Source organism: Hyperolius riggenbachi, chromosome 2 (genome assembly GCF_040937935.1).
Source record: "Hyperolius riggenbachi isolate aHypRig1 chromosome 2, aHypRig1.pri, whole genome shotgun sequence".
NCBI lineage: Eukaryota > Metazoa > Chordata > Amphibia > Anura > Hyperoliidae > Hyperolius > Hyperolius riggenbachi.
In genome coordinates, this window is record NC_090647.1 from 134273071 (window position 1) to 134345159 (window position 72089).

Genomic DNA, 72089 nt, shown 5'->3' on the forward strand with positions numbered 1-72089 from the left:
GCCAAGATGCAGGAGCGCTTCAATCTCCCCCACCATCGCTTGCTGTGTGATGTCCCTACGCGCTGGAATTCTACGCTGCACATGCTAGCCCGCTTTTGCGAGCAGAAGAGTGCAGTGGTCCAGTACATGACGGCGCAGTACCGAGGCGCATCCGGCCAGCTGCCAAGCTTCTGTGGATCCGATTGGGCCAACATGTTGGACCTCTGCCAAGTCCTCCAAAATTTTGAGCAATCCACGTTGCTTGTGAGCAGTGACAACTCTTCAGTCAGCATTACCATACCACTGCTGTGTTTACTGAAGAGGTCGATGTTAAAAATCAAGGAAACAGCTGTCATGATGCAACTGGGGGAATCTGAAGGAGAAAACGATCAGCGTGATGGTACCAACATCAGGCCATCCGCCTCAGGGAACGCTGGCCCCAGCAGCTATGACGAAGAAGAGGAGGAGGAACAGCTGGAGTTGGAGCAGGAATTTCATGCCACCACTGACGAGGGCCAGAGCGGTGCACGTTGGACTTCCACAATTCAACGCGAATGGTCAGCAGAAGCAGACCAGGAGGAAGGTGACGACTATGATGCATCACAACAACTATCACAACGCTCACAAGAGGATGATGAGGATTCTGGTAGGACTCTGGCACACATGGCTCAATTCATGCTAGACTGCATTGAACGTGACCCACGCATTGTGCGCATTCTGGACAACACCAATTACTGGGTTTATACCCTTCTGGATCCACGGTACAAACACAATGTTCCAAAACTGCTTGAAGAAAGAGTCAGACAGGTCAAAATGGAAGAATACCAGCAGGCCCTTGTGGAGACTTTAGAGAGGAGATTGACATCCTCCCCCTCCTCTAGCCAGTTGTACGCAGACAGACTGACTTCCGCAAACCCAGGACGACCAGGAGGGCAGCAAACAACGCAAGCCGCAGCTAGTACCCAAAAGGGAATGGTATCGGCAGTGTCCTTGGAGTGGGAAAATTTTCTGACACCCATGCAGCCGCAGCCCACTGAACAGCAAGCGTGCAGATCCACCTCCAACACCGATCGCCTGGAGAAGATGGTCAAGGACTACATGTCAGATGGCGTAGCTGTGTCGAACCATCCATCTGCACCCTTCAACTATTGGGTATCGAAGCTAGACACCTGGCACGAACTGGCAATGTACGCAATAGAGGTGCTGGCTTGCCCGGCAGCCAGCGTTATGTCGGAACGCTGTTTCAGTGCTGCCGGAGGCATCGTCACAGATCGGCGTATCCGCCTCTCTACAGAAAATGCAGACCGTCTGACTCAAATTAAAATGAATCAATCCTGGATTGGAAATGACTACGCAACACTCCAGGACCCCAACCAAGTAACATGACCAATGAACATCTGGGATGGTGTTGCGTTTCCGGGCCCTGTTTATTGAACCTCTCATCTGTATTACATTTATGACTGCATGGCGGCAAAAAGCATTGCTGCTATATCCGCACGCTTTTTGTCCACATGCAAGGCCTGGGTTGTTGTGTCTCACAAAGCGTGGCCTTCTCCTCCTGCGCCTGCTCCTGTTCCATCACGTCTGCTGCTGCTGGGTTAGCGTTGCCGCGTGGTCCCTGTTTATTGAACCACTTATCTTTATTACATTTATGACTGCATGGCGGTACAAAGCATGCTATCCGCACGCTTCTTGCCCTCATGCAAGGCCTGGGTTGTTGTGTCTCACAAAGCGTGGCCTTCTCCTCCTGCGCCTGCTCCTGTTCCATCACGTCTGCTGCTGCTGGGTTAGCGTTGCCGCGTGGTCCCTGTTTATTGAACCACTTATCTTTATTACATTTATGACTGCATGGCGGTACAAAGCATGCTATCCGCACGCTTCTTGCCCTCATGCAAGGCCTGGGTTGTTGTGTCTCACAAAGCGTGGCCTTCTCCTCCTGCGCCTCCTCCTGTTCCATCACGTCTGCTGCTGCTGGGTTAGCGTTGCCGCGTGGTCCCTGTTTATTGAACCACTTATCTTTATTACATTTATGACTGCATGGCGGTACAAAGCATGCTATCCGCACGCTTCTTGCCCTCATGCAAGGCCTGGGTTGTTGTGTCTCACAAAGCGTGGCCTTCTCCTCCTGCGCCTGCTCCTGTTCCATCACGTCTGCTGCTGCTGGGTTAGCGTTGCCGCGTGGTCCCTGTTTATTGAACCACTTATCTTTATTACATTTATGACTGCATGGCGGTACAAAGCATGCTATCCGCACGCTTCTTGCCCTCATGCAAGGCCGGGGTTGTTGTGTCTCACAAAGCGTGGCCTTCTCCTCCTGCGCCTCCTCCTGTTCCATCACGTCTGCTGCTGCTGGGTTAGCGTTGCCGCGTGGTCCCTGTTTATTGAACCACTTATCTTTATTACATTTATGACTGCATGGCGGTACAAAGCATGCTATCCGCACGCTTCTTGCCCTCATGCAAGGCCTGGGTTGTTGTGTCTCACAAAGCGTGGCCTTCTCCTCCTGCGCCTGCTCCTGTTCCATCACGTCTGCTGCTGCTGGGTTAGCGTTGCCGCGTGGTCCCTGTTTATTGAACCACTTATCTTTATTACATTTATGACTGCATGGCGGTACAAAGCCTGCTATCCGCACGCTTCTTGCCCTCATGCAAGGCCGGGGTTGTTGTGTCTCACAAAGCGTGGCCTTCTTCTCCTCCTGCGCCACCCTCCTCCTGTTCCATCACGTGTGCTGCTGCTGGGTTAGCGTTACCGGTCCCTTTTCCTGGAACCTCTTATATGTATTACATTTATGACTGCATGCCGACAAAAAACATGTTACCTGTGCAAAGAAAACAGACATTTCCCGCATTTAAAAGACAGTTTTCCCTTTGAAACTTTAAAATCGATTTTCTCAAAAACTATAAGCTCTTTTTGCTAATTTTTTTTTCCTCTTGTACCCACTCCCAAGGTGCACATACCCTGTAAATTTGGGGTATGTAGCATGCAAGGAGGCTTTACAAACCACAAAAGTTCGGGTCCCCATTGACTTCCATTATGTTCGGAGTTCGGGTCGAACACCCGAACATCGCGGCCATGTTCGGCCTGTTCGGCCCGAACCCGAACATCTAGATGTTCGCCCAACACTAGTTGTCCAGGACAACAACCCTCACAGATCCAAAAGAACAGGACCAGATAATTACTTGGATGACCTCTCAAGCGTCCAGCAGTGGGTTAAGCAGCACCAGCACATCACGCACGAGGTCCGAGTCCTCAGCCAGTTAAAGTCTGGGCTTTCTTTGAAGACTGCACTGAGGATGTTACCATGGCGATTTGCAAGGTGTGCAAGACCCGCCTGAGCAGGGGGAAAAGTATTAACAACCTCTCCACCACCAGCATGAGCCGCCACATTCTATCCAAACATCCCACTCTGTGGGCAAACGCGGCAGGACAGGGTACCACCAGCAACACTGCCTCCCTTGGGTTCACCAGACTCACCACCAGACCCGCCTCAGCAGCAGCAGTAGCCCAGCCATTGCGTGGTTCACAACATTCACAAACATCAGACGATGCTGACACTGTCACTTTCCGGACTAGTGCTCTTGAGGTCTCCCAGTGTTCATCAAACACAACAACCAACAGCCCTTCGGTGTGCAGCGCTACGGTTGAGTTGTCTGTCTCTGAGATGTTTGAGCACAAGAGGAAATTGCCAGCAAATGACCCCCGGGCCGTGGCAGTAACAGCCAGCCAGCATAGCCAAGCTTCTGGCCTGCGAAATGCTGCCATATCGAGTGGTGGAGACAAACAGCTTCAAGGGCATGATGTCAGTGGCCATCCCACGTTACGTGGTTCCCAGCCGCTACCACTTTGCGCGCTCTGCAGTGCCTGAGTTGCATGAGCACGTGGTCAGCTAAATAACCCGAAGCTTGAAGAATGCCGTTGCCTGCAAGGTTCACCTCACCACTGACACCTGGACGAGTGCGTTCGGCCAGGGTCGATACATCTCCCTTACCGCGCACTGGGTGAACCTTGTGGAGCCTGGCAGCGATTCCTCACCTGCTACGGCGCGGGTGTTGCCCACGCCGCAAACAGCTGGATAACAACAGCAGCACCTACCTCTCTGACTCCTTCTCCTCCAACGCATCTCAAAGCTGTACCTCATCCGGAAATGCTAACCCAGCACCAGCAGCAGTAGGATCGTGGAAGCAGTGCAGCACAGCTGTTGGCATGCGTCAGCAAGCGTTGCTGAAGCTGATCTGCCTTTGGGATAAGCAGCACACAGGGGAGGAAATTTGGAGGGGAATAAAGGAACAGACGGATTTGTGGCTGGCACCGCTGGACCTGAAACCGGGCATGAAGCTAGACACCTGGCACGAACTAGCAATGTACACAATAGAGGTGCTGGCTTGCCCGGCAGCCAGCGTTATGTCGGAACGCTGTTTCAGTGCTGCCGGAGGCATCATCACAGATCGGCGTATCCGCCTCTCCACAGAAAATGCATACCGTCTGACTCAAATTAAAATGAATCAATCCTGGATTGGAAACGACTACGCAACACTCCTGGACCCCAACCAAGTAACATGACCGATGAACATCTGGGATGGTTTAGCGTTTCCGGTCCCTGTTTATTGAACCTCTCATCTGTATTACATTTATGACTGCATGGCGGCAAAAAGCATTGCTGCTATATCCGCACGCTTTTTGTCCTCATGCAAGGCCTGGGTTGTTGTGTCTCACAAAGCGTGGCCTTCTCCTCCTGCGCCTCCTCCTGTTCCATCACGTGTGCTGCTGCTGCTGCTGCTGCTGCTGGGTTACCGTTGCCGGTCCCTGTTTATGGAACCTCTTATCTTTATTACATTTATGACTACATGGCGGTACAAAGCATGCTATCCGCACGCTTTTTGTCCTCATGCAAGGCCTGGGTTGTTGTGTCTCACAAAGCGTGGCCTTCTCCTCCTGCGCCTCCTCCTGTTCCATCACGTGTGCTGCTGCTGCTGCTGCTGCTGCTGGGTTACCGTTGCCGGTCCCTGTTTATGGAACCTCTTATCTTTATTACATTTATGACTACATGGCGGTACAAAGCATGCTATCCGCACGCTTTTTGTCCTCATGCAAGGCCTGGGTTGTTGTGTCTCACAAAGCGTGGCCTTCTCCTCCTGCGCCTCCTCCTGTTCCATCACGTGTGCTGCTGCTGCTGCTGGGTTACCGTTGCCGGTCCCTGTTTATGGAACCTCTTATCTTTATTACATTTATGACTACATGGCGGTACAAAGCATGCTATCCGCACGCTTTTTGTCCTCATGCAAGGCCTGGGTTGTTGTGTCTCACAAAGCGTGGCCTTCTCCTCCTGCGCCTCCTCCTGTTCCATCACGTGTGCTGCTGCTGCTGCTGCTGCTGCTGGGTTACCGTTGCCGGTCCCTGTTTATGGAACCTCTTATCTTTATTACATTTATGACTACATGGCGGTACAAAGCATGCTATCCGCACGCTTTTTGTCCTCATGCAAGGCCTGGGTTGTTGTGTCTCACAAAGCGTGGCCTTCTCCTCCTGCGCCTCCTCCTGTTCCATCACGTGTGCTGCTGCTGGGTTAGCGTTGCCGCGTGGTCCCTGTTTATTGAACCACTTATCTTTATTACATTTATGACTGCATGGTGGTACAAAGCATGCTATCCGCACGCTTCTTGTCCTCATGCAAGGCCTGGGTTGTTGTGTCTCAAAGCGTGGCCTTCTCCTCCTGCGCCACCCTCCTCCTGTTCCATCACGTGTGCTGCTGCTGGGTTAGCATTACCGGTCCCTTTTCCTGGAACCTCTTATATGTATTACATTTATGACTGCATGCCGACAAAAAGCATGTTACCTGTGCAAAGAAAACAGACATTTCCCGCATTTAAAAGACAGTTTTCCCTTTGAAACTTTAAAATCGATTTTCTCAAAAACTATAAGCTCTTTTTGCTAAATTTTTTTTTCCTCTTGTACCCACTCCCAAGGTGCACATACCCTGTAAATTTGGGGTATGTAGCATGTAAGGAGGCTTTACAAACCACAAAAGTTCGGGTCCCCATTGACTTCCATTATGTTCGGAGTTCGGGTCGAACACCCGAACATCGCGGCCATGTTCGGCCTGTTCGGCCCGAACCCGAACATCTAGATGTTCGCCCAACACTAGTTCTTACCGCAGTTAAGGAAAGTCAATGGGAATGTGCATGTGATGTGCAAATTTATGCTGGAAGATTTAAGTTTTTTGCACATGCAAAAACACAAACGCAATTTCATGAATTTTAGAAGTGTAATTTTCTGTTGACTTTCACAAGATGTGCGATGAATGTGTTTTTGCACATTTGCAATTCACACGCAAATTTTAATAACTGTGAACCCTGCCTTAAAGAGGAACTCCAGTGAAAATAATGTAATAAAAAAAGTGCTTCATTTTTACAATAATTATGTATAAATGATTTAGTCAGTGTTTGCTCATTGTAAAATCTTTCCTTTCCCAGATTCACATTCTGACATGTATTACATGGTGACATTGTTACTGTGGGCAGGTTATTTAGCTGTTTCTAGCTGTTAGACAGCTGTAAACAGCCATTTCCTGTCTATGAACATTGTTACATTGTGGCAGTTTGCCAGGAGTACCGCGGTATTCAGAGCCTCTTGTAGGAGGGGTTTCAGCACAAAATTAGTCACACAGCACCCCCTGATGGTCTGTTTGTGAAAATCATTCTATTTCTCATGTAAAAGGGGGTATCAGCTACTGATTGGGATAAAGTTCAATTCTTGGTTGGAGTTTCTCTTTAAAGAGAGCCCGAGGTGGGCTCATATCATCAAAAAAAACCTAGGCTACCTGATCCGTTGGGCTGGACAGATCAGGTAGCCACCATCCCCACCACTCTGCACCGCTCCTGTGCCATGTATCGCCTTAGTTTCACTTTCGTTAACTCTGGGTCACGACGCGGGAAGGAGCGAGATCTCTCTCTCTCTCCCAGCATGCAGGGAGGTGGGGAAGAGGCAGGGGGCACGGCTGGGGAGAGAGAGAGCTGCCCAATGGCAGCTTTGGAGAGCCTGCAGGAATGTCCCTAGTGCACGTTTTGAGCAGGAAATCCCTCTCCTCCCATTACCCTCTGAGATAGCAACAAATATTGTCACTAATTTTAGGGGGCTATAGCGTGGCCGGGGGGGGGGGGGGGCAGAGAGCGGCGGTGGGGGGACACAGAGGCATTGCATGGGCCAGAGAACATGCCTCTGTGTCCCCTCTGCCCTCCTGCTGCACACCTCGGGTTCTCTTTAACGTATTAAAAGTACCTGTTTAACTAATGGTAGGCTGCACCCTGTAGCTCGTTATACTAAGGAAAGTGGGAGTAGGGTTAAGCAAAATCATTGCAAACAAGTTCCCAAGATGTTCGCTGAACTTCTAATCAGAATATCATGAATCAGTTTTGCAAAATTGGCACATTCGATTCAGGGCCGTTTCTAGGCTAAATTGCACCCAGGGCGAGGGTGTAAAAAAAGATAGGTCGGTGTTCCCAGTATAAGATAGATAGATAGGTAGGTGCGCAGAGTAAAAGTTAGATAGGTAGGTGCCCTGCAGAGGCAGGAGGAGCGGGCATCAAGCACGTGCAGAGGGGGGTGCTCTGGGTGCCCAGGCACCCCCCCTTTTTAAAATCAGTAAAAAAAGGCCCCTCTGATCGCGCAAAATAAGCCCCGCCCCCTACCGCGGTAAGCCCCGCCCACCCGCGAGAAGCTCCGCCTCCTCCTGGGGCACTTTCAGGTGAAGAGGTCTGGATAGGAATCCTAGTGTGGCATACTGACCTCACCCTCCACCTAGGACCCATACTGACCTCTACCTCCCCAAGCACCCATAGTGACTTCTTCCTCACCCACAGGGACCTCTCCATCCACCTAGCACCCACAGTGACTTCTCCCTCCCCAGCACCCACAGTGACCTCTCCATCCACCTAGCACCCACAATGACCTCTCCCTCCACCTAGCACCCACAGTGACCTCTCCCTCCACCTAGCACCCACAGTGACCTCTCCCTCCACCTAGCACCCACAGTGACCTCTCCCTCCACCTAGCACCCACAGTGACCTCTCCCTCCACCTAGCACCCACAGTGACCTCTCCCTGCACCTAGCACCCACAGTGACCTCTCCCTCCCACAGTGACCTCTCCCTGCCACAGTGACCTCTCCCTCCACCTAGCACCCACAGTGACATCTCCTTCCCCAGCACCCACAGTGACCTCTCCCTCCACCTAGCACCCACAGTGACCTCTCCCTCCACCTAGCACCCACAGTGACCTCTCCCTCCACCTAGCACCCACAGTGACCTCTCCCTCCACCTAGCACCCACAGTGACCTCTCCCTGCACCTAGCACCCACAGTGACCTCTCCCTCCACCAGCACCCACAGTGACCTCTCCCTCCCACAGTGACCTCTCCCTGCCACAGTGACCTCTCCCTCCACCTAGCACCCACAGTGACATTTCCTTCCCCAGCACCCACAGTGACCTCTCCCTCCACCTAGCACCCACAGTGACCTCTCCCTCCACCTAGCACCCACAGTGACCTCTCCCTCCACCAGCACCCACAGTGACCTCTCCCTCCCACAGTGACCTCTCCCTCCGCCTAGCACCCACAGTGACCTCTCCCTGCGCCTAGCACCCACAGTGACCTCTCCCTCCACCAGCACCCACAGTGACCTCTGCCTCCACCTAGCACCCACAGTGACCTCTCCCTCCCCCAGCACCCTCAGTGACCTATCCCTCCCACAGTGACCTCTCCCTCCACCTAGCACCCACAGTGACCTCTTCCTCCACCTAGCACCCACAGTGACCTCTCCCTGCACCTAGCACCCACAGTGACCTCTCCCTCCACCAGCACCCACAGTGACCTCTACCTCCCACAGTGACCTCTCCCTCCCACAGTGACCTCTACCTCCACCTAGCACCCACAGTGACCTCTCCCTCCACCTAGCACCCACAGTGACCTCTCCCTCCACCTAGCACCCACAGTGACCTCTCCCTCCCACAGTGACCTCTCCCTCCACCTAGCACCCACATTGACCTCTCCCTGTGCCTAGCACCCACAGTGACCTCTCCCTCCACCAGCACCCACAATGACCGCTGCCTCCACCTAGCACCCACAGTGACCTCTCCCTGCGTCTAGCACCCACAGTGACCTCTCCCTCCACCAGCACCCACAGTGACCTCTCCATCCACCTAGCACCCACAGTGACCTCTCCCTCCACCAGCACCCACAGTGACCACTCCCTCCCACAGTGACCTCTCCATCCACCTAGCACCCACAGTGACCTCTCCATCCACCTAGCACCCACAGTGATCTCTCCCTCCCCCAGCACCCACAGTGACCTCTCCCTCCCACAGTGACCTCTCCCTCCACCTAGCACCCACAGTGACCTCTCCCTCCCACAGTGACCTCTCCCTTCACCTACCACCCACAATCACCTCTCCCTCCCCAGCTCTAGCAGTGATCCTGCCTACCCCAGCACCCACACTGACCTATCCTTCCCCCAGCACCCACAGTGGTCTTTCCCTCCCCCAGAGGCTACCCTCCTGTCCCCTGCAGCACTTACAGGGACCTCCCATCCCAAAAGCAGCGCCCACACTGATCTCTCCCAACACACAGCATCCACAACTACTCCCTCCTCCAATAACTACAATGACCTCTCCCAGCACCCACAGTGACCTCCCCTTCCTCCAGCACTCATACTGACCTCTTCCTTCCACAGAACCCACAGTGACCTACCCTTCTACCAGCACCCACACTGACCTCTACCTCCCCCAGCAACCACACTGACCTCTACCTCTCCTAGCAGCAACTATGCTATTCATAGCAGTACCCACAGTGACCGCCCACTCCCTGCACCCACCGCAATCCCACCAATATTCAGCACCCACATTACACTCAACCAGTAACCCCCACTATAGCAAGCACCCAGTACTTGCACCAAGCAACTTTCACCCAATACTTATATCCGACCTCCATATGGCACTTAGTACTTGCATCATTCACCCTATAGCTGGCACCCAGTACTCACACCCACTTGGCACAGTACTTGCACATTATCTGAACTCACATAAACCAGTACTAGCACCCAAAGTACCTGCACTCAGAATCCACATGACACACAATGCCCACCCATAGCTAGCACCTAGTGCAGGCAATGCACCAAGTATTCGCACCAATGTACCTGCACCCAACACCCACATGTTTCATCTGCAGTAGTTCCAGTTGCACTAAGCCTCCACTTGGTGCCCAGCACAAACACCAAACACTCACATATGACATCCAGTACTTGCACCCAGAACTCACAAGGGCTTGAGTAACTGCAATCAACACCTACATGATGCTTGACACCAACCCATACAGCCAGAATGCACATGACACCCTGTGCCAGCACCCAGATCCCACATGGCACCCAGCTTCTGCATTTAGCACCCACATGACAACAAATACCCCACTAGCCAGCACCCATTACCCAGATGTTACCATGTACTTGCTCCCAGTACCCACTTGGCACTCAATATTTGCACCTAAGACCCACATGACACCCTATAACCCCCATAATCAACACCCACATGGCACAGTACTCACACAGCACAAAGTTCCAAAGCCATTATATGCACCTAGTACCCATCCATGGCCAGCACTCAAATAGCAACCAGTACCCACCCTTGGTCTGAACCCATATGAGACTCAGTACTCTCCCATGGCACACATCCAGACCACACATGGCACTACCTACACTCATGTCCAACACTCACATGGCTCCCTGTATCAATTAGCACTCACATGGCACCCACTATTGTTTATCGCCTTCTGCTACTCATTCAGCACCCAATATAGCATAGCATCCACTGCAAATAAACACCCAATACAAACTGGACCTTGGTACCCACAGCAGCTTGACACGGACTGTACTTTGGCACATCGGCACCCACTGCAAATTAGCACAAACTGGACCTTTGCGTCTTACCACCCACTGCATCTGTGCACCCACTGCACCTTGGCACTTACTGCAGTTTTGCATCTACTAATGCTTAGCAACCACTGCATATTGGCAACCACTGCTTCTTTGCCTGAAAAGAAGCTTGGGTGCTGATCTAGAGGGGCAGAGGTCCCAGTAATGAAAGGTGAATCCATGCCTACATCAGGCTCCACTGTGCCCACTCTAATAGTGCGCACCTATGACTGCTGATTTGAGGGTGGTGGCACCAAAGAAGTTGGTTGGAAGAAGACACAAAGTCTGCCTGATACTTCTATAAAGGTGTGTGTGTGTGTGTGTGTGTGTGTGTGTGTGTGTGTGTGTGTGTGTGGTGGTGGGGGGGGGGGTTAAGACTGCCTAGTGCTTTCTGGAGAAGGGGTATTACATACACAATTTAGCACGATTTATCGATTAGGGGCCCTTTTTAAAATTTGAGCACCCCCTCTTGAGAATCCTCTGCACGGCCCTGGCGGGCATAGTAGTTGCAACTCACCTTCCGCCGCCGATCCCCTGCAGCCTCTATCACCTTCCTGTCCCAGGCGTCTGTCGCATTAGTAACAGTGCCACCTGTGATGACATGCAGTCACGTCATCACAGGGGGCGCTGTTACCAACGTGATGGACACTTAGGAGAAGAAGGAGATAGAGGTGCGAGGATCGGCGGCGGAAGGTGAGATGTAACTACTATACCCACTCCACCCGCCGCTGCGGCCCCCAACTGCCACTCATTCCAGTGCCCCGGGCGATTGCACTATTTGCACACCCATAGAAACGGGGCTGATTCAAAGACACAAAATTATTGTAAATCAAAGTAAAATGGCCAACAAATTGATTATAAATTGAAGTAACACAATCAATCACATCTTTCAATCAATATTAAAGTTAGTAAATTGGAATCAAGGAAAAAAAAATCAACCAGATACTGACCGAAGGAGAGGAAAGGCTGTGGGTCCTATAGAACCTTCCCGCTCCTCTCACGGCCCCGCGTTCCAGCGCTGGCTCCCCAGTAGCAGCATTTGACCAATTGGAGACTTCGGAAGTCTTCGGGAGCCCGAGTGCTCCTGAAGATGCATGCGATAGCGCACCCTCTTGCACGCTCACTCATGTGAAGTATAGAGCCACCTGTCTTCAAGAGCACTCGGGCTCCTAAAGACTTCCGAAGCCTCCCACGGTGGGGGATTCAAATGGTGCGATGGTGCTTAAATGAGAGGACGGTGACTGCGAGAGGAGCAGGAAGGCTCTATAGGACCCAGAGCCTCCCTCTCCTTAGGTAAGTATCTACATTTTTTGATATAGATTCCCAGTAAGGTGGCCACACACGATACAATAAAGTGATCCGATTTTATGGTAATTTGATAAATATGATTGGATCTCCCGAAAAATCCGATTGACTTTCCTGTTTGTTTGTTTTTTTATTTTTATTGATCCAGAATGCTGGACATTTTTCTTAAATTTTTGTAAAGATTGTATGGTGTGTGTTAGATTGTCAATTTATTAATATACACACCCTAGCAATTTTCTGAGTTTCCAATAATTGTTATCATAATTGGGGCAAAATTGAACATATGTGTGTGGTACATTGATCATATTTTTGAAATGTTACAATCAGTCAGAAAAATTTAATGCAATTCTGATATTGAACAGATATTTAAAAATGTGTATGGTGTGTGGCCACCTTTAGCTTTAAGGGCTAAAATCGTTGGAAAGATTGTGCTAACACCGTATAATGTAACTTACAATTGTTTACATGCAAAATCCTAGTTCTTGCCTAATGCAGCCACATGATGTATTTAAATGGGGTTCAGCAAAAATGTATCTAAATGAGTTTGGGGCCAATTTGCAGCAAGACCAAACTCAAAAAATGTTCTCTCTCATCCCTACATGGGAGCTGCTTCCCCAGCACAAAGCAGATCACCAGACTCGATCTGTCTTCTTCCCCCTGCTGAGAGATTAACTTTTTGTGGTCACCACTGCAGCAACAGTTCAGCAAATTTCTCGCTGGTCAGTTTGTAATAAATCTTTTAACTTTCCTTGGTATTACACAATTATTTGGGCCAAAATAAGACATAAGTCCATTGAGTTCAACCAGCAAATAAGGTACAAAACTAGCCTACATCCTCACAGATCCCTAATAATCCAGAGGAAGGCGAAAAACCCTTACAAGGCATGGTCCAATTAGCTCCAAAAGGGAGAGCAGGGTGAAACTAGACAGGGACAGGTGAATGGACACTGCACAGCTGTAGTCCTGCAGTGCTGGACACAAAGAATAAATCTGGCAACAGGATATGGAGGAAATAAACAGGGTAAGGTGATTTATTGTAAGGAACTTACCTCCTGATCATTCCCATGGCGAGTCCACATCCACTGAGAGATGACTCGGGCAGTCAGCTTCTGGTTCGAGCCTTAGTGTCTTCTCCAGGGGCCGTGCAAGCATGTATGTTCACAGTAGCTATAGATGAGAGCGCACGTCTCTTCCCTCATCTCATGCCCTTAGATGGCCTCTAGTGGCAGAAAATAGGTACTGCAGGCACAAATTGCAGTATCACTGAATCAGACAATAGGCTGTTAGGATTTTTGGTCCCATGATGCTCCTAGTCTATTTAAGATTGATCTGATCATTGCAATTTGCCTGTGATAGTGATAGCTGCCTTGTGCTCCTTTGCTGGGTGTGAAATTCATGGATTAGTGTGTACAACCTTGCTTTGCCTCTTGACCCTGTTATTGGATTGCTGCCTGGACTACCTTTGGAACTGTACATGACCTGAGGTTGCTTCATCCCTTTGTACCATATTATTCTGATCTACCATGTATGACCCCTGGATTGTTGCTGGATTGGCTTACGATTTGAGATACCGTGCTTTTCTGATCATCTGTTTTGCTGACCTGGACTGTCTGATATTCCTGCCTGTATCTGTCTAGTGTGAGTCTGGTGGCAGTTTTACCTTCTTGCCCTGAGTCCTGATACCTTTATGCATTTAAATACCTGGGTGAAACCGAGTGCTGGACTTGTCATCCTTTGGCTGAGCAGGTACGCACCATATAGGTGGTCAAGGTAATCTTACTAATATTATAAATGTGAAAGTTTGGATGTTTGTTACTCGATCACACAAAAATGGCTGAACGATTTGTATGAAATTTGGCACACACATAGTACATTACCTGGAATAACTTATAGGATACTACTTATTCCCATAACCAAAAAGTGGGCAGGGACAAATACAAATACAAATTCCACTGGGAAAAACTGCAGCCATTCTTACACTGTTAAAGTGGATGCAAATTAAAAATACAAGATTTCAGAAATAAAATCTATTTTCTAAATTATAATAATAAATAGCAGCCTTTTTTCAGCTGCATGATGACAAATATACAATATTTTACATTTATTGGAGGAACCCCTCCCTTCCTTTCAAATTGCCGGGAAAAATCCGGCAAACTGGTGGAGTAGGTGATGTCCGGGAAATAGAGGAATTGCTAATGGCTGCCCCCAGTATAACCCTAGTTATGAAAAGAGAAGGGTGAAAAGCATGCACTGAAATGCTCATAGGTTTGAAGGAGTGTTTATTTATCTTTGTATGTGTTAGAGTGCTGCAACTAAATATTTTTAATAAAAAAAATGTTTGGCTTGGGTCCGCTTTAATGGTAGGGTTCTCGAACTTTGCACAGTTGGTCACTGAGTGACTGGGATTAATATTCAGAAAAGTGGGTGGAGCCAAAAAAGCCAATCAAAGTTCACCTATTGATTTTCAAAGGGAATATTTAATTGCTGCCATTCTGCACTGTTAATGGCACAAGCCTCAAACCTGGTACAGTTGGTCATTGGGTGACTGGGGTTCAAATTCAGAAAAGGGGGTAGAGCCACAAACAGCAAATCAGATTTCAAAATACACACAGTATAACAGCGCTAAGGATCACAAATGTCACTAATAGGTGGTGCGCGCTATGTACAGTTACCACTCCTGTTTGCAGACAAAGTTCAATCAAATAGCTGCGCTCAGTCCATACAAAAGGTTCCTCCTACTCCTGTAGTTTCCTCCTGAGTATGGATACACCTCAAATAAAAAATAGACAGGACACCATATGATAGTGCAGGCTGTTAAACAATCTCAGCACCCTGTAGTGCACAACACATGTACAGGCTTACGGGCGTGGCTTGGGTGCAGTGAGGAGGACGCCAGGAACGATAGACGGCGGGAGACGAGACGTGCCGTAGCCCTGGAATGGGTGATTGGTGCTATCTTGTGATATGCTTTTAACGTATTTTATGATGTACGCGCAATACTTTTATATAGTTCATTAAGTGAATGTTTTTACACATTGGTGCTCTCTGTGCTTGCTCTGAGGTTATTATAAAGGACAGAGACACTTAACAGGATACTGGTGATTAGTAATGATACACAGAGGAACACCATCTGAAGGTGCCCTTGCCAAGCATCTACCTGACTGCATGACGGTGAGCAGGGAAAATATAGGCAGTTGAGGGGAGCGTCTGTTTGTGGCTGGTGGAGGTGGTCCCCTGCCCCCTACCCTCACAAGTGTAGTAAGCCTGTATATGTGTTGTGTACTACGGGGTGTTGAGATTGTTTAACAGCCTGCACTATCATATGGTGTCCTGTCTATTTTTTATTTGAGGTGTATCCATACTCAGGAGGAAACTACAGGAGTAGGAGGAACCTTTTGTATGGACTGAGTGCAGCTATTTGATTGAACTTTGTCTGCAATCAGATTTCAATGCAAATTATTGATGCCAAAGACTGCAAAGCTCACAAACCTGGTCAGTGAGTAATTGAGTAATTGAGTGTTAGGGTTAGAAAAAGTGGGCGAAGCCAGCACCAGCCAAATACATACAATGCCAGGTCATCAGTAGGTGGAGACAAATACAAATTTCACTGGAAAAATGTAAACTGCAGCCATTCTTACACTGTTAATGGCAGGGTTCTCAAACTTTGCACACTTGGTCACTGGGTGACTGGGATTAATATTCAGAAAAGTGGGTGGAGCCAATCAAAATGTACCGATGGCTTTTTACCTATTGCTATTGTCATTGAGTAATTGAGTAATTGTGTGCTAGGGTTAGAAGAAGTGGGTAGAGTCACCACCAGCCAAATACATATCCGGGCAATGCTGGGCCATCAGCTAGTATGAGATAAGGGAATAGCCAGATCACAAATGTCAGACTGCATAGATTTGCAAACCTACAGGATGCTCACATTGAATATTTTCCTCTTTTATGTAAAGAGCATTTATTGTATTGAGAAATGCTTCTCATGTCTACTTTACGAAAAATCATTTAGCAAAATAATTGTCTACATAAGTTTTATCCAAGGGTACACATATATGACCTTATTTTTGTAGCAATGGAGATTCTGTTATTATTTTCTATGTGAGGACTGGGATGTATATCACGTAATTTGGGCACTACTCAAACTGCAGCTAAAATTTCCATTTATAGGCGCTAACATAGATATTAACATGGGTGCTGCCCATGGGGCCGGCCAAACTTCCACTGCAAATAGGTGTGGAGTCATGGGAGATTGCGGAGAGTTAGGGGGGTAGGGGGGGGTAGGGTTAGTCATTGGCTGGGTTTGGTAAGGGCTAGGCATTTTGTGGTGGGGGAATGGTTAGGGTTAGGCACAGTGCTAATAAAGTAACGGGCAATGCTCCCCCAATATACATGCACAAATAGAATTAGTGGTCTTTCGTGCATCATGCCCAAAGTGGCTTAAAGGAAACCTGAGAAGTAATAAACAAAAGCATTTATACTTTACTGGAGTTGCCTCCAGCCCCCTGTAGGCCATGGAATCCTTCAATGTCCATCTAGTCCCATCCATTCCTCAGGGGACGACTGTGTATGTGGGGCCTTCGTCCTTGGCCAGAAGCATTCCGCACCTGCACAGTTAGTTATGCTCCTGGCCATGGGAGCACAACCAAGGAGTCGCACAGCCAGGGGCGGACAGTGGAGAAACAGATGGGGGTGTGGCCTGGAAGAAGCCCCAGGTATGTATAACTGTCTGTGTTTGTTATGTCGCAGGTACACTTTAATGGTTTTATACTCTTGTAGCCCTAGTGCCCCAGGTTGAAATATTGGCCAAAACTCACTATGTGCATGGAATTTGTACTATCTCCATTCTTGTGTTGCGTTCCTCCATGCACCCTGACTCAACCCCAAAACATACTAGTAAGTTACTTGGTTATCCACAAGACGGGAACTAGGTAGTTTTAGGGTCATTATCCTGTGAGCCCAGCTGAGGGGATCTGGGTCATATCCTGGAACAGGAACAGTGTGTGTGTCCTTTAGCTTCATCCACTGCTAAAATATTTGCATTGCAGTTGTCAATAATAGGCAGGAGAGTACCTGAACATTTTGATAAATATGTGAGTTGACTTCATGGGCTTGATTCACTAAGACAAATAGCATGCCTTATCAATGTTAGCACGCCTTACCAGAGTAGCATAGCGAAATTATGCCTGCTAATTGGCAATGACGAGAGCTCCACTCATCCTGCCCTGAGCCCCTGTGGGTTCTTAGCGCTCGCTATGCTACTCTGATAAGGTGTGTTAACTTTGATAAGGCGTGCTAATTTTGATAAGACATGCTATTTGTCTTAGTGAATCAAGCCCCATGTCTTTAAATGTATGCTGAGTGCATAATGTTTTCATAATTTCTCAGTATATCCTATTTAGATATTCTAATGAGTACATTTTCCTTCCTCTGACACCCTCATGGACCAACAGATTTAGATTTTGAACTTTTAAAGAATACCAGAGCTGGCACAAATTTTAAAAACGGTGGAGCAGGTATGTATGTGAAGCAGTCCTCATGCCCACTGCCCCTCTCCACTCTCACCAAAAAGCCCCTTTCATCCTCTTCCAGGTTGGCCAGTTTGGGCAGTAGTGTGCAGGTGCTGACCCAGCGGCGCATCCTTGTTTGCAAGCCCATGGCCAGGAGCTCTCTGTGCATGATGTCATGACTGATGTTGTGCGCATGCGCAGACCACTCCCAGCTGTGGGCACTCAATCAAGGACACATGTCGCTGGGTCAGCGGGAAGAAGCTGAGGGAGGCTTTTAGGTGAGAGTGGAGGAGAATAGGGGGAGCGGGGGGAATGAGGATTGCTTCACTTACATGCCCCCTCCTCCAGTTTTTAAAATTTTTGTCAGCTCTGGTATTCATTTATTATTTAGGATTGCAATGACCACATAAAACATTTTAATAGAAATTTTAGGAGCATAGTTAAAACAGAAACTATGTGTTTTTTTCTTGTTAAGTACCAGTAATTCATATCAACCACATAAAAAATATTTTCACCTGTTCTGCTCTAAACCAGTGACGTGGCAATAGGGGGTGCAGAGGTAGCGACTGCATCAGGGCCCTTGGCCCAGAGGGGCCCTCTAAGCGCCCTCCTTCATTCATCTTATTAGCTTTTTATTGGTGCTATACTGGTACTGAACACCTATATATGTGCATAGGATAGTAGTAATCCTTAACAAACTGTTTCCTTACTCATATTACACCTCTCTGACACTGTGGCTGTCCTTGGCAGGTTTTGGGGTTTCACATCACAAAAGTGCTTGAGGCCCCATGTAAAAAGCGCCCCAAGCTCCTCAGCTGCTCTAAACTGTCAATAAATTAGATCCAAATGGTTGTAACAGGAAACTACACCTCATTGATATGGTTAAGAAATTATATAAATTACTTTTTCAGAAGACTGTAATTTCCCTGAAAGGGTCAGCTCACCTTAAAAGCTGAAAATTCAGTGTATTCAAAGTGAGAGTAACATGGAAGTTGAGATCTTTCTAATAGTGGCGTTTGGCCATCTGTCTTGGTAAATCAGGGGCGTAACAATTGGGACTGCAACCCCTGTACCCACGGGGGGGGGGGGGGCGGCAGGGCTCCTCTGGGGCCCGTTCTGGGCCGTTTTGGGGGCAGGAGAGGTCGCAGCATGAGGGGAGAGCTTGGCCACTCATCGGGGGGGGGGGGAGGGACAGCCCCCCCCCCCTCCCTCACCTCAGGCTCTCCCCTCAGCGCTCCCCACCAGCTTCAATCAGTGTCTGCAGAGCGGGCAGGAACACATACTTTCCTACATTCCACCTCCAGAGCTTCCTCTCTCTAAGGGTCTGACTCTACTTCCTGTTTAAACAGGAAGTAGCATGAGGCACTAAGATATCGGACCTCCGTGGTGGATGGAGGTATGTGTACCTGTTCGCTCTGCAGACACGGATTGAAGCTGGAGAGGAGCGCTGAGAGGAGAGCCAGAGGTGAGGTCCCCCCTCCCCGTCGATGTGTGTCCAAGCTCTCCCTTCATGCTGTGACCCCTGCTGCCCCCCAAAACGACCCTGAGTGGGCCCGAGGGAGGGGGGCATCCAAGTTTTTGCAGGGGGGCCCGGTGATTTCTAGTTATGCCCCTGTGGTAAATACCTTGCTTCAGCAGTTTCTGAGATAGACGACAAACAAACTGCATGCACATGGAATCAGAGCAGCTGATTGGCAAGCTTGTCCTGGGTCAATGACCCAGAAGTATGGAACACAGAGATCCAGGTTGCATTTTTGAAAATTCATCAAACAGGGCACCTTGTATACACCTCTTGCTTCAAGATTCACACAAGCCTGGTTTTGGTTGGCTGAATCACTCAGGCCAGGTTTCACACTGTGGGAGTGCTGCAGTGTGATGATGAGCAGCTCTAAAAATAGCCTTCGGAGATTGCCACGACAAAGCGCAGTAATCTCCCTTCTGGCTGCAAGCCAAGCAGGACGTGAGAAACTCTAGCAAAGTTAGAATTGCGCGGAAGTGTATTGAAAAAAATACGCTTCCGGACATACATGCCGCAACGCAAACGTGGACAAAAAAGCTGCGTCGTCATAGACTTACATGACTTCTGGTTGCCACATGTCACCGCACATGCTGGCCCATAACGCGCTGCATCACGTTGCAGGTATGAAATGCCACATAGATTACATTGGCATACCGTTACCCTACGGCATAAGGTAACGCACCACGCCAGTGTGGAAGGGGCCTCAATCTTTCGAGATTTCCCCCCCGAAAGCTTTGAAGGCAACATTAACTATAATGTGAAGCTCATTACTGCATGCCTTCTGCCCTGCTGATTAGAAAAGTAAATGGCCGTCCAATGGTGGGAACTGTCTGCTAACAACACCTCCCACCCCACCCTCAACCTCCCCCTGACCCTTACTGCACCATCCTCAGAGCCAGGGGGTTTACTAAAAAAAATCACAAATGTTTATTAGTTTTCTGTTTTGTTTATTAAACTGTGTCAAGTAATAAAAATAATAATAAAATACAAATAACATATAAAATACAACAATCTTTGTCACATAGAGAATATTTTGTGCTTTGTAGTCAGGGGCCCGTGAGTGAAGGGTAATCAGCACTTGATAATGACTTAACATTTTGCCTCTGTGACAGTACAAACAGTTCATTGGAATGGAGACATCACAAATCCAGTGCTGTCTTCAGATTCTTAGCTTGGCACTTTAACATTGTAACATGGTCACTGATATGTGGAAGAGGTCTTTGCTGTAGCTGTAGGCCCACTAATTACTCCCAAGTTATTAAAGTCTAAATGTGCAATAATTAAGCCCAAATTGGGGCTTTTTTTTAATAGAACAAGAACATTTGGGAGATGCAGTTGTGTAGCAGCAAGGGATTCAGAGTCTGTGACCTTACTAGGGCCCCAAAACCAGAGGAGCCCACCAGGGGCCCTCCTCCAATCACTGTATTAGGTATTAGCGTTCATTGGTGCTATGCTAGTAATCATCACTTCTATATGTGCTTTGAATAGTGGTAATCATTAGCAAACTGTACCCTTCCTCCGATCTCCCCTCTCTGACTCTGTGGCTGTCTTTGGCAAGTTTTGATGCTCCATATCAATTTTTATATATACAGTGCATGAGGCAGCTCAGTGTAAAACTTTCAATGGTGCCTTTAGCTTCTTAGCTACACCACTGGCTTAATGTCTGATCTTTGGTATTGTGCATTTGTTCATTTTATTTTAAAAAATATGTAATGCTTTATTTATGTAAGTGAAAACTCATAAACCCAGAAACAGGTGACATGTAGTGCATTTTTCACTGTAATCTTACAGTCCTAGACATTCTGCAGACTAAAATCAGCAAAGAAACTAGTTGCAAAATGATCCAGCATGGTCAAGTATTTTGAAGGCATACAGTGTAATTCCAGGTATCCATATGTCTTCTCTTCTCCTGTCTGATTTTGGCAAGAGCAACATTTATAAGAGACAAGCCAGCTTCTCTCTGTTACACGTCTTTACGGACTTGCTTAGCCTTTCTTAGCTGCATCCACATGCCTCAACAATCATGTCAGGAATGTCAGTCTTAACAATGTTGTTATTTCTATCAAAGTACAGCATGGACAGTGGACGTCTTTTTGTTGGGACGCAGCAGGAACTTACTGCTGTCTGGATATTGTTAGCCTTTATGAGATTAAAGACTGTCGTGTGAAAAGAGGCAGCCATGCCAGGAGATCCAGCTACATGCATCGGGCAAAGACCCATGCAGTAATTAATCTGGTAGCCCTCAGGTTTTATGATCCAGTCATTCCACCCAATGTCCTTGAATTCTACATAATAGTCTTTCCTGCAGCAAAGATTGGAGTTCTGATCACAGTTGAGACTTCTTTTTGCAGTGTGATGGCTCCGCTCCCTTACCTTTGCTTGAGCCACAAGAAAAGGCTGGTGAGAGTCATTGGGATTGACCATGAAAGGTACATACTGGCAACCTTCACAGTCCAGTTCTAGTTTTAGACTTCTGTCCTCTTCATCAAAGAATGTCTGGAGCATCTGTTTTAATGAGAATGTCTGCCAGCCACTCCCTCTCGGCTCAAGGTATCTTTCACTAACGAGAGTCCGTGTACCCTGGTCCTTGTGGATCGTGTATAATCTAATAGTCTGACTGTCTTGAACAGTCCTGTTCCAGTTGAAGAAGACCCAGAGATGAGCTTGAAGAACATGCACATTTTGTTCATTGTCTCTGGCAAACTGGAAGGTCAGCGTTGTGCTGGACTCATTATAATCTGAAAGGAAGAAAAGAATGAGGTCAATTAAATGTTGGCAGCTTTAAAGTAAATCTTAAAAAAAATGACTGTTGGCAAAATACATGTATTCTCTACATACATGCACTCCCTACCAGATTGATATATTTACATTTGACACAGCAATTTGACCGTGAAAAGAAATTTTGAAGCAATTGCTTGTTCTCTATTTTGAAATCCACTTGCAATTCCTTTAGGCTGCTTACACACTAAGACGGTACAGGCGCACGATAGTGCAGCCTGTAACGCTCCCCCAATGTACAGCAATATATCACAAGTGGGCTGTTCACACTGCCCACGTTGCGTTACATGTAACGCTGCACGTTCTTCCGAAAGTGCAGCCTGCTACGGCGTTACAGCGGCTTAAGCCGCGTTAGACTGTTTGCACATGCTCAGTCATGTTGGGGAGGAGCGGTGAGCGGCCAGGCACATGGCTAATTAATATTCACTGCACGTTGTGACGTGCACTGATTACTTCCTGGTGCGGCCGCTCTGTGCGGCGATTGGCCGTCGGGACCACGTGATGCCGCATGCGTCCAAGAGTACGCATCACGGCATCACAGACGCCAGAGTGAGCTGCACAACGCGGCTCACTCCGACGTCCAGATCGAAGAGCACCAGGCCTTGCGTTAGGTGCACGTTATGCGACTTTAACGTAGCACCTAACGCAACGTCTTGGTGTGCAAGTAGCCTAAAGCATTCTTTCTCTTAATAGCACAAGGCTGGAGACATTGTCAGGAGGGCAGACATAAGCAGAAGGGTAGGCAATTATTCCTTGTGCTTCTGGTAACGCAAATCAGATACCCCATTACTTTTTGCTAATATTAAAATACAAAATGAAAGAAAGAAGTTTACTAAAGGTGGGTCTTTTTCTCCTAAGTTTTCTCCTTGGTGATATTTTTACACCTTATCAATAAAAAGCATTTAAGCCACCAGCAAGCAAGAGAATACTCAAAATAACTTTGACAGTACTTTTTTCCTACTTTTAAGCGTAAGATGAAAAAAATATCTCCTAGGAAAAAACTTGGGAGAAAAAGCAAATAAAAAAGGACCTTTATATTATACATATAGACAACATAGAAACTTCCACTCCAGTCAACTTATTTGACCAGGAAAACTATATACTAGCTAGACAATATGAAGCTTATGGAAGAGCAAAGCAGTCACACAAATCACCAGAGGTTTCAGATATCAGCTTCAGGCTGAATTTTACATTAAACCATAAGATTAAAGTGACGTACCATCCATATTTCTCATTTGTTAGGGCCTTTTTACACTTAATGATTGCTATGCATTGCTTTGTATTTTTTTTCCCTCCATAGCAGCACATTGTGAAAAACCTTCAGTTTTTCAGCCTATGGTATGAAAGAGCCCATAGGGAAACATGGACACTGGGCTGCACATCAGTTGTCCTTTCAGTTACAACTGACAGCATCTGATACACTGTAAAAGGACCCTTTAAATGAGGACATGTAGTGACTGGCTATACTCATAAATGATGCATAAACCTTACAGTTTTTCATGTAGGCAGTTAAACTGACCATTAGATGTCACTGCTGTTTTGGGGTTGTACTAGGCAGTTCACTGAAACAGGATAGCTGATTGTGCTAAAGCTGGCCATACATGCAAATATCGATCTACCCATCTTGATTAAGTAGCTGAATCATTGAAGGCATCATAGAACCCGTTTGTGCCTCAGCAACCAAACATTTGGTGCTACTGCCCGATTTCTATATATTGTAAGTTGGCTGTGAGTAGATATGGCTATACTTGAAACTACTAACAAACTTCCTTTAGGACTATTGTTGCAGTTTATTTGCATTTGATGGCAGGAATTGTTATTCTTTGTCTAGGCTGGGAAAATAATTCACCATCCCTACACATGCAAGTTGTAGTCAAAGAAAGTGTAAAGTGGTGTGCTTATACAGGCATCAGATGAAATTCATCCAATCCCATTGTTTCTGGTCACATTAGGCAACTTGTATCTTATGTTTATTCTTGGCTTAAGGTTTCTGTTATTTTGCTATAAAGCTGCATTGACGACCTGTTCCCCCCCCCCCCCATGGTGAACTACATATCCCAGCAAATCTAAAGTGTGGATTTTGCAAAGGTTTGCAGCACAGGAAAAAGTATAGCATTATAGATCAAGGTTACTGTATATGGAAGAACATTTTAAATATCTATCTATCTATTGACTTATAAGTTTTCTCCTAGGAGATAATTTTTTATCTTCTCTTTGAAATCACATTTCAGCACTCTGCAATTGAAAAAGTTCCAAAAATTTGGAGAAAAGGTCAAAATTATTTTCTTGCTTGTGGGCATCTCAGGGATAAGATATAAAAATACAATATCAAAATATCACCTAGGAGAAACCCTCCTTCCTGGATATCTGGGAGTGCCATTTTGTTTATGAACAGTGTTTGGCCCAAGACATTCTTGAATGGTAAAATGACAACAGTCTTGTAATAGAGGGCATGGGTTCCTTGCCTTGTCAGTGTAACAGCGTGACCTGCGCCGTGCACTGTTGTGTCTGGATATTTGGCGTTGCAGAAGGGAGGGATAGTCCTTTGTGTTGTGTCTGTGGCCCTGCAGACATACCCCTCCCACAGAAGTTAGCAGTTCATGCTGATAGCAACAATGATTCTACTGAAGGTCATAAACAGAAATACTGCCTAAAATGAGTTAACATTTGAAGATCTGTCTACCATTCAACTCAAGATGTATCTGCATTCCACTACCTAAGTAATATCTTTGTCTTAATTGTGCTGCTGAAAGCTAAATATGCTTAACTTAAACAACACATTGTTTTCATTCTGAAAATCTATTAAGAAGCTAAACTGCAACTATAACAACGTCCCAAGGGACATATTGGGACCAATTAAATAAGGGGTGGAGCGAATAAGTAACACTAATGTGCAGAGACCATAGCATTCAGATACTACAGTATATATGTCAAACTTCACCTTTGATTAATTAAGATTTAGGGAAATTAATTAAATTAATTCAAGTGCAAACAAGATGTTGCAATGGAATACACCATTATAAACTTCTTTTATTCTCATTAATAAAGAAACATCAAACAATAAGGTGACATTTCAAGTCTAAAATAACCCTTTCTCAAGCCTAAAAGTGTTTTGCATGCTTGCACAACTGTTGCCTTATTAAATTAGTCTGCATTGAGATCAATGAAACACATTGGTATGGTGCTCTTACCTGATTCTGCAAAGCTGATGATCTCGTAGCTTTGCTGTTCTGTCTCAGAAGGATCAGCATCACTGTCCCATGTTGAGGACCCAAACAGACCTTCCATGCGTGGCTTGGTTAAGTGCAGTCTGCGTAGTGCATTCGCCACAGCCCCTCTAGGAATTGGGTGTGTGATGTTTGGTCTCTCCTTTAGATGGAGCTTCTGTAGTATTTGCTGCTTGGCCACTTCAATCATCATATCTTTGTCTTGCACGCCACAGGATGGACATTCGCTTTTTTTTCCTGCACCCTGGGTGGATGCTGCCCAAGCACCTAAGAGAGTGAGCAGATAGAAGAAGACACCTTCTTTGTGGAATTGAGAGGTCATCTTAGCAGATCTTGGAAAGCAAAGATGTGAGTTGAAGGAGAAAGCGCTGATGACGAGGGTCAAGTCTTTACCACTTTCTTCAGCTTTTCCAGAGCTGTGGGTGCTGCACAGCTAGCATCCTGCTTTTAACAGAGATCTGGTCCAGCATAAGCTGTCATGTGGCTATTGAATCTGGGATTAACTCCAAGACACCCCTACGTCAGTTGATAGGTCAGAGATACAGATTCACAATTAGTATTAGGTCCAGGTGGATCTGAGAAGTTGATCTCAGGTGAAGTTATGGTCTAGCTCTTGTCTTCCTTTTCTGGCACAGCAGAGTGAAGATTAAACTGAGGCTTCCTTTCTTCTGTAACCATGTGCTCTTTTAACTGGACTGACAGGAACTATCCCTTTACTTAGCTTTCTAGTTATGTTAGCTAAACAGGTAGTGTGAAAGCATGCTTGATTTCCACTAAGCCTCTTCTTGTTACACTGCCCTATATACTGAGACTGGGAATTACACTCCTCCTCCTCCCCTTACTGCCTCTCTCGCTCATAAGGCTTCTGTATACTGTTAGTGTTAAATATTATTTGCCCTTTTGGCACAGTCATTCATCTGGAAAGCACAGCTCTCTCTTATCACTGATTGATTGCTTCACTCCCCCACTTTTATTTACACCCTCCCTTCTTTGTTCAATCCAATAACCATGTGGAGCAAAAGGTAATTTTTCAGCAGCGATGTGACACTGCAAGTGAAGTTGATGCAATAAGAATAAAAAAGGACATTTCACTGCTCATCACAACCTATAATAAAACTATTGTCTCTGACTGTTGCATGATGCTTTTAATGTGCTTTAGAAAACAGAACTGTTTTACATCCAGGCAATACACTGGACGCAAATAATTCATGAACAGTGGGGGTCTGCCACAGGGCAGAGCTGGATTTACTATAAGGCACTGTAGGCACATGCCTACGGGCACCTGATGATGGAAAGGCGGCTCACTTCCCTCCCTGAGCTCCTCCTTCCCCAGGCAGAGTAGTGATAAGGGTGTAAATGAGAGGTTACTGCTTTTGGCATTCCACTGGCAAGATCTCCCTTCAGTCAGGGGCACCTCTAGCTACTTAATACTGAGGTAGCTACCTAATACTTGGGGGTACCACTAGCTACTTAATATTGTAATATTGAGAGTACTTCTGGCTACCTACCACTAAGGGGCACCTGTGGCTACCTATGATGGGCACGGGAAGTAAGGGTGGAGTGACAGCAGAGCCAACCAGCACACTTGCGGTGCACTTTGGGGGTTTGTAGGTTCATGGAGGGTGAAGTCTAAGGTGCCAGGACATGTGTGCCTATAGGCTACTGTGAGGTAAATCCGGGCCTTCCACAGGGAGTGGGACACACACATCCCCAAACATCACTGGGTTGTTTTTTTATTTTCTTTTTTTGGGGGGAAGATGACTGGTGATCTTCATTACAAAGCAGAAGCTACTTCAAGCAAATATGGATTCTTCTCTTAAAGGACCACTATTGTGAAGAATTGTAAAATTTAAAATGCATGCGTATGCAAATGTATAAAATGCACATTTGTTCCAGAGTAAAAGGCACTATAAATTACTTAGTTTCCAATCTTGCTGTCACTTACAGTAGGCAATAAAATCTGACAGATCTGACAGGTTTTGGACTAGTCGACCTTCTTTTAGGGGAGTCTTAAAGGAGTTATCAGGCGAAATTTAACACAATAAGCGCTACTTACCCGGGGCTTCCTCCAGCCCCAAGCTCCCAGCATGTCCCTCGCCGCAGCTCTGCACGCAGCCGTTCGTCGCAGCTCCCTCCCGGTCCCCGGCGATGACGTTAGGCCGACCTCCAGGTCGGCCTGTACTGCGCCCGCGCGAGCGGCGCTGTCAATCACTGCTACATGGACCGGAGCGGACTGCCGGGAGGGAGCTACGACGAATGGCTCCGTGCAGAGCTGCGGCAAGGGACATGCTGGGAGCTTGGGGCTGGAGTAAGCCCCGGGTAAGTAGCGCTTATTTTGTTAAATTTCGCCTGATAACTCCTTTAAGTTGGGCATACTTCAGGCAACTTGACCGATCGACCATGTGATTCGATTATTTTAACAGAATTGGATGAAAATCGGTGCTGCCAAGTGCATGCCTGACCGACAATGTGACCAATTTCGGGATGAAGCGCATGCAGCAAGATGTTGGGCCGACTTGCTTGATCGGGTGCACGACGGGAACGGCGTGAAATTTAGCAACAATTGAAGAACGCAACAAAACCCCCAGGGAATGGAACAAATACCTGTCCATGGCCTGTGTGTGTCCCTTCGCTGCTCCGGGTGCATTCCCCTCTACATACAAGCGCTCCCAATGTGGTTACCTAGCAAGGGCGCGTATGACGTCACACACGTGTGCCCTTACTAGGAAACCACATGGGGCGCACGTGTATGTAGAGGCGATATCCCGGAGGTAGTGGGGGACAAGCTCAGATCACGGACAGGTAATGTATATTTTACACTGGGCACCAGAGGGGACATTTTACATTAGGGGGGCAAAGCAAGTGGTGCGTGACATCGCCCTCCCACTCAGCTGTAAGAGGGGACATTCAGGAAGGGAGAGGAGCCGACCCTGCCACATAAGGATCCTGTAGGCAAGAGCCTACAGTGCCTTATGGTAAATCCGGCCATGAGTAGAATTGTAATATAAAATCATTTTAATCTGTGACAAATGTACCGGTACTTCTAATAAATATGTATTTTGAATTTTACATTTGTGATGATAGTGGTCCTTTAAAATGGTCTTACTGTGACAAAAAAGACATTGGCATGATACTAACATCATATGTACTCTCCTCCAGCTAAGGAATATACATGATGTTCACAATGGGGTTGATTCACAAAGGTTACTTATTTTTCACCTTAACTTTAAGGAGTGATACTGCAGGAGATAAACAAATAAAGAGAGATAAATTATGAAATAAATAGATAAGGAGAGCTAAACCATGAGTTAAGTCAGTTAAAGAGAACCCGAGGTGGATTCTTAGAATCCTATTAGCACACAGAGGCTGGGTCTGCATATAATGCCCAGCCTCTGTTGCTATACTGTCTCCCCCAGTCTCCACCCTGCGCTCTGCTATGCCCCCCAAACTAAACCACCGTGCTAGCGACACACAGCGTGTCGCCAGCAGGCTGTTTACATGTGCAGCATCACTCTCGCCGCTCCCCCGCATAGCAGAGCGCAGGGGGGAGACTGGGGGAAACAGTATAGCAACAGAGGCTGGGCATTATATGCAGACCCAGCCTCTGTGTGCTAATAGGATTCTAAGAACCCACCTCGGGTTCTCTTTAAGGAGAGCTAAACCATGAGTTAAGTCAGTTTAGAAGAGCTAAACCATGAGTTAAGTTAGATAAGGAGAGCTAAACAATGAGTTAAGTCAGTTAAGGAGAGCTAAATCATGAGTTAAGTCATTTAAGGAGAGATACATTGTGAGTAAATAAGTAAGGTAAGATAATTTAACAGAAAAGCTTTGGCCCAATGTCTTTTGTATAGCTAACCCACATATACACAAAGATGTAACTATAGTGACAGCAAATCCTAAAACAACTACGGGGGATTTTACAATGGAAGACCGGTATCACCTGACTATATTGATGTGTACATGGCTATATGATAAGTGCAAAGCAACAAATACACAAATCTACTTTAGATAAATATCAAGTTCATAGATCAAAGTGCACTAAATGGGAACTATTCCTCAATCGGTTCATACAGTTTCTATGTTGCATTGACATGTATGGTCAGAGCAGCACAATAGGCCTGATTTCACAGTCTGTTGAGGTCCAGTGCAGAGGCATGCCATTTATCATCAGTAATAACAATGCTTTCCTCAGAAGAATGTGAAGGGTAGCATCGTATGGTAGCTCACAGAACCACAATGGGCATGTGAAAGGGTCCATGAGAGCCATGGATCTATAGTACATGTCAATAGGAGTAACAATAGGGGGCACAGCACCAGCAGGATGAACAGGCCCAACTTCTAACCTGATACAGGGGCTGACTTACCAGAGCAGGTGTGGCTGTGGCCAAACTTGTTATAAGTCAGGGGGTCTACAAAAAACGGCTGGAGGAAGGGGGTTTGAATCAGGGTGGGAGCTTCCATAGGGGCACACTGGTCAATTGACCAGGACCCCAGAGTTGGTTGACGGGCCCCTAACAGGTCTCTCCCCAAGTGAATACTGGTTCCCTGGGACCTCTGCAGAATATTTGCAGTGGAGCAAACTCACCTATCTAGCCAGTGTGCTCCTTCATTAGTCTGTGTGCTTCTGTCTTTATCTCTCTTCCACTCAAGAAGGATTGGAACCACTGAAGAACTATGCCATCAATGCTGCAGTATTCCTGTAGCCTGCTTATCAAGATGTCATGGTCAACTGTATCAAAGGCTGCAGAAAGGTCTATCAGTAACAGGATGGATCACTCTCCTCTGTATCTTGCCATGAGCAGGTGGTTGCAGATTTGGATGAGGCCCGTTTCAGTGCTGTGATTATTCCTGAAACCAGACTAAAATGGATCATAAATGCTGTTTTGTAAGATTTTGACTTCTAGCTGGTGATAGCTTTTTCAATTACCTTCCCCAGAAAGGGAAGGTTAGAGACAGGTCTTTACCTGGTCATTGCATCTGAGTAAAGCAGGAAATGTCCCTGATTGTAAGGAACAGCTTACAATTTTAAGGAATACCCCCATAAACAGGTCGGGGCATTTGAACATGAAATGTGATGGGCCAGGATGCAGGTCACATTTAATTGTGTCAGGGCCCCAATGGGGGTAGAACCAGCCCTGGTTTAAAGGGAACTAAGCACCCTCTCTTTCACTGGAATTTCTCCTGGCATAGAAGCTGCCATGTTCCCCCCTCCCTTTCTCACAGTCCTTATTTATAAAAGTCAGAGATGCTATCTTAACACATTCACTCTAGATAATCTCTTTGAAGAAACGTCCTAATTACCCCCTCCCCCCTCCCCCCCCCCCCCTCCCCTCCCCATTGATGAAAAAGTATTGTTGTCTTCTTGGTAATGACTACAATAAAACAATTGGCTTCATGAAATCTCTGCGGGGGGGGGGGGGGCGGGGGGGGGCAATCAGCGGCCGGGGATCGCTGTCGCATGACAGGCAGGAGCCTGTTAGAGGCTGCACAGGACAGATCCGTTCCTGTGCAGCCTCCGATCTCTCGGGGAAGGGAGGGAGGGAGGAGAGGGAGGGGGGAATTTCGCCGCGGAGGGGGGCTTTGAGGTGCCCCCCTCCGCAACACCCAGGCAGGCAGGAGCGATCAGACCCCCTCAGAACATCATCCCCCTAGTGGGGAAAAAAGGTGGGTGATCTGGTCGCTCTGCCTGCACCCTGATCTGTGCTGGGGGCTACACAGCCCACCCAGTACAGATCAGCTAAAACAGCGCTGGTCCTTAAGGGGGGGTAAAGGGTGGGTCCTCAAGTGGTTAATACACTCTGCCCAGGAAACACAGAGAGCATATAAATTAGCGAGCTAGAGCTGGAGGATTATGCTATGCCAACTCAGGCATCCTGTGGGACTTTAGAATGAAGGAACCAGCGTTAGGAAGTGAGTCATCTACCAATATCACAAACAGAAAGAACTATGCTCATTTCTCAAGGTACTTAAACTTGCTGGATTAGAGCAGGTGCTAAAGGGGTGTGGCAGAAACAAATAGGATATACACGTACTAACCTATTTCACACTAAAGTTCATACACTCAGCAGGTTTTATCATAGACAGCAATAAAAGCCCCACTGATCACTTACAAGGAAATCCTGCACACTCTTATTAGTATGAGAGTGCTTTGGACAACATATTATACTAGAACAGTAAAACTTGCCCATGTAAAACAGCACCACTCAAGAAGTACATGAATCATATACAATTTATTTAGGTCCTATTCACAGTGCTCAGTTGTGTTACTGAATAATTCGGCATGTCAACTCATTGCCCGTACAATTCTATGGGCCTGTTCACAGTACTGCCTTGTAACTTATCATATTTTTCTAACTCACTGCATGCAGGCTTTGTATCCATTGCATTTCACAGTCATTATAACGCATTATACCGCGAATATTATGCAACTCATCACTGTGAACCTAGTTAACCTCAACAAACCATGATTGGAACAACAAGGATAAAAAAAACCCAGAGGCACTGTTCACACTGGTCAATTGCGTTGCAGTCTTGCAGAATAATTCTGCATGTCAACTCACTGTCCATACAGTTCTATGGGGCTGTTCACAGTAACAGATCACGTTATTCTAACTGCATGCAGGCTTTGTATTAACCTCCTTAGCGGTATGCCCGACACTGTGTCGGGCATACCGCTCGCTCTCCTCAGGGGTCCCTGTTTGCCTTGCTGTTAAAGCTTTAGCTAGCACTAGGCTAGCTAGTATATGTAGCCGGCACCCCCCGATCGCCCCCGATCCCCCAATCCAGCCACTTAATACATTACCCCGCCTGGCTCCAGCGATCGGCGCAGCCTCCCTGGACAGCTCCGGTCTCTCTATGGGGAGGATCGGGTCTGCGCATGACGTCGGTGATCAGACAATCATCTGCAGATCTGAAGATCCATCCTGGTGGATCTGATCTGCAGATGAATGTCTGTTAAACAAGGTGTGTATGATGATCTGCAGATATCATAGACTATGAATGCATTTTGCAGGAACGGATCTTTTGCAGATACTGATCTTTTGAATGTGTACAGCATCTTTGTGTGCAGCATCTTGCAAAGATTTCTATCTGATGGGGAGTTCAGCTCCATAGAATAGACTGTGTAGGCATGGCTCTCATACTACATGGAAGGGGGTAAAATTGGTCTGTGATCTTTCATTTTCCAAAGACTATGGTCTGATGTGTGTATGCACCCTTAGTTGTAAACTAAAGCTCCCCATTTCCATGTTAAAGATTAGTACAGCTTATCTCTCTCCAAAAAAACAACAACACAGCAATTAGGATATTGTAATGACTCTGAGATAATAAGTCAATCTGGCTGCAATCTAGACTATAAACGATATGCCCAATATCAAAATAATAATCATTACCGGTACTCTATATCATTGCGGTCGTCTAAATAAAATCCTGACCCTTTCTCTTTAATTTTAAAACTGTACATAACATGTGTAACATTATCTGATTAATATGGGTACAAAGTATGGTGCTAAGGTAAACACTGCCTTTCTGACTGTCTGACGCCTGTTGTGAAACGCACACATCTGTAGGGGGAAATTGTTTTTCAAATGTAATAGCTTTCTGTTTGATTGTATATGAAATGTGTACAGTATTTTGGTTTTCAAAAAGTAACACGTTTTTGTGCATACAGTTTGCGGCATGTAGCCTGCCACATAAAACACATAAGATAAAGAATACATGTTCACTGTCTGCAAAAATGCAGCGTGTTGTTGGCTGTTTTACCGCACATGCTAAAATGCATAAGATGTGAATTAACACTGCGTGACACTTCTCATGCATTTTCGTGTTGCATTTAAATGGATAGCATCACACATAGTGGTTGAGTCACAAAGCAGCATTCTTCTGTAATTCAGGCCTGGATTTACATCACAGGAGCCTATAGGCACAGATGTCCCAGCACCTTAGACTTCCATGAACCTACAAACCCCACGCTGAACCACACAGCAAGCACAGCAGGAATGCAGAGAGCAGGGTATCCTTTCATTTACTCTCTGCTCAGGATACTACTCTGCATAGGTAAGGCGGGAGGGGGAGGCACTCAGGCAAGGGAGTGAGCCGCCTCTCCATCATTGGTGCCTTTAGGCACATGCCTACACTGCCTTATGGTAAATCCGGCCCTGCTGTAATGCATGAAATTATGCATGTTATTTTACTACAAGGTGTATGTATGACTGGGTGCATGTAGGTCTAAGGGCCTCATGCACGAAAAGTCGGTAATGTAGCCATGCCTAAGCAGCACACGGCAATTTTACTGGTCCTAACGCCATGGGAGCAAGGCACATTACTTTAGTAGCGCCAACCCCAGTAACGTGCTCTATTACAACAGGCTCAAAGAATGGTATGGGCAGCGCATTTACATGCAGTAATATTCTGGAACGCAATTGATATAGTGTGAATGCACCCAGGGGCATATCTGGGCAGTATAGCACCCAGGACAGAGGTGTCCCTCCAGTATAGGTATCCAGACAGTGGTATCCTCCCCAGAAGCCAGAGGTGCACAGTATAAGTAGTCTCCTCCAGTGTAGGTAGTGAGAGGTGTCCCAATTCCCCCCTATGCTCCTCCTAGTATGGATAGCCCCCTCCCTCCCCCCCATTACTACAGTATGGCAGTTCATACACATTATAACACGTGCCTTATGCAACGTGCACAGTGTGAATCCAGCCTAAGGCCTAGTTCACAGCGGTCAGTTCCGTTGTAGAATAATTCTGCATGTTAACTCACTGGCACTGCCCATACAATTCTATCGGCCTGTTCACAGTACTGCGTTGTAACAGATCACGTTATGCTAACTCGCTGCATACAATCTTTGTATTAAAGTCTATGTCCAGTCTCCATTGCAGTTCACACAGGTTTTAACGCGTGCGTTATGCAACTGATCACTGTAGATCCAGCCTAAGGCCTAGTTCACAGTGGTCCGTTGCATTGCAGAATAATTCTGCATGTCAAATCACTGCCCATACAATGCTATGGGCCTGTTTACAGTACTGATTGTGTTATTCTAACTCCCTGCATTCAAGCTCTGTATTACAGTCTATATCCAATCTCCATTGCAGTTTACACTCATTATAACCTGTGCATTATGCAAAGCACAACTGTGAACCTCAGGGCCGGCGCTACAATTAAGGCAGGGAAGGCAGCTGCCCCAGGGCCCCGGCAGCCTGGGGGGCCCCAACTCCTGCTGGCAGCAAACATAAAAAATCTGCGCAGCATGGGACACTAAGCTGTGCATCGTGCACATGCCTGCTGCTGCTGCTGCTGCCGCCTGTGTCCTGGGGTGCTGACTCTGTTGTGGGTGCCGGCCGGGTGCGGTGTGGAGACCGCGAGTTAAAAAATTTGAGCCTGGCCAGAGCTGGGGACGGGGAGGAAGGAAGAGATACATACAGCTACCGCCGGTTCCAGCGTCAGGTCTCCATGGATACCACCCGGCGTCCTGACTCCTGAGCCGTCCTCTCGTCCACTCAGCGCTGCCGGCTCCACCTCCTGGATACACATCATGCAGGCATGGACGTCAGTGCGTGGACGTCCATGCCTGCGAGGAAAGAGGAGAGGATGTCGTCACGTGACGTCAGCGTCATCACTGGAGTGGCGGCATCAGCCTGTGGACTCGGAGAGCCTGTCCGGAGCCTGACTGACTAGTATATCTTAATGGTAAGTCAGTCAGGCAATCCATATGTATGCATGATAATGTTATAAATAATGTGGATGTGCGCGCGGGGGGGCGGGGGCGGGTTTGCCAGGGGGGACTTTGGTGGTGATGGGGGTTTAGTTGGGGGGGGGGGGCGGTTTAGCCGGTGGGACTTTGGTGGTGATGGGGGTTTAGTTGGTTGTGGGATCCATGTTAGCAAGTGTAATCTAGGGGGCCCCCTATTTTTTTTCTGCCCCAGGGCCCCCTTTCACCTAGAACCGGCCCTGGTGAACCTAGCCTGATACATTTAAAATGCACAAACAAGTGTAGCCAGACCATCGGCCAATAAAAGTGCTGAAAGTGCAATGGAAAAATGAAAGCTTTCATAATATTTCATTTTAAACATTTTTAATAACACTCTGATAAGAAGATGTCTCAGAGAAACCCTTTAACAGCATTCAAGCTATAGCTTGCTTCAACATTTCCCAGCAGTAGATCAAAGGTACAGGGCAGGGTTTTCCCTGGGCTTGTGAGAATTCATAGGTCAGTAGGCAAATCACAGTTACGTGCTGCTCCGTGTGCTGCTGTCACCCCTCTGTGGTTACTAAACTGCTGATTTTTTTTTTTCACCTGGTATTTGCTTAGTAATGATCAAACTGAAACATGCTGAGGATCTTGTCCTTACAGAAAACCCGTCTGGGTGACAAAGATCAGTACAGTTTTCTATTGCACTGAATAAAGTTAATTCAGGTAACCGGAGAATCTGAATAGTGATAACCTCAAGCAAGTTCAGACTATGGGTACTGCAAGAAAAAGGAGTATACCCTGTATAATAATAATAATAATAATACCGGTGGTAATAATAATAATAATTCTAATATGAATGAACAGGGCTGGTTATAAACTTTTTGCTGCTGCCGGAGGCAAGCTTGTGAGGATGTGCACCCCACTTCCCCTGCTGTGTGATTGGAATGATCATATAGCACCTGAACATTTTCACCCGCGGTGTTGGTAGGCAGGTAGCCAGGTATAGGTGCCCCCTATATAGGTGCCCCCTGTATAGGTGGCCAGGTATAGTTGCCCCAGTATAGGTAGCCAGTATAGTTGCCCCATTACAGGTAGCTAGTAAGTATAGTTGCCCCCAGTGTAGGTAGTATAGTTGCCCCAGTATAGGTAATATACTTGCCCCAGTATAGGTAGGTAGTTAGTATAGTTGCCCCAGTATAGGTAGTACAGTTGACCCCACTATAGCTAGATACAGTGGGATGCGAAAGTTTGGGCAACCTTGTTAATCGTCATGATTTTCTTGTATAAATCATTGGTTGTTACAATAAAAAGTTAGTTAAATATATCATATAGGAGACACACATAGTGATATTTGAGAAGTGAAATGAAGTTTATTGGATTTACAGAAAGTGTGCAATAATTGTTTAAACAAAATCAGGCAGGTGCATACATTTGGGCACCACAAAAAAATAAATTAAATCAATATTTAGTAGATCATCCTCTTGCAGAAATTACAGCCTCTAAACTCCTCTTGTAGGTTCCAATGAGAGTCTGGATTCTGGTTGAGGGTATTTTGGACCATTCCTCTTTACAAAACATCTCTAGTTCATTCAGGTTTGATGGCTTCCGAGCATGGACTCTTTAAAGCTAATGTAACCCCATGTCAAAAAAAAAAGTCAGATACTTACCTAAGGAGAGGGAAGGCTCTGAGTCCTAATGAGCATACCCACTCCTCTACCGGTGCCCAGTGAATCCTCCACCGCCGCGGGGACTTCGGAAGTCCGGCGGCTCCATACTGCGCATGCGCGAGTGCGCCAGAGACACGCACGAGTGCGTCATAGAGGGCACTCGCGCATGCGCAGTATGCAGCGGCCCGTCTTTGGGAGCCCGAGTGCTCCCGAAGACTTCCAAAACCTCCCTTCGGCAGCGGAAGTAGCAGTATTTGACCGAAACGGTCGAATACTGCTACGGGGGATCCTGCACGGGACCGGGCACCGGGAGAGGAGAGGGAAGGCTCAATAGGACCGAGCCTTCCCTCTCCTTAGGTTAGTATCTGACTTTTTTTTATATAGGGTTCCCATTAGCTTTAACTCACACCACAGATTTTCAATTATATTCCGTTCTGGGGACTGAGATGGCCATTCCAGAATGTTGTACTTGTTCCTCTGCATATATTCCTTAGTGGATTTTGAGCAGTGTTTAGGGTCGTTGTCTTCTTGAAAGATACAGCTCTGGTGCAGCTTCAGTTTGACACTGATTTCTGGACATTGGTCTCCAGAATCTGCTGATACTGAGTGGAATCCATGCGCCCCTCAACTTTGACAAGATTCCCATTTCCTGTATTGGCCACACAGCCCTACAGCATGATGGAACCACCACCATATTTTACTGCAGGTAGCAGGTGTTTTTCTTGGAATGCTGTGTTCTTTTTCCTCCCTGCATAATGCTCCTTGTTATGCCAAAATAACTCAATTTTAGTTTCATCAGTCCACAGCACATTATCCCAAAATGAAGCTGGCTTGTCCAAATGTGCTTTAGCATACCTCAAGCTGCTCTATTTGTGCTGTGGGCAGACAAAAGGCCTCCTCTACATCACTCTCGCATACAACATCTCCTTGTGTAAAGTGCGCCGAATGGTTGAACGATGCACAGTGACTCCATCTGCAGCAAGATGATGTTGTAGGTCTTTGGTGCTGGTCTGTGGGTTGACTTTGACTGTTCTCACCATTCTTCACTTCTGTCTATCCGAGATTTTTCTTGGTCTGCCACTTCGAACCTTAACTTGACTGAGCCTGGGGTCTTCCACTTCCTCAATATGTTCCTAACTGTGGAAACAGACAGCTGAAATCTCTGAGACAGCTTTCTGTATCCTTTCCCTAAACCATGATGGTGAACAGTCTTTGTCTTCAGGTCATTTGAGAGTTGTTTTGAGACTCCCATGTTTCTACTCTTCAGAGAAAATTAAAAGAGGAGGGACACTTACAATTGACCCCCTCAAATACTCTTTCTCATAATTAATATCATAATTAATAATTCACCTGTGTAAGTAGGTCAGGGGTCACTGAGTTTGCCAAGCCAATTTGAGTTCCAATAATTAGTTCTAAAGGTTTTGGAATCAATCAAATGGCAACAGTGCCCAAATGTATGCACCTGCCTATTTTTGTTTAACCAATTATTGCACACTTTCTGTAAATCCAATAATCTTCATTTCACTTTTCTAGTATCACTGTGTGTGTTTCCTATATAATATATTTAACTAGAATTTTTTATCGTAACAGCCAATGATTTATACAGGAAAATCATAACGATTAACAAGGTTGCCCAAACTTTCACATCCTACTGTAGCTAGTATAGTTGCCCCAGTTTAGGTAGTCCAGTTGCCCCAGTTGCACGCTCCCCTTAGCAGCTATAAGGCTATATTTGGGAGGAAATGGTCATTGCTTGTTATGGTTGGGATTAGGGAGTAGCTGTTGCTGCCCTTAAAGAGAACCCAATGCGGAAAGAAAATGAGAAAAAACATACTACCTGAACCAGGCTTTCTCCCTGATTCCAACAATCCACTGCTCCTCGTCCCACATCGATTTGTTTGTCTACTGGATCGCAGAGAAGTTTTCTTCTTTTTCAAGATGGTTGTGATGCTGCAGCATTTCAGCTCTCACAGAGAGGGGTGGAAAAGGGGTGGAGAAAGGTGGGGAAGGGGCGTTCCTAATGCCAGAGTGGGTGTTTTGCACAACTGCCTTTCCTGCAAAGGACGCCCCTTCCCCTATTAGGATGTCAACAAGCAGCTTGTCTGCAATTTCAGCGGGTCACAGCAGAGGGAAGGGGGAACATAGAGCAGTACAGAGAGGACACAGAGGCATGTAATTGAGCAAGGAACATGCCTCTGTGTCCATTTGTAGAGTAGCATTCTCTTTGGATACATTTTAATATGGGGAAGTCGCAGTGGCTACAAGGCTAAAATTATAATTTGACCACTAGCAAATTGGCCCCTTAGTCATAAAACTCACCACGGGAGGAGAGGAGACTTGGGGGGAGGGGAAATTCATTATATATGGTGTCAGTATTAAGGTGGCCTTTTGATGGATGATTTTCACAACAGGTTTGATTATTCTGATTGAGTCTTCGAATGGGTTTTGAGAGTTTATGAGTTGAAAGTGTAATTGAGCAGGGCAGTAAGATTTTGTCAAAAACTCAAGGACAAGGAGCGATGAGACATGATTGGCAGCATAGCCTTGCACTACGGTGAGTTGCACATTTGCTGCTAGTTAAGTTGGTCATTGATGAAGAATGGATATGGTACCCTGTCAGTTCCGGATGCTTCCCATACACAAGGCATTATGGGCACTGCGTTTTATTGTCTGGATGAAGCATGACACTTCCTGAAGGAGGCTGGAGCAAGGCAGACCTGAGATGTCACTTGAGTCTTACAAACAAGAATAAAATAAGGTATTTAGTGCATCTTTATTTAAATGTCATTTACTGTATGTAGCAACTTATATGGAAGTTGATGTCTCATCTCTTTGTGTTAAATTAGTCCTTAAATGACTGATCCTGCAATAAATTTCATGTGTATATGCATGGGCATCCGCAGCATAGGGCAAGAGGAGTCAGCAGCCCCCCCCCCCGGCCAAACATACCCATATCTTCAGGGGTGCAGGCATGGCTTGGGCGCCATGCCTGCCCCCGTCCTGTAACGCCATCGCTGCCTCCTTGTGTCTGCCTGCTGTGTCCCTTCCCTGCTGCCTATCATGTAACAGGCAGCGTCACGGAGACCTCGATCAGCCAGCGACCAGTGAGAAGTGGGTGCTAGTACCTCGCGGACAACGCACCGATATGCAGAATTGATGTCAAATGTCACCTCCGCATATGCAGCGTGGTGTGCACAGGGGGTACCATGTACTCGCTTCTCACTGGTCGCAGGCTGATCGGAGGTCTGAGTGATGTTGCCTGTTATATGATGTATACAGCAGGGACGGGACACAGCAGGTGGGCGGCACTGATCTGAGGTCGGACATCACGGTGAGTGTGGTAGGGGTTCCTGTCACTACCTAAAACTGGGGGGCACCTGTCACCATCTAAACTGGGGGGAGTCCCTGTTACTAAACTTGGGGGGTCCCTGTCACTACCTAAACTGCGGGGCACATGTCACCACCTAAACTGAGGGGGTCCCTGTCACTAAACTTGGGGGGTCCCTGACACTACCTAAACGGGGGGGGGCACCTGTCACCAGCACCTGTGTCGGAGGTGCTCACAATCTAATCCCTACCATAGTCCTAGTCTAATGTCACACCATTGCTCATGTTCATGTAAATTTGGCTCCACCTGTGACCACACCCACATTCTGTTCCATGGCAACACCCATTTATCAACGCAATTTGTTACGACTTTCCCTGCAGGGGGCATACTCCTGTTTGTGTCACTTTTCTTTAGTTGTTTTGAGAAGTAGGAAGATTTTCTCGGGGGGGGGGGGGGGGGGGGGGGGCACTAGGCTCATAGATGTACACATAGATGTACACATGCAAGTGCAGCTCTACTTCTGCTTATAGTTTTAAAGACTATACACATTTTACCGGATATTATAGATTTGGTGAGGTAAAAGACTGATCTCCAGCAGTTGTCTTAAGATTTTTACAAATGCCAGATGGTTCTCATCCAAGGGAGTCAATCCGGGCCATCTCTGATGAGAATCTAGCATGTTTCTAACCTCCATGGGTGTAAATCAAAAAAGGCCACCCAGATGTTTGGGCACCCAGGAAACCCAATAGTAGAATATCAGTAAATTTACTGATATTCTACTATGTAAAAAAAGATTGTAAAATATTGGTGTAAGCCTATTCTCACACTGAACCCTCCCACTACTAATTCCTAACCTTAGCCACCTTCCAGATGCCTAACCTTAAAGAGGAACTATCAAAGAAACTGTAATTCTGTAAACCCCACATACCTATAGAGCTTTTAGCCACCAACAATAGAAAGCTTTTCAGAAGTCTCTGATAACAGCCTGTGTAAAAAAAATGCTTTGTTTATCAGCTTTTGTGACAAAGTTGACATTGGGGAAGGCAGGGGCTGTACCATGTGGATAGGTTTCACTTCTCTGTCACTATTCACAGAGGAGTGATTTACTGTTTTTTTGTTTCTGTACTGCCCACACACACTGCTTTCTCACAAATCATATGAGAATAGGTGAGAGATTTTTCAGCTACAGAAAAAGGATCTGAAGAGAAGGAGGCTTACTTTATTTCTGTTTTTGCATGCTTACGACCCCCAATCAGAATGAGCTCTTCCTGGCAGTAATTTCTGTTTACTTTACACTGCGTACGGCAGAGAGAGACACACTACAGTGATGCTATATTTCTGCTTTCTATCATTCTGAAGAGATTCCAGTCACAGGCTTACAGACAGTGAGGAATGCCTCTGTATGCTGGATGTGCTGGACACAGTCCTCCATAGTAATGCCCACAGTGAAAACTGTTCTCTGTACATGATATTTTTTCTTCACCCAAAAAATGAAAGGATGAAGAAAAACCTTTATATTGTTATGTGCTAGTAATTATTAGTAATTATGTAATTACTGGAAATGTATGTGGCATTTAGAAATTTAGTTGAATTTGATAGTTGTCCTTTAAGCATCACAACTTCTGCAAACCCCACCCACCCACAGCTAACCTTAAAGGATACCCGAAGTGACATGTGTATGTACAGTGCCTAGCCCACAAATAACTATGCTGTGTTCCTTTTTTTCTTTCTCTGTCTGAAAGAGTTAAATATCAGGTATGTAAGTGACTGACTCAGTCCTGACTAAGACAGGAAGTGACTATAGTGTGACCTTTACTGATAAGAAATTCCAACAAGAAACACTTTCCTAGCAGAAAATGGCTTCTGAGAGCAAGAAGGAGATAAAAAGAGGATTTTTTTTATCAGTGAGGGTCACACTGTAGTCACTTCCTGTCAGGACTGAGTCAGCCACTTACATACTTGATATTTAACTCTTTCAGGAAGAGAAAGAAAAAAAGGAACACAGCATAGTTATTTGTGTGCTAGGCACTGTACATACCCATGTCTATCTCATCATGTCACATGTCACCTCTGGTATCCTTTAACCTTTCCTCCCCTTTGGCTAACCTTAACTGTCCCTACCGCCTCAAACCTTCCCCTCATGGCTAGCCTTAAGCCTTCCTCCACCACAGCTAACCTTAACCCTTCCTCCCCCATGGCTAACCTTAACCATCCTCACCACCGCAAAACTCTCCCTCCATGGCTAACTTTAAACGTCCCCACTGCTGTAAAAAAAAAATGAACCCCCCTCAAAATATGGACATTTTCAGGCACCACCATAGGGGCCCATCGGAATTATCCACAAGGAGGGGAAATTTGGGCACCCATGGCGCCCGATAAATATTGTTAGTTGGGGCTGCGATACATATCAGGCACACAAATTTCCCCTCCTTTATACTAATTACAATGGGCTCCTATGGAGGCACTCAAACTTTGTGCATTGTTCTACTCCTTACCCCTCCTGTTGGAAGCTTCTTCATCGTGCACTGCGTTGTTGTCTCACCTCCTCCCTCAATAACAACAGTATGCATCTGTACGCACATTTAGTCTTACAGTATACCTAATATTTGCCTTTCTTCTGTCTCATTGGCTCTACCTTTTAGTGTGATACCATTAGTATGGACTGAGCTATATAAAGTCCTAAATATTAATTCTTGAAATATTGTATTCTTGTCTTCGATTTCTGTTCTATTATCTGCCCATACAGTATTTTCATGTCCAAAGGTTGTGGAAGGTGTGACGCAAATTATTCAGGTGTCCAGGGACTAGGTCGTGTAGGGATTTGAATGTTAGTATGCCAAATTTGAAAAGGGATCTACGTTTTATTGGTAGCCAGTGTAGTGAGCAAAGGAGTGGTGTTATGTGGAAATTGCAGGGGTTGGCTTGTTAATAGTCTTGCGGCAGCATTCTCATTCTGTACTGGCTGCAGGAGGAGTAGGTCTTTATTTGGAAGGCTTGCATAGAGGGCATTGCAATAGTCCAGCCATGGTGTGATGAAGGCATGAACTAGGATGGGAAGATCCTCTGAAGAAATGAGGTGCTTAATTTTTGCAATATTCCTTAGGTGAAAGAAAGAATGTTTCACAACAGCTGAAATTTGATTCCTGAAGTTTAATTCCCCATGAATCAGTGGAATCATTAATTCACTACCTTCAGTGGTGTTGACTGCTAAGCACTTTGAGCTAAGCGCTGACCTCCGATGACAAGAACCTCTGTTTTGTCAGCATTTCGTTTAAGCCAGTTGTCATTCATCCACTTCTGAAGCTCAGCTAAGCATGTGTTTATTTTTGGAATGGGGTCTGTCGTGTTGGGTTTGAATGACAACTATAGGTGAGTGTCATCGGCATAGCAGTGGTATGTCAGACCGTGGTTTTGGATGATTTTTCAGACTGACGGCATGTATATGGAAAACAACAATATTGTATAGTATTAAGCCCTGGGACACACCATATTTTAGTGGTACAGGGTTGGACAGGAAAGGCCCCAAGTCTACCCTTTGTGTTCTGCCAGCCAGGAAGAAGGAGAAGCATTAGAGGGTAGTGTTGGGCGAACATCTAGATGTTCGGGTTCGGGCCGAACAGGCCGAACATGGCCGCGATGTTCGGGTGTTCGACCCGAACTCCGAACATAATGGAAGTCAATGGGGACCCGAACTTTTGTGGTTTGTAAAGCCTCCTTACATGCTACATACCCCAAATTTACAGGGTAAGTGCACCTTGGGAGTGGATACAAGAGGAAAAAAAATTTTAGCAAAAAGAGCTTATAGTTTTTGAGAAAATCGATTTTAAAGTTTCAAAGGGAAAACTGTCTTTTAAATGCGGGAAATGTCTGTTTTCTTTGCACAGGTAACATGCTTTTTGTCGGCATGCAGTCATAAATGTAATACATATAAGAGGTTCCAGGAAAAGAGACCGGTAATGCTAACCCAGCAGCAGCACACGTGATGGAACAGGAGGAGGGTGGCGCAGGAGGAGAAGGCCACGCTTTGAGACACAACAACCCAGGCCTTGCATGAGGACAAGAAGCGTGCGGATAGCATGCTTTGTACCACCATGCAGTCATAAATGTAATAAAGATAAGTGGTTCAATAAACAGGGACCACGCGGCAACGCTAACCCAGCAGCAGCACACGTGATGGAACAGGAGGAGGCGCAGGAGGAGAAGGCCACGCTTTGTGAGACACAACAACCCAGGCCTTGCATGAGGACAAAAAGCGTGCGGATAGCATGCTTTGTACCGCCATGTAGTCATAAATGTAATAAAGATAAGAGGTTCCATAAACAGGGACCGGCAACGGTAACCCAGCAGCAGCAGCAGCAGCACACGTGATGGAACAGGAGGAGGCGCAGGAGGAGAAGGCCACGCTTTGTGAGACACAACAACCCAGGCCTTGCATGAGGACAAAAAGCGTGCGGATAGCATGCTTTGTACCGCCATGTAGTCATAAATGTAATAAAGATAAGAGGTTCCATAAACAGGGACCGGCAACGGTAACCCAGCAGCAGCAGCAGCAGCAGCAGCACACGTGATGGAACAGGAGGAGGCGCAGGAGGAGAAGGCCACGCTTTGTGAGACACAACAACCCAGGCCTTGCATGAGGACAAAAAGCGTGCGGATATAGCAGCAATGCTTTTTGCCGCCATGCAGTCATAAATGTAATACAGATGAGAGGTTCAATAAACAGGGACCGGAAACGCTAAACCATCCCAGATGTTCATCGGTCATGTTACTTGGTTGGGGTCCAGGAGTGTTGCGTAGTCGTTTCCAATCCAGGATTGATTCATTTTAATTTGAGTCAGACGGTCTGCATTTTCTGTGGAGAGGCGGATACGCCGATCTGTGATGATGCCTCCGGCAGCACTGAAACAGCGTTCCGACATAACGCTGGCTGCCGGGCAAGCCAGCACCTCTATTGCGTACATTGCCAGTTCGTGCCAGGTGTCTAGCTTCATGCCCGGTTTCAGGTCCAGCGGTGCCAGCCACAAATCCGTCTGTTCCTTTATTCCCCTCCAAATTTCCTCCCCTGTGTGCTGCTTATCCCCAAGGCAGATCAGCTTCAGCAACGCTTGCTGACGCATGCCAACAGCTGTGCTGCACTGCTTCCACGATCCTACTGCTGCTGGTGCTGGGTTAGCATTTCCGGATGAGGTACAGCTTTGAGATGCGTTGGAGGAGAAGGAGTCAGAGAGGTAGGTGCTGCTGTTGTTATCCAGCTGTTTGCGGCGTGGGCAACACCCGCGCCGTAGCAGGTGAGGAATCGCTGCCAGGCTCCACAAGGTTCACCCAGTGCGCGGTAAGGGAGATGTATCGACCCTGGCCGAACGCACTCGTCCAGGTGTCAGTGGTGAGGTGAACCTTGCAGGCAACGGCATTCTTCAAGCTTCGGGTTATTTAGCTGACCACGTGCTCATGCAACTCAGGCACTGCAGAGCGCGCAAAGTGGTAGCGGCTGGGAACCACGTAACGTGGGATGGCCACTGACATCATGCCCTTGAAGCTGTTTGTCTCCACCACTCGATATGGCAGCATTTCGCAGGCCAGAAGCTTGGCTATGCTGGCTGGCTGTTACTGCCACGGCCCGGGGGTCATTTGCTGGCAATTTCCTCTTGTGCTCAAACATCTCAGAGACAGACAACTCAACCGTAGCGCTGCACACCGAAGGGCTGTTGGTTGTTGTGTTTGATGAACACTGGGAGACCTCAAGAGCACTAGTCCGGAAAGTGACAGTGTCAGCATCGTCTGATGCTTGTGAATGTTGTGAACCACGCAATGGCTGGGCTACTGCTGCTGCTGAGGCGGGTCTGGTGGTGAGTCTGGTGAACCCAAGGGAGGCAGTGTTGCTGGTGGTACCCTGTCCTGCCGCGTTTGCCCACAGAGTGGGATGTTTGGATAGAATGTGGCGGCTCATGCTGGTGGTGGAGAGGTTGTTAATACTTTTCCCCCTGCTCAGGCGGGTCTTGCACACCTTGCAAATCGCCATGGTAACATCCTCAGTGCAGTCTTCAAAGAAAGCCCAGACTTTAACTGGCTGAGGACTCGGACCTCGTGCGTGATGTGCTGGTGCTGCTTAACCCACTGCTGGACGCTTGAGAGGTCATCCAAGTAATTATCTGGTCCTGTTCTTTTGGATCTGTGAGGGTTGTTGTCCTGGACAACATGGGCAGTATTGAGTGGGTTTTCTTGGGTGCTCCCCTGTGGCCTGTACGTGAACCGTCAGGGGAAACACCTCTTCCCTTGCCCCTCCCTCTTTCACCGGATTTCTTCCTCATTTCACTTATCCTTAAAGTACACGCTGACTGGCAGCAGTACAGTGGCAGTACAGAAATGCTATACAGTGGTGGGTGAGCGGTGTACCACTATTGTCAGCAGTGACACAGAGCACAATGCTATACAGTGGCGGGTGAGCGGTGTACTACTGTTCCCAGCAGACACAGAGTGGAAGTAAACACAATGCTATATAGTGTGGCTGAGCCGTGTACACAGAGTGGCATTAAACACAATGCTATATAGTCTGCTATATAGTCACCCCGAACAGGGTGATGTTCTGCAGAACCCGAACAGTGGCAAACACTGTTCGCCCAACACTACTGGGAGGGAACGCAGATTTTAGTACCTAAACACACGATACAACATGTTTTCCGGGGTCGGACTCTGAGGCACATACAGATGGTCCCGATCATCATCCTCATCATACAACTCTTCTCCTGAGTCTGACCCACCCACCACCTCTGCCACCCCAACATCCCCAGACACAGACCCCTCATCGTCCTCAACATTAACTTGGGATGCTGGCCTGAGCCAGACCTCCTCCTCCACATCAGGCCCCATCATCTCCTCAATGGCAGCCCTCATTAATCGCTCTGGCGACGGACTGATGGACACAACGTTCTCCTCCGGGGAGGGCTGCTGCTGACCACTGGCTGCTGGGGTGGATGTTATAGCTTGCGTGGGGCGTTGGCTGTTGCTGTTGTTGGGAGTGCTGCTCACAGCGGAGGTCTCTGGGGAACTCATGTTGAGCTCATATAGTGGTTGACGGTGAGTGGAGTATTACTGATCCCAGCAATATACACACTGACTGGCAGAGTACGCAATGCTATATAGTGTGGCTGAGCGGTGTACACAGAGTGGCAGTAAACACAATGCTATATAGTCTGGCTGAGCGAGCGGTGTACTACTGTTCCCAGCAGAATCAGAGTGGCAGTAAACAATGGTATATAGTCTGGCTGAGCGGTGTACACAGAGTGTCAGTAAACAATGGTATATAGTCTGGCTGAGCGAGCGGTGTACTACTGTTCCCAGCAGAATCAGAGTGGCAGTAAACAATGGTATATAGTCTGGCTGAGCGGTGTACACAGAGTGTCAGTAAACAATGGTATATAGTCTGGCTGAGCGGTGTACACACAATGCTATATAGTCTGCTATATAGTGTCAGTAAACAATGGTATATAGTCTGGCTGAGCGAGCGGTGTACTACTGTTCCCAGCAGAATCAGAGTGGCAGTAAACAATGGTATATAGTCTGGCTGAGCGGTGTACACAGAGTGTCAGTAAACAATGGTATATAGTCTGGCTGAGCGAGCGGTGTACTACTGTTCCCAGCAGAATCAGAGTGGCAGTAAACAATGGTATATAGTCTGGCTGAGCGGTGTACACAGAGTGTCAGTAAACAATGGTATATAGTCTGGCTGAGCGGTGTACACAGAGTGTCAGTAAACAATGGTATATAGTCTGGCTGAGCGGTGTACACAGAGTGGCAGTAAACACAATGCTATATACTCTGGCTGAGCGAGCGGTGTACTACTGTTCCCAGCAGACACAGAACAGTAAACAGAATGCTATATAGTGTGGCTGAGCGAGCGGTGTACCACTATTCCCAGCAGACACAGAACAGTAAACAGAATGCTATATAGTGTGGCTGAGCGAGCGGTGTACCACTATTCCCAGCAGACACAGAACAGTAAACAGAATGCTATATAGTGTGGCTGAGCGAGCGGTGTACCACTATTCCCAGCAGACACAGAACAGTGAACAGAATGCTATATAGTGTGGCTGAGCGAGCGGTGTACCACTATTCCCAGCAGACACAGAACAGTAAACAGAATGCTATATAGTGTGGCTGAGCGAGCGGTGTACCACTATTCCCAGCAGACACAGAACAGTAAACAGAATGCTATATAGTGTGGCTGAGCGAGCGGTGTACCACTATTCCAAGCAGACACAGAACAGTGAACAGAATGCTATATAGTGTGGCTGAGCGAGCGGTGTACCACTATTCCCAGCAGACACAGAGTGGCAGTAAACAGAATGCTATATAGTGTGGCTGAGCGAGGTACACAGAGTGGCAGTAAACAGAATGCTATATAGTGTGGCTGAGCAAGCGGTGTACTACTATTCCCAGCAGACACAGAGTGGCAGTAAACAGAATGCTATATAGTGTGGCTGAGCGAGGTACACAGAGTGGCAGTAAACAGAATGCTATATAGTGTGGCTGAGCAAGCGGTGTACTACTGTTCCCAGCAGTGACACAATGACAGGGGGGACCCTGGCTAGCGTGGCTGGAGCGCGAACTACCCTGCCTGCCTACCCAAAGCTAAACCCACAGACAAATGGCGGAGATATGACGTGGTTCGGGTATTTATTTACCCGAACCACGTGACAGTTCGGCCAATCAGAGCGCGTTCGGGTCCGAACCACGTGACCCGTTCGGCCAATCACAGCGCTAGCCGAACGTTCGGGGAACGTTCGGCCATGCGCTCTTAGTTCGGCCATATGGCCGGACGGTTTGGCCGAGCACCGTCAGGTGTTCGGCCGAACTCGAACATCACCCGAACAGGGTGATGTTCTGCAGAACCCGAACAGTGGCGAACACTGTTCGCCCAACACTATTAGAGGGCTAAACCATCAATGCCACAGATCTTGATTGGTGTTGTTGAGGAGGATGGGGCGGGGGAAGCCTCCTTTGTACTTTTGTTGAATTCTATCGACATACGCTGGCAGGACACTGGCCACAAATCCCATTTTGAGATTATTCAATACAAAGACTTTAACATAGTATTTTGAACTTTCAGACATTCTACCTCATTTTCTATCTCATCTATTACTTAAAACTCAGAACTTCCTCTCTGCTCTAAAAGATAAGCAACAACATACTAACCTTCAGGGCCGGATTTGTACGCTTTACCACCCAAGGCCACTGTCAGCAGCCGCCCCCCCTTCAGTATATGTAGCCAGATAACCCCTCCCCCCCTCCAGTATAGGTAGTCAGGTGACCCTTCCTCCACACCTCCAGTATAGGTTGCCAGATAACCCTCCCCTTATCCTCCAGTTCACATATATAGGTATATATAGGTAAAGGTATATATAGGTATATATAGATATATAGGTAGCCTGATGACCCCTTCCAGCTAGTATAAGAAGCCAGATGACCCCCCCCCCTTCCGTATAGATAGCCTGATGGCCCTCCTCCCTCCAGTGTAGGTGACCCTTCCCCTTAGTATAGCTTGCTGCCCACCCGCCCTTGATCCTGTGGTGCCCTAGGCCATGGCCTATGTGACCTTGCTTTAAATCCGGCCCTGCTAACCTTTAAACAAGGTTGTTGCAAAAGATACAAATCCTGCAATAAATCTGCAGTTTGTCTACTTTCATGGAAGCAGACATATTGTTAACAAGTCTGTGATACCTTATCAAAGATTAGAGATGGCCCGAACGGTTCACCGGCGAACGGTTCCAGGTGAACTTCCGGTGGTTCGCGTTCGCCATGTAAGGCGAACTTTCCCAGAAGTTCGGTTCGCCCCCATAGTGCACCATTAGGGTCAACTTTGACCCTCTACATCACAGTCAGCAGGCACATTGTAGCCAATCAGGCTACACTCCCTTGTGGAGCCACTCCCTCCCCTTATAAAAGGCAGGCTCCGACGGCCATTATACTCACTCGTGTGCCTGCATTAATTAGAGAAGGGACAGCTGCATCAGACTCTCTCATAGGGAAAGATTAGTTAGGCTGTAGTAGGCTTGTTAGCTTGCTCCTTGCTGATTCTTATTGCTTTCATAGCACCCCACAACAGCTCTTTTGAGAGCTAATCTTGTTCTTGTGATCTATTTTTTTTTCTGTGTGTCCCACTGACACTTGTGTTGCATAGACAGCCTTGCTAATTCATACTGTGTGTGTGCTACTGCCAGCCAGGCCCAGCACATTCAGTGACTACCTGTGTGTGTGACAGGTGCACATTGTAATACCCAGTACTGCATATACCTACTTGTTGTGTTCAGTGCACCCACCTCATCACTGCATTTACCTACCTGTTGTGTTCAGTGCACCCATCTCATCACTGCATATACCTACCTGTTGTGTTCAGTGCACCCACTTCATCACTGCATTTACCTACCTGTTGTGTTTAGTGAACCCACCTCAACACTGCATTTACCTACCTGTTGTGTTCAGTGAACCCACCTCATCACTGCATATACCTACCTGTTGTGTTCAGTGAACCCACCTCATCACTGCATATACCTACCTGTTGTGTTCAGTGGCACACTTTGCGGACATTCAGCGGAGAAACAACTTGCCGGTGAGACGCTTGATATGTGATAGCCCGACTCGCTTTAATTCGACCCTGGTCATGTTCTCTCGCCTGCTAGAACAGGAGAAAGCCATCACCCAGTACCTGTACAATTACAGTAGAAGGACACAATCTTGGGAGATGGGGATGTTGTGACCCAACAACTGGACACTGATGCGAAATGCATGCAGGCTCATGCGGCCGTTTGAGGAGGTGACCAACCTGGTAAGTCGCAGTGAAGGCACCATCAGACTTGCCCTCCATAACAGATTCTCGTTAAAGGATTTAAAGTTGATTCCTTTCACATATACAGCAGGGCCTCGAAAGTCCTCCTGTATTGTTATTTTTGGTCACTACTTCGGGACGTGCATGCCTGCTGCCTTCCTTGGATGTGTGGTGGTAGCCGTTTCTTAGGCTCCCACTCCGGATTCAAACCCCTCATTCCCCGGCCATTACCCGGGGTCACAATGGCAGACTTGCCCGCCTCCACAGGATTCTCATTGTAGCGGTACTGAACAAGTACACAGCAAGTAGAAAATGTAATTTAAAAACAAAACGTAAGCTTTTTAACAATGCCATGGAAAGTTGAGAAGGAAGTCACACATTACCTGACATCACTGAGTGAGGAAGAGCAATCTTGCCATGTTGCGCAGTAGTCCAGCACGGCCGTCACTACGCAAACAGCTGTTTGCGGTGCGTTACACAGTGAGTTTGGTGTGTCAGTGTGAAGCAGTACTCTAATTACGCTCCCTGATTGATGTATACACATGCAAGATGTTTTAAAGCACTTTAGGCCTGCAATTTAGCATTCAATGTGATTTCTGCCCTTAAAGCGCTGCTTTGCGTCAAATCCAGATTTTTCCCCGGGACTTTTGGCGTCTATTCCACTCCGCCATGCCCGTCCAGGTTTTAGACCCCTTGAAACAAACCTTTTCATCACTTTTGTGGCCAGCATCATTTTTTCTAGTTTTCAAAGTTCGCCTCCCCATTTAAGTCTATTGCGGTTCGCGAAAGTTTGCACGAACCGAACTTTCGCGTTAAAGTTCGTGAACTGGGTTCGCGAACCTAAAATCGGAGGTTTGGGCCATCTTTATCAAAGATATCACACCTTATCAAAGTTAACACACCTTATCAGCGTAGCATAGCCAGCGCTACGAATCCGCAGGGGCTCAGGGCAGGATGAGCACCATTGCCAATTAGCAAGCATACGTTTGTAGTGCTCGCTGTGCTACTCTGATAAGGCATGTTAACTTTGATAAGGTGTGATATCTTTGATAAGGTGTGATATTTGAGTTATCACGGTTTAGTGAATTAAGCCCTATGTGTGCTATGCAATTTCTGTAATGTTCACTAACCTTGCCTGTACTATCAACACAACATAAAGGTTAGTGAATCAGGCTCAATGAGAACTCATACTGCTGTTTTCTGGCTTAACAAGGGTCAGGCCAAGGGACAGCAAAGAAGCATCTGTGTCAGGGCACATCGGTAACGGGAGCAGGAGGAACATTTCTGCCTGTTATTTTTTGTTTTGCAATCTTTTGCTGTTTGGCTGGACTTGTTTCTGAGGTCTACACTCTTGTTACATATAGTGAGTACTGGAGCAGAAGCCATCTTCTCAGCGAAAATATAGTGGATGTAGGGTTGCCCATTTCTTTGTGCTGCTAGTGATATCTGGATTGATGAAGCCTAATAGTGTACTGGTTAAGTGCATTGCCTTTGAGGTGGGAGGCCAGGGTTTGAATCCTGGCTTAGGGTCAGTACCTATTCAGTAAGGAGTTCAAGGCAAGACTTCCTAACAGGGTGGCCTCTTGAGTGCTTCCCAGTGGCTGCAGCTCTTGAACGCTTTGAGTCCGACAGGAGAAAAGCGCTATACAAATGCTTGGATTATTATTATTATTTGAGGCCTGCCACTGCCAGGAGAGAGTGAAGGAAGCTGTTGATATGATGCAACCCATGCACAAAAGAGACTACAAAAGATGATTGGCAAGGTGCTGGGATTGCACATTGCAGTGGGGCAAAAGGAACCACGCTGAAGGAAAAGGTGAGATAAACACTGGAATGTTTTTATAATGTGAATTTGGTGTGTGCGTGTGTGTGTGTGCATCAGAGGCGTAGCTAGGCCCTTCAGCGCCCGGGGGCAAAGAAGTTTTTGCGCCCTCCCCATGGTAAAACATGCATTGCCGTGCAAGAAATGGGCATGGTCATGCAGCAGAAAGTGGCCATAGTCATGGGTGGCACCAAGTACACCGGAAGTTAGCAGTGGTGTAATGAGACCTGCCAAGCAAATCGTTGGATTAAGATCCCTTTCCAATGTTGGATTAAGATCCCTTTCCTTTAAACCATACAATATCCCCACAAAGCACTGCAGAAGAGGCCACCACTATATAAATACATAATTATAATATGATCGGACATTAGACTATGGTAGGATTAGATTGTGAGCTCCACTGAGGATAGTCAGTGACATGGCTATGTACTCTGTAAAGTTCTGCAGAAAATGTCAGGGACGCCACGCGGATGAGCTTTTTTACATTTTTTTTTTTTTTTGCTGATAGAGGATTGGGGGAAGAGCGAGTGAGAGAGGGGAAGAGAGAAGGCAAGAGAGAGAGAGGAGGAGAGAGAGAGAGAGAGAGGGGGGCAAGAGAGAGAGAGGAGGAGAGAGAGAGAGAGTGAGAGAGGAGGAGAGAGAGAGAGAGAGAGAGAGAGAGGGGGGCAAGAGAGAGAGGGGGGCAAGAGAGAGAGGAGGATAAAGAGAGAGAAGGGGGGAGATGGAGGGGGGGAAGAGAGAGAGGAGGAGAGAGAGAAAGAGACAAGAGAGGGGAGAGAGAGAGATGGAGGGGGGATGGGAGAGCCGGCTGGGAGAAAGAGAGGGGGGAGAGAGAGAGAGAGGGACAGGAGGAGAGATAGAGACCGCTGGGAGAGAGAAACACGTGTGCGAGACTGTGTCCACTCACACACCACACAGGGTAGGAAGAAATGATGGCAGACATCTCTCCTCTCCTACACATTCCATCCGGCTGCTGCCTCCACCCACCTCCACCCTGGGCTCCACGCACGGCACGTCCACGCTGTATGCCTGACCTGTTAGCCTCTAGAAGGATGGAGCGGGGCTGGAGTTCAGGAGCTGGGCTAGCTCGCTTGCAGCACCTCTTCTGCTGACCGCTCTGCGCAGCGTTCTACTTCTTTATGGACGCTGCGCGGCGGTGTGACGATTGTGACGTCAGTGACGTCACTCGCTGACTGGGGAGACCCGGCCCGGCTGGCGGTGAGCGCTGCGTAGCAGCGTATCGATAAATAAATAAATGTATTTAAAAAAGGACACTGCAGCTCAGCTGGGGGCGCCCTTGGGGACCTAGCGCCCGGGGGCACTTGTCCTACCCCGACCCCCCCAAGCTACGCGTCTGGTGTGCATGTGTGTGGGTGTATCTATATCTATCTATTCAACTGCAAGACCACAGACAGCAAAGACCACAGACAGCAAAGACCACAGACAGCAAAGAAAAACTATATAATTTTACAATTCAATAGAAGTCCTGCCTGGAGATCAGCAAGACATGTTGCTTTTCTCTACACAGCGTGTAGCTCTGCATGTGCCTGGTGATAGGCAACCCAACAGTGTGACTGTGCAAGCATTAGGTGTTCTACAACAGCATTACGTAAGTCTGGAATCTGGCCAGATTTATGTCTCCAGGTTAACCTATGATCCTGAACGGTGACAAGACGCTGTGTGGAGTTGGATAGTCTGGACTTTTGGCTGTCTGCCCGGCATGGTGTGACAGTAACACAAGATCATAATTTCTTTATCTCAGATATAATGCACAGAGAATGCTAAGACATCTGGCTGCACTTTCTGGGGTTATGGATTTTTCCAGATCTTCTAAGCACAGTATTACGGCATTTATTATTTGTATGCATTTATATAGCGTTCTCATAGACCATAGCTCCCAACTCTTTTGGAGGGACAGTCCCTCTTTGGGAGCCCTGTCCCTCTGTCATCCTCATTTGTCCCTCTTTTAGGACTTTGTCACTCTTTCTATGTATATATTTATTTTTCTCTACTAAAAAATATGTTTGATTGACTCTAAACTTTATTCTCATCCTTTAAAGTGATATCTTACTAATTTTAAAATGTTAATATGAAGAAAAATGAACCAGGATAGAAAGGGCCAGTGTGGTTTAAATTATAAAACAACACATTTTTCTTATGAAATCTTTATGGTATGCGTGACTAGGGGTGTGATGGGGCATGATCAGGGGTGTGTCAGGGGCGTGGCGTCCCTCTTTCTCATCTCAAAAAGTTGTGAGGTATGTCATAGACTCAGTGTAGCTTGCAAACTAATCCTTACCGTAGTCTTAGTTTAATGTCCTATCACAAAATAAAGGTACATATCAACACACTAAATCTTTCACCCATAGAGATTGGTACTCCATTCTTAGGGCACTTCTGGCCATGAGCTGATACAGATACATCCCTTGGCTACAGTTAAAGCGGATCCGAGATGAAAAACTAACTATAACAAGTAACTTGTCTATATATCATATCTAAAGTTTACTCAGCAAATCTAGCTGCAAACAGCTTCAATAGAATATGATTATAGGTGCCCATCCACTTACTCAATTTCCCGCTGATTGACAGCAGATTCGATCACTGTGATCGAATCTGCTGTGAAATTGATACGCAAATGCTGACCGTTCTACTGATTTCTGTCCGAAATTGATCGATCCCGTCGATCCGTCCGTGCGGAAAATTTCGCTCGATCGCCGGCGGGTCGGAAGTGCATCGATAGCGGCGTTCGAATGTCCAACGGCCGACGCAAGCGGGAATACATTACCTGTTCCGCCGGCGCGTGTCCCTGTGGTCTCTTCTCCGCGCTGGGCTCCGGCTGGCTTCACTTACTTCCTGTCGGGGGAAGTTTAAACAGTAAAGCGCCCTCTACTGTTTAAACTTCCCCTGACAGGAAGTAAAGTGAAGCTGAAGCCCAGAGCGGAGAAAAGACAGCGGAGACCGGGGGATTCGCACCAGCCGGATCAGGTAATGAATGCAGTGGGCGGCGGCAGCGGCAGCTCCACAAATTGTGAATCGATGTCATAGTGAAATCGATTCACAATATGTTTGCAGTGTAGGCAGCCAATAGATCCCTCTTTGATCAGATTCGATCACAGAGGGGATCTATCTGCTGGTCGATCTGGTGGCAATCGACCAGTGTATGGCTGCCTTATTTCTTCCTGTGATACAATGACAGCAGCCATGTTGTTTGTAAACATTACACATAGGCAAGCTTATCTGAATCTTCAGCACTCAGCCTGTGAAAAAAAACTAATCCCGCCTCCTCCTCCCTCCTCCCCTCTGCCTCTGAAATCTCTGGCTAGTAATACTTCTCCCTCCTCCTGCCCAGACTCCCATGAGCCCTTGCTATTGTCTGAAAATGCCAAGGCTCTCTGAAAAGCTGTGGGCGAGGCTTGTTTAGTTTATAGGGAATTAGAGTATTAATACAAAAACAAAAAAGTATTTGGCTTGAGGAATGCCCTATAAACAATAGGAAAGGAACACAATTATGCAATGAGTAAAAGTTCATCTCGGATCTACTTTAAGTGATATATTATGTTATGAATAGTGTAATGGTTAAGGGCTCTGCCTCTGACACAGGAGACATAGGCTCTTCCTGTTCAGTAGGCCAGCACCTATTCAGTAAGGAGTCCTTGGGCAAGTCTCTATAACACTTCTACTGCCTACTAAGAGCACCCTATAGGCTGCAGCTCAACTGCTTTGAGTCTGCCAGGAGAAAAGCACAACATAAATTGATTTGTCTTGTTAAGGAGGGTAAGGAGGTACAATGGTGTGGCACACTGTGGAATGGATTGCAGGGAGTGGGGTAAGGAGGGAAACAATGAGATCGACTGTTGCTTAACCACTTCCTGCAATATGGATATATATATAAGTAGGACATTTATATAAGTCCGATTATTCTGTGCGTGCATTTGATCCCTTCAGCACATAGCATGTTTGAAGGACAACTGAAGTGAGAGGGATATGGAGGCTGCCATATTTATTTCCCTTTAAGCAATACCAGTTGCCTGGCTATCCTGCTGATCCTCTGCCTCTGTTACTTTTAGCCAAAGACCCTGAACAAGCATACAGCAGATCAGGTGTTTCTGACATTATTGTCAGATCTGACAAGATTAGCTGCATACTTGTTTCTGGTGTTAGGCCCAGTGCACACCAAAACCGCTAGCAGATCCGCAATACGCTAGCGGTTTTGGGAGCTGATTTCAGAGCGATTCTAGGTAGGTTTAGAGAGGTTTTCTAAACATACCTAGCGGTTTTGGGTGCGTTTTTGTGTAGCAGATTACACATATTCTTACAGTAAAAGCTGTTACTGAACAGCTACTGTAACAAAAATGCCTGGCAAACCGCTCTGAAGTAGCGTTTTTCAGAGCGGTTTGCGTTTTCCTATACTTTACATTGAGGACGAAACGCTTCCGAAATCCGCAAACGCGCAGCAGGAGGCGCGTTTGCGGCTCGGCAAAAACCGCAAACCGCCGGTGTGCACCATCCCATTGCAATACATTAGACAAGCGTTTTTTATAGGTGGATGCGGCCGGCGGATCGCTCCAAAAACCGCTCGGTGTGCACTGGGCCATATTCAGACACTGCTGCACCCAAATAGATCAGCCTGTCAACTGGCATTGTTTAAAAGGAAATAAATATGGCAGCTTCCATATCCCTGTCGCTCCAGTTGTCCTTTAAAGGGAATCTGAAGTGAAAATAAAGTTATGATAAAATGATTTGTATGTGTAGTACTGCTAAGAAATAAAAAATTAGTAGCACAGATATGAGCCTAATATTGTTTCCAGTACAGGAAGAGTTAAGAAACTTCACTTGTTATCTATTCAAAAGAGCTTCTCTGAGCTCTGCAACCAAACTTTGGTTGCAGACAGCCCTGTCTTCTGAAGCCCTTATCTCAATTGTCGCTCACTGTTTCTTGTTTGTTTAAGGTTTTTCTGCAGAGGAAAGTTAAAAAGGTCATTAGCCTGCTTTGTTGTATCATTTAGAATGCTGAGTGTAGTGTGTAAACTGCAAATATTAGAGAATGATGCAACGTTATATGAAAAAAACTATATAACTGAAAATAAAAATATGAGACTATTTTCTTTTGCTACTAATGTTCTATTAATTATCCGTACTACACAACCAATTAATTATATCAAATTTTTTTCCTCGCTTCTTCGTCACTTTAAAGATTTAGTTTAGATCTAGGAAACCTGTTCATATGCTAGATCTTTAGGTGAGGTGTCACCAAAAGGCCACCTTGGATGAGTTCAATTCAGCATGTGAACAAGGCTTAAGCTATGGGGGGGGGGGGGGGGGGGGGGGGGCAGGAAAACAGTTATTTACTATCAGTATGTTGTTGAGGTTTGGGGGAAAATGTGTTTAGAGGATTCCCATGCAAACACCTGAAGAACATACATTTCAACCAATGTCCCTGCCTGAGATAAAGATCCGAGACTGCAATGGGAAGACACTATCCTCAGTGCCACCGCACCACCAATAGTGAGTCAGTTATTTCCTTTTTGAGGACATGTCTGTTCATAGTTATCAACTAATAATTGCTAGGTACAGAAATCTGTGGCAGATGATTTTTACCCAGTCATAATGTCTATGAGAAAAAAGCCCTACATCATTATTGGACACAGAGGGTATCTGTAGATTTCTGTAACTGATGCCACAGACTTTAAACGCATGAGAACACTCTTGGCACCAAGTTCAAGCATTAGGAGCCAAAACCTTTTGTTTGCTGGCATCAGCAATATTATTGCCAAATGCCAGTGCCCAAAGCAAGCACCCTGTTCGCTGGCAAGCATACTTGCTGAAACTGCCATGTGCAGGAACTGACTATGTTACAGGGCCAAGAGCCCTTTGTACTGTTTCCTCTCCAAGTCAAATTACTTGTACCCCCCTTTCATGTGCAACCTAAGTCTGTATAATACTGCAACCACTCCTGGTATATGCAAGGAGGTGTACTCACTTTTTCTGCCACCTCTTTGCGATTGATTAGCGTTTTTTTTTTTTTAAAGGCTCCCATTCACTTTCATTACAGAAAACCTGTAACTAAAAAAAGTTCCCCTGGGGGGTACTCACCTCTGGTGGGGGAAGCTTCTGGATCCGATCCAGGCTTCCCCCATCCTCGCTGTCAGGGCCGGATTTGTACTTTCCAGTGCCCTAGGCCTGCTGTCACCAAGCGCCCCCCCCCCCCCCAAAAAAAAAATTGTCCAACACTCTGACTAGCGATCATCAGGGGCGTTTCTAGGGTTCTTGGAGATCGGGGGCACCTGTGGGCACCAGGTGGGGAGGTATGCGCCGCAGCAAAAAATGGGCATGGCCATGAGGTGAGTGGGCGTGGCCATGGGTGGGGCCAAATGTACACGAACTTAGCAGCGGTGTAAGCTACAGATAACGGGCCTGCCCATCGAAATATTGGATGGAGGCCCCTGTCCTTTATTTGGATAATTTACAATCAGTATAGGCATAGATCAAAGATGTATACGCACATACAATTTTGATTGGTCAATCACTGACCCCCCCCCCCCCCCCCAATTTTACCACCCCCATGCAGTAAGTGGGCCAACAGACAATGAATTTTATGAACAGAGCTAAAATTGGCTAATCAAAATTGTATGTGTGTACCAGGCTTTACAGCTAATACTGTACATACTGAAAGTAGCAGGGATCAGCATACAATATAGCTGGTTTACAATCAGTAAAGGCACAGAGTAACACCTTACACTGTACACACTGGAGGTAAATCAGCACACAGGGCAGGCACTAGAGAACAGCGTATACTGTACATACTGTAGGCAGCAGAATTCAGCACACTGCAGCTAGCGTGCCAAAAATATGAGGATCACGTTGTGCGGCGTGCTTATCGCGCCGCACCGAAAAATGGGTGGGCCATGGACCAGACTATAGGTGTGGTAACGGGTGGAGACAAATTTACATGAACCTAGCAATGGTGGGACATTAGATTATGACAGTGGTGGCGAACCTTTTGGAGGCCGAGTGCCCAAACTGCAACCCAAAAGTCACTTATCTATCGCAAAGTGGCAACAGCAATTTAAACTAAATACTGTACAAACGTTTTAACTCATACATGAACATTATGGAAAATCCAAGTTGAAAATAAACTGTGAAGATAAACAATTTCATCCATCCTACTCCTGAAAAATGTGTTCAATTTTTTAGAACCTCCCAGTTTTATTTTCTGTTTTAAAAAGCTAAAAAAGTAGGTTTAATGCTATTGTCTCATATGATAAGGATTAAGCTTTTCCCATAGTCTCGCAGTTAGCAATCATGTGACCCCCAACAAGACAAATTCAGCAATCATGAGGCCCCCAACAAATCATGAGGCCCCCAACAAGACAAATTCAGCAATCATGAGGCCTCCAACAAATCATGAGGCCCCCAACAAGACAAATTCAGCAATCATGAGGCCCCCAACAAATCATAAGGCTCCCAACAAGACAAATTCAGCAGTCATGAGGCACATAAATAGACAGCATTTCACATAAATAGGCAGAATGCCCCCTTAATATGGTAGCCCCCCAAGTTAGGTAGTAAGTGACAGGGACCCCCAGGTTAGCTAGTGAGTGACAGGCGCCTCCAGTTAGGTAGTGAGTGACAGGGACCCCGATAGTGAGTGCCAGGGAGCCCCTTTAGGTAGTGAGTGAGTGCCAGGGAGCCCCTTTAGGTAGTGAGTGAGTGCCAGGGAGCCCCTTCAGGCAGTGAGTAAGTGCCAGGGAGCCCCTTCAGGCAGTGAGTGAGTGCCAGGGAGCCCCTTCAGGCAATGAGTGAGTGCCAGGGAGCCCCTTTAGGAAGGTAGTGAGTGCCAAGGAGCCCCTTTAGGCAGTGAGTGAGTGCCAGGGAGCCCCTTCAGGCAGTGAGTGAGTGCCAGGGACCCCCTTTAGGCAGTGAGAGACAGGGACCCCCTTTAGGCAGTGAGAGACAGGGACCCCCTTTAGGCAGTGAGAGACAGGGACCCCCTTTAGGCAGTGAGAGACAGGGACCCCTTTAGGCAGTGAGAGACAGGGACCCCCTTTAGGCAGTGAGAGACAGGGACCCCCTTTAGGCAGTGAGAGACAGGGACCCCCTTTAGGCAGTGAGCGACAGGTAGCCCCTTTAGGCAGTGAGAGACAGGGACCCCCTTTAGGCAGTGAGAGACAGGGACCCCTTTAGGCAGTGAGAGACAGGGACCCCCTTTAGGCAGTGAGAGACAGGGACCCCCTTTAGGCAGTGAGAGACAGGGACCCCCTTTAGGCAGTGAGAGACAGGGACCCCTTTAGGCAGTGAGAGACAGGGACCCCCTTTAGGCAGTGAGAGACAGGGACCCCCTTTAGGCAGTGAGAGACAGGGACCCCCTTTAGGCAGTGAGCGACAGGTAGCCCCTTTAGGCAGTGAGCGACTGGGACCCCCTTTAGGCAGTGAGAGACAGGGACCCCCTTTAGGCAGTGAGAGACAGGGACCCCTTTAGGCAGTGAGAGACAGGGACCCCCTTTAGGCAGTGAGAGACAGGGACCCCCTTTAGGCAGTGAGAGACAGGGACCCCCTTTAGGCAGTGAGCGACAGGTAGCCCCTTTAGGCAGTGAGAGACAGGGACCCCCTTTAGGCAGTGAGAGACAGGGACCCCTTTAGGCAGTGAGAGACAGGGACCCCCTTTAGGCAGTGAGAGACAGGGACCCCCTTTAGGCAGTGAGAGACAGGGACCCCTTTAGGCAGTAAGAGACAGGGACCCCCTTTAGGCAGTGAGAGACAGGGACCCCCTTTAGGCAGTGAGAGACAGGGACCCCCTTTAGGCAGTGAGCGACAGGTAGCCCCTATAGGCAGTGAGCGAATGGGACCCCCTATAGGCAGTGAGCGACTGGGACCCCCTTTAGGCAGTGAGCGACAGGGACCCCCTTTAGGCATCATGCTTCATGCGGCTGCAGCAAAAACTTACAGTCAATTCTGTCACAAATCTGGAGCCACGAGCCAGCCAGCCAGGGATGAGCGCAGCAGGTAATTAGCTAAGGGGCCAGGGGGTCTCGTTCTCTGCAGAGCGCCTGCGCACTGAGGCTTTCATATCCATCAGCCCCAGCGGCACCGCGAGACCTCCCCTAGACTCCTGGCCAGCGCTGTGTAAATCTGTGACGTCACGTCACTGATTGACAGCGGGGGCGCCCTATTGAAGGATGCGCTCTCCCTCGCTCTCACAGCCGCAAGAAGTTTGAGCTGCCTGGCCCTGGCTGGGACTCCAGAGCGAAAGCCTGCCTTGTACTGAGGCAGCAGCAGGCTCGCTCGAGTCCAGGGCAGGGGGCAGGCAGGGCCAGGGCGCACCACCATCGGCACTCGGAGACGGGATCCGATTTGCTCTCAGGCCTCCTCTGGGATCCCGCCTCCCATCCATGTTGCCAGGCAATCGCAGCCGCTTTCACCTGCCTTGCCTCTCTGCTCACATGATCGCACGCAGAGCGGCAAGCGGGGCGGGCGGCTGCGGACACGGGGACACACACTAACGGGGCAGCAGCGGGCGGCTCAGCTGTGAGTGACAGGTCAGTCAGTTAGTTAACCTGTCACCCGCGGCCGCCCCATGGAATGTAGCAATATAATTCGCCCTAGTCCTGTGCCTTGGGGGCCTTTCCACAAATCTGGCCCTGCTCGCTGTGCCCCCCCCCCCCCCCCCCCCCGAATAGCGGGTATGTAAATATTTACCTTCCTGGCTATAGCGCAGGCGTAGTATCGGCTCTCCACTCGGAGATAGGCTGAAATAGCTGATCGCTGTCGGTCCGCTCTACTGCGCAGTTGCAAGTCTCTAGTAGAGTGGACCCGACAGAGATCGACTATTTCTGCCTATCTCCATGCTGAGAGCCGCAACAGCGCCCCCCACTGGGCCAGGGAAGGTAAATAAATCAGCGCTTGTCGAGGGAGGATTCGCTTCCGGGGAGCCAGCACTGGACTGCCTGCAGCTACAGGGATGGGGGAAGCCTCATTGGGACCCTGAGGCTTCCCCCTCCCAGAGTGAGTACACCCCCAGGGGATGGGTTTTTTGTTACAGAGACTCGGGAAAAATCACCACAATTTTCGCATAAGCAATCGCAAAATTGCGGCGATTTTTCTGTGATTTTAATGAAAGTGAATGTGGTGATATATTGGGGTGCTGGTGATGTTAGGGATAATACAGGAACATATTCTATCATTTTTCTATCTGCAGTATATTATGTCAGAGGTGGAGGTATGTCAGCCAGTCTGGCTTTGAAGGTATTGGCAGCTGGCTTCCTGGAGTTCTGTATGTACATGTAAATTGACTCTGTAATTGTCTGCTTCTAACTAGGAAACCCTTAATCAGACAGTTGCTTTGAAGCCTATACAAGTGGTCGGACCCTGTTGTCTGAATACTGTCTCAGAGGTGTATTGTGCTTGGGAGCAATTGACACCTGGACTGGCTGCAGTATGCTTTGACGCAGATCACGCCAGCCTGAGCCAGGCATTTGCATATGACAGCCTTCTGGAATGTTGAAAGCCTTGCTCAAGTTGTCACCTGGGGATGGGAAATCTCTGTAAAGATCAAAAGTGTACAGGAAAAACCTGGGAAGTTCGCATATCACAGAAGGGGGATGACAAACTGAACAATCAGGGGGCTCGGCAGACGGTGATGTCACACGTTGGGGAAATTGCATTAGATTATGGGATGGAACATCTATTGCCCGAGGCCCCAAATCGGGCTATAAAACAGCAGCTAGGAGAGTCACAACTCGTGGTCTTTGGAGATAGCACACCGCTAGGACTAACCTGGTTCCTGACCAGAAAGTGCGTTCTCCCGCAAACAACACCCAGATAATACGCTGGTACGTTTTATTTCCCTGTTACTTTTGCAATTTGTCGTGTGTGTATCTTTGTAACTTGTAGCATTGTAATTTTTACTTTGCTTTTGTAAATCTTTTGTATATATTATTTTCTGCATTGTTCCACTTTTTTTTCCTGCAATATTTAATCCTTATTTAATAAGTTTGACTTCTGCTGTACTAAACTAACACTCATAGCCTAGAAGAGACTGAAGTGTAACTGTGTATAAGTCCATGCCGGATTGTACGTTTGAGCAATGCTACCGTATGAGATTGTAATTGCATTGTGTGTATGAGGCACTTTTGCACTCGACAGCAGAGTGGCTAACAGTATCATTTGGAACGGCTGTTAGTGGTTTTGCTGCACAACAGTGTAACTTGCATTACAAGTCAGTGCCTGATTGTGCTGTGTTACTGTACAACGTGTGTGTGTGTGTGTGTGTGTGTGTGTGTGTGTGTGTGCGTGCGTGCGTGCGTGCGTGCGTGCGTGCGTGCGTGCGTGCGTGCGTGTTTCCCGTATTCGGCCTAAAGCGCAAAGCTGACCCGAAAACTAATCAACTGCAAAATGCTCAGAAAATCGCTTCTAGTGTGAATGGGCCCTAAGTGAGACTTCTATATTACTGAGCAGCTCTTAGTGAATTGAAGCAACATTTTTCAGTTTATTACTGTATAATTATTACCGCATGTGTGGAAATCCTAGTAAATTTGGAAAAAAAGTCTAAAAAAAATGAATGTGGTATTGTACCAACATATATATATATATATATATATATATATATATATATATTTTTTTTTTTTTTTTTTTTTACTGGACAGCCCTTAGTGAATTGAGGTCATTGTATCAAATTGTCCTATCTTCAGTGTTGTCTCGTGCAAAGAGATATTGAAATATTTACAAAAATGAGAATGAAAATGAGAGATACTGTTTATCCAAAGAAAAAAAGTAAAGTAGCTCATAGGAAACCAGAGACCAGATAATATAAAAGTTTTATACATACCTGGGGATTCCTCCAGCCCCATGGGCACAAATCGCTCCCAAGCCACTGTCCTCAGCCTTCTCCAGCTCCGGTACCGGGTCCCGTAACTTCAGCCAGTCACACCCAGTCTGTGCAAGAGAAGTGCGCCCTCTATGTATCGCTCCAGCAGCTGCCGAAGAGATACGTAGAGGGCGCACTTCTCTTGCACAGACTGGCCACAACTGGCTGAAGTTACAGGAACCTGTACCGGAGCTGGAGAAGGCTGAGGACGGCGGCGTGGGAGCGATCCATGTTGATGGGGCAGGAGGAAGCCCCAGGTATGTATAAAACTTTTATATTATCTCATCTCTGGCACACTTTAAACTGGACACCTTTTACTGCTGTAAAATGTCATCACTAATTTTGTTTTAGTGATTAGTGACACTAATGCCCAGTGGCTCCTTCGGTTCTTATAAATGAAGAAGTTTCCTAAGCATTTCATAAGCACAGTGAACCTGCTTTTTTCAGCCAGCCTAGCTACCATAATCGATAATACTATCCGGATGTTTGTTTAGAGCCTTGACCTGGAGAGTTAACTTCTAGGTGGACCTTTGCTTAACCACTTATGTGGTTTGAGACGGTATATCTACATTCTGCAGGACTTCAGTTCCTACTCAGGGATGTAGATATTTGTCTATTGGTGTGAATTGCCTCCACTTGCTCTTGCGCTTGCTTCCGTGCTCGCTCCCGTGCGTGTTCTCGCCACCGCCCGTTAAAGGGGAGATGATTGCCGGCATCAAAGAGATGCCACGATCATTGTAACAGAACGAAATCACATGTCCACACATTACTTCCTGTTTGCGTACTTATAGTACAGTAACAGGAAAAATGTGCGAGGACATCTTGTCGCCAAATAGTAAAATTATACCTACATACATTTTAATAAAAAGTTCCACACATACATTTAAAATTAACCTCTTACCTCCAACATTCTCCCATAAATACCTAAATCAATTATATGCATATAAAAAAGACTGAACTTTTTTAATAATTAGGTCAAACGGGTATATTAAAGTGGTTTATGACATTATGGGTTGGTAATTAGTGATGGATGTAAAATTGAAAAAAAATGCACCTTTAGTTCCAAATAAAATATTGGCTACATACATTGTACTAGGGAAATATTTTAAACGTTTTAATAACCGGGACAAATGGGCAAATAAAATGTGTGGATTTTAATTATTTTAAAACTATAATGGCCAGAAACTGTGAAATAATGAATTTTTTTAGCAAAATGTACCACCCAACGTCACAACAACAATTGCATAAGACTTTTTATCATAATGGCAAGAACACAGTGTTGGACTGGGAGGTGGTAAATCTGGGGAAATCCACTTACTGGCCAAGCAGCAGTAATCATGTGTTGCTGCTCACAGTGAAGAGCTACTGCAGGTTTCTATTGGAAGTGATAACACATGGTTTCTGCTGCTTGGCCAGGAGGTGGATTTCCTCAGCTTTTCTACCTCTCAGTCCTACACTGCATTAACAGGTTAATCTGACAAAGGCAATATGCCTATCATCTTCACCAAAGCTCTACTGTCTCCATAAAAGCTGATTTATCATTACCGATAAGCAGAACTAAAGACTTTGTAGCAAGACACTGTCACGATTGTGGAACTTTCCCCGTGATCAGCGCACAACGCGTGCGCTGACACGGCGGAGATCCTCCACAAGCGTATAATTTGCAGGAACCCAGCAAAAGGTGCTACGCACCTGTAGAGGGAAATTCCTGTCGGCAGATGGCGCTGGGGAGTGCAGAGGAACCAATCCTCTGTACCTCCACAAGTGCCAGACAGGAATTGTACGAAGCGCAGAACGCAATCGCAAGAGAGGCGATTGCGAATGAGATTGAGCAAAAGGGATAGGTTGTATGTGTGTGCGCCAATCCAGTCGCCACTCCGTGACCGCGCACACACAACAGCAGATACGAAATAGGAACGCGATCGCGAGAGGTGCGATCGCGAGACGTGACACAAGGCAGAACAGAATAGAATACGAGGGTAGCAAAGGCACAGCAAATACAATAAGGAGATATGGAAAACAACAACGCTAGCTAACCGCGAACACCGCACTCATTCGCAACAGTGCACGCGGTTATGCGCGATCTCCACGTGATAAGCACAATAGAGACAAGCACGCCTAACTAACCATAAACAGACAAACATGAAACAGGGGACGCGAGCGCTTGCTTAACGGTTACCTCACCGAGCCTGTAGCAAGCGCAGCGGACAAGACAGACACACGAAAAACAAGAACTAGGCAGGAAGGATCCACCGCTCTTCCGCCAGAGCAAGTGTGATCCAAGCAGGAACACAGATCAGAAAGATCCACAGCCGCTAACGCTAGCGGCTAGTGCGATCTCAGCAAGACAGAACGATTCGCTATCAACCGCCGCTGGTGACAGCGCAATCGCGACCAACAAGACAGAACAGAAGGATCCCCAGCGCTCGCACAAAGTAGCTAGCGCGATCCCAGGAGACAGAACAGAAGGATCCCCAGCGCTAGCACAAAGTAGCTAGCGCGATCCCAGAAGACAGAACAGAAGAGATAGCTGGTAGCAACCGCTGCACCAGCTATACTCCAAGAACATAGATCAGAACCATTTCCTGTCAACCACCATAGGGACAGGACAATGGCAAACAGGCAAGACAAGACAGAACAGGCAATACAGATAATACAACCTGACTGGGCTAGAAGGGGAGCCTAAAGCAACCCCCAGGAATTAACTATACTAGATAGCAATGGCTGACACTCCAGCAGTGTCCATCAGGAACTGAGCATGGAAGGGAAATGACCAGCGAAGCATTCTGGGAAACATAAAGCTCTTATAGTGCCAGTCATCAAAGAAGGCAGGTAGGGGATTTGCATAACGAATGTATGCAAATTCCCCAGCAAGAGAACAGAACAGAAACTTGCAATGGAAAAACAGGTCTCTGTTCCAGAGACCTGCAGCCCACAGACTAGAGGAATGGACAAACAGCTGTCTGCCTGTGCAGCCAGCTGAGCGGATCATCACAGTACCCCCCCTTCTAGGGATGGATTCCAGACATCCCTCAAGACTGGTAACATCACAAAACTCTAACTGAAGACTCATGAAGGTCAGGACAGCCCGACAAGGCCCAATTCCAGAGTCAGTCCATCCGAAACCGACCTCATCAGAAGCAGAAGCCCCCGAAACATGCCCATCAGCACTGCAAGTCTCAGCGCAACACCCATCAGGACTGTGGACACCAGAGAAGAAGCCATCGACACCCTCCAGACAATACCCACCACCTTCCAAGGAGCGTCCAAGAATACCAAACCTGCCGCAATACCTGTTCGAAGTGTCCCTTACAACACCAAAGCCATTGCTGATCGCATTCAGGGCACCAAGTAAAACTTTTCCCGGAATCTCCCAGAACGCCTTGAAGCTCCGCAGAGATCCCAAGAAGCCAGAACGCTCACCAGGCTCACATGGAGAACCACCAAGAACCCCTATGGAACCTATGATCATTCCAGACTCAAAATTAGCAGGACACCCATCAAGATCAGGACTTTCAGGGACCACTTCTGGGCATGCAAGCAGGCAGGCTATATCAGAACATGTCTCCACAGAGGAAGCATCTGAGTACGCTGGTAACCGAGGCACACTTGGGCTTTCTGGGTCACAGAGCACATCGGGGTACACTAGTACAGGAGAAACCTCAGGACATGTCGGGGAACTGCCAACCTCAGAGTCCGACACGACAAGACCAAAACCAGTACCGGGCAGAAAATCATCACGAGTAAAGATCACAGGTACTGGTCTTTCAAAAGAAGACTCAGATTCAAATTCAGAATTTTCTGTAACTGTAATATCATCATTGAATACACATGAATGAAGCTCCACAAGAGCTGCAAAAGTAGTCAGCAAGGCAGCAATGCCTATTGAAGTGGGCAACACCTCAGAAGGACCTGGGGGGCAGGAGACATCTCCCACAAGTTCTGCACCCCTTGGGATGGAACTCGGAGACCTTTAGATCATCGAACAAGACCTCAGGAACATCATTTTTCAAGTTGTCTAAGAAGGATTCTGTACTATCCATGTTACAGGGCAAAACTGGAACTTTATTTTGAGAACAGGGCAGATGTCCCAGGGAAGGTTCCACCATAAACTGAGACTGAATTTCATCATCATGAGTGGAACGTACAGGAATATTCACTGGACCACACACTGACTCCCTAACTTTAATCTCACTGCACCCAGAACTCTGCGTAGTAGTCAAACTAGCTTGCAATTCCAAAACTGCAGAAAGACAGGTAAAAATAGCAGCAATACCTAGGCAAGCCTCTAGGGGCAGGGCAGGAGATATTGTAAAAGGCAATATTGACTCATCCAGAGTACTGGGTGGAGAGTCAATACTTTCTTCAGAATCAGACTCGCAAATGTCAATGCAAGTGGACATCATGCCTTCATTCATGGTACAGGGCAGGTTCAGAGAAAGCTTCTCTGGACAAGGCAAAGAAGCTTCAGCATCAGATTCGCAAAACCGAAGCGCTGTCTCATTCTTAGATTCGGCTAACAATGTCGAATCCGAGGAGTCAGAGCGCAAAATTTGCGGATCCAAGATCGCTTTAGGTTGCGAAACTGACGCTTCATTATCGCAAACTTCCGCGATCTGCGGAGCAGACTGCAAGGCATCTAGGACAGAAACACTGGAGCAACTGTCATCAGGCAACAGGCCTGCACAGGTGTGAACAGGGTGAGATAGAAACTCATTTGCAGAAGAAATGGCGACATCAACAGGATAAACTTTATTAGGCATAATAATTTTACTTTTGACGCTGCATAGTCGAGAAATTTTCCCCATAGCAGGGTCACAGACGGAATATCTCAAAGATCTGTTTCTAAATGACAAAGGATCCCACACATCCTTGAGGAAACCGGCAGACTCATGCCAATCACAATCTGCAGGAACATCCGAGAAACAGGCATCAGATCGCACAGATTCAAACTGCACACTGTCATTCATTTCAGATTGCACAAAGTCAAGACTCTCATGCTTTACCCCAGAAAGGCAGGAACAATCATCCGACAACGATGTCTCTTTATTGGAATCAATTGGTTGGTGTGTGTGCAACTCATCCAAAATCGTTTGCCATACATAGATCACCAGATCCACATCATCCTTGTCACATTCATCGGAATCAATCAGAAGGTACATAGAATCGAGACAAGCATTCAAGACATCTTCGCTTTTTGCGATGTAAAAATCGCAAAAGGCTTTCCAATCAAAATCGAATTCTTCCAGCAAGGCCCCAATATCCCAGGAAGCAAATGGGGGTTCAAACAGGCCAGTATCCAAATAATCTCCATAGGGGTGGAGTTCAGGAACAAGAACAGATTTTTTAACTGCTTTAATGTAGTGTGCGATCCTACCTATAGCAGGATCCACATAAGCTTTGGATTGGGGCAAAAAACCTGGAAACTGATCAGCAGATGCATTATAAACATCATTATCATACTGCATGGTTTTGCCCATTTCAGACTTGACAGAAATAACCTCTTTATTTGTGGTTGCTAGGGGCAACGGATCTTTCCGCTGGGAAGCCTTCCTAGATCTTTTACATTTAGACTTAGAGGCTTTGGATGGCTGCTTTGTGGATGAAAGAGTAGATGGAACAGCTGATTGAGCTGCTGACAACAACTCATTAAGGGGGTATGGTAATTGAGGTAATCTCAGCCAATTGTGAATTAAAAAGGCCAAGAATTCCAGGGGTCTTTGACTCAGGGTGGTATGATTTAACACATCATAACCCCACATTGACATTTCGCCCCCCAACAGAATGTAGACCATTTGGGGGGCCCAGGTAGACACTGGGGTGCATTGGAATTCAGGGTTCGCTAACAGTTTCGTACACTCAGACAAAAATTCGTCTGCTGATTCAGGTTCAAGTTTTTTAAATCTCTTAAAAGTACAAGAGCCATATTCGACAAAATCGTACAAATCGGAAATTCCGTCTTCACTGGGGTTTTGGGTTGGGCTGGTCATTCTGTCACGATTGTGGAACTTTCCCCGTGATCAGCGCACAACGCGTGCGCTGACATGGCGGAGATCCTCCACAAGCGTATAATTTGCAGGAACCCAGCAAAAGGTGCTACGCACCTGTAGAGGGAAATTCCTGTCGGCAGATGGCGCTGGGGAGTGCAGAGGAACCAATCCTCTGTACCTCCACAAGTGCCAGACAGGAATTGTACGAAGCGCAGAACGCAATCGCAAGAGAGGCGATTGCGAATGAGATTGAGCAAAAGGGATAGGTTGTATGTGTGTGCGCCAATCCAGTCGCCACTCCGTGACCGCGCACAAACAGCAGATACGAAATAGGAACGCGATCGCGAGAGGTGCGATCGCGAGACGTGACACAAGGCAGAACAGAATAGAATACGAGGGTAGCAAAGGCACAGCAAATACAATAAGGAGATATGGAAAACAACAACGCTAGCTAACCGCGAACACCGCACTCATTCGCAACAGTGCACGCGGTTATGCGCGATCTCCACGTGATAAGCACAATAGAGACAAGCACGCCTAACTAACCATAAACAGACAAACATGAAACAGGGGACGCGAGCGCTTGCTTAACGGTTACCTCACCGAGCCTGTAGCAAGCGCAGCGGACAAGACAGACACACGAAAAACAAGAACTAGGCAGGAAGGATCCACCGCTCTTCCGCCAGAGCAAGTGTGATCCAAGCAGGAACACAGATCAGAAAGATCCACAGCCGCTAACGCTAGCGGCTAGTGCGATCTCAGCAAGACAGAACGATTCGCTATCAACCGCCGCTGGTGACAGCGCAATCGCGACCGACAAGACAGAACAGAAGGATCCCCAGCGCTCGCACAAAGTAGCTAGCGCGATCCCAGGAGACAGAACAGAAGGATCCCCAGCGCTAGCACAAAGTAGCTAGCGCGATCCCAGAAGACAGAACAGAAGAGATAGCTGGTAGCAACCGCTGCACCAGCTATACTCCAAGAACATAGATCAGAACCATTTCCTGTCAACCACCATAGGGACAGGACAATGGCAAACAGGCAAGACAAGACAGAACAGGCAATACAGATAATACAACCTGACTGGGCTAGAAGGGGAGCCTAAAGCAACCCCCAGGAATTAACTATACTAGATAGCAATGGCTGACACTCCAGCAGTGTCCATCAGGAACTGAGCATGGAAGGGAAATGACCAGCGAAGCATTCTGGGAAACATAAAGCTCTTATAGTGCCAGTCATCAAAGAAGGCAGGTAGGGGATTTGCATAACGAATGTATGCAAATTCCCCAGCAAGAGAACAGAACAGAAACTTGCAATGGAAAAACAGGTCTCTGTTTCAGAGACCTGCAGCCCACAGACTAGAGGAATGGACAAACAGCTGTCTGCCTGTGCAGCCAGCTGAGCGGATCATCACAGACACGCTTTTCCATCCATGTATGACAAATGCTGACACACATATCATGCTACTGTGCAAGGCTGGTGGTGATAGCCACTTCTAATGCAGTGACATCTTCAGTGCAGGGATGGACTCAAGTAATACATGTGATACTGGGCAGAGTCTACAACTAGTAGTCTTATTATTATTATTACCTCATCACACCACTCATGGCTCACACTACAGCTTGCAGTTGTGT

The 72089-nt window shown here is 47.0% G+C and overlaps 1 protein-coding gene and 1 long non-coding RNA gene across 2 annotated transcripts; one reads left to right on the forward strand and one right to left on the reverse strand.

Annotated features, from left to right (window-relative positions):
* Positions 1-20192: 20192 nt before the first annotated feature.
* LOC137544089 (inhibin beta B chain-like) lies at positions 20193-25995 on the reverse strand. Its single transcript, XM_068265154.1, has 2 exons — positions 25236-25995; positions 20193-22004 (listed from the first exon to the last, which is right to left on the reverse strand). The coding sequence occupies exons 1-2, from the start codon at positions 25591-25593 to the stop codon at positions 21262-21264; spliced, it is 1101 nt and encodes a 366-aa protein (XP_068121255.1). The 5' UTR covers positions 25594-25995; the 3' UTR covers positions 20193-21261.
* Positions 23577-25743, forward strand: LOC137545810 (uncharacterized). The gene is made up of 2 exons (XR_011026107.1): positions 23577-23761; positions 25487-25743. It is a non-coding gene; the product is annotated as an uncharacterized lncRNA (long non-coding RNA).
* Positions 25996-72089: the final 46094 nt, after the last annotated feature.

Excerpts from the sequence above, each read along its gene's own strand:
- LOC137544089 (XM_068265154.1), bottom strand. The coding sequence starts at position 25,593 with ATGACCTCTCAATTCCACAAAGAAGGTGTCTTCTTCTATCTGCTCACT. Across the intron at positions 22,005-25,235 it reads CATCAGCTTTGCAGAATCAG|ATTATAATGAGTCCAGCACA; the intron begins GTAAGAGCACCA and ends TCTTCCTTTCAG.